The sequence below is a fragment of the Oncorhynchus kisutch genome, linkage group LG12 (assembly GCF_002021735.2).
Source record: "Oncorhynchus kisutch isolate 150728-3 linkage group LG12, Okis_V2, whole genome shotgun sequence".
Taxonomy (NCBI): domain Eukaryota; kingdom Metazoa; phylum Chordata; class Actinopteri; order Salmoniformes; family Salmonidae; genus Oncorhynchus; species Oncorhynchus kisutch.
In genome coordinates this window covers 4,745,729-4,806,676 of record NC_034185.2, presented here as the reverse complement: position 1 = coordinate 4,806,676, position 60,948 = coordinate 4,745,729, and the positions used below count along the sequence as shown (strand labels likewise).

The following is a 60,948-nucleotide window of genomic DNA, read 5'->3' as shown; positions in this document are numbered from 1 at the left end:
TTTACATTCTTCTGTAAAAAATTAGAACATTGTGTAATTCAAAAAATGAGGCTCGTTTTCAATCACAAAGTGAATCACAAAGTGAATCACAAAGTGAATCACAAAGTGAATCACAAAGTGAATCACAAAGTGAATCACATTCTGTGTTTGCTTTTTAGTGTGTTGATTCTGTCACGTCAGAAATCCAAGGTAGAAACCAGAGCTGATTTTGTTAAAAGGGTGTCAGATCTCTCTCTCTCTCTCTCTCTCTCTCTCTCTCTCTCTCTCTCTCTCTCTCTCTCTCTCTCTCTCTCTCTCTCTCTCTCTCTCTCTCTCTCTCTCTCTCTCTCTCTCTCTCTCTCTCTCTCTCTCTCTCTCTCTCTCTCTCTCTCTCTCTCTCTCTCTCTGTCTCTCTCTCTGTCTCTCTCTCTCTGTCTCTCTCTCTCTGTCTCTCTCTCTCTGTCTCTCTCTCTCTCTCTCTCTCTCTCTCTCTCTCTCTGTCTCTCTCTCTCTGTCTCTCTCTCTCTCTCTCTCTCTCTCTCTCTCTCTATATATATATCTCTCTATATCTCTCTCTCTCTCTTCTCTTTCTCTCTCTCTCTTCTCTATATTTGTGTTATTGATCTCCCCTGTTGTAGTGAAGGTTCGTGGGAATGTTAGACTACACAGGTTGGTGACTACAATGCTTGGGCATATTTCTTGTAAGATTTATAATATAAGGCCTTAATTTTGCCTGTTGCCATTGGTCAACTTACCAACCATTCTTTCAGTCTTAGCTGGGAGCTCGCCAGATAGATTCTTGCCGACGGAGACGTCGTTTGATTGGTCGGTCGGTTCGGCTGGCACTTCCCGAACCGATAATTTTGCACAGTATTATGCCGCGTTCACGTACTAGTGGGAATTAGGAAACCTCTGAAATGGCTGACTTGTTTGTAGTTATACACGAGCTGCGTTCAACCAGTTAGCAAGTCGGACATGTCAGAGTTTCCTTGTTCTGACCAGCACTTGAATGTGGCAATACAGATGGACGACACACATCATGGGCTTAGTCTCAAGGGCACCCTATTCCCTATATAGTGCACAACTTTTGACCAGCGGTGTAAGGAATAGGGTGCCTTTTGGCACCTACCCATAGAATATTTCCAAGGGGGTTTGTGAAACTCCCATCTGTGATTTCTTCGGGGTTTTTTTCTTGCCCTTTTTTCATTTCAGACATTTTTTTAAAGGTGTCTCATAAAAGCCAAAAGTATAGTTTACTAACGCATTTTGCACAAAATAAACATTAAAAAAACATGGTATGTTTGTATAAGAAAAAATCATTGAACATTTACTAATACCTGTATCATCCATAGTTTATTACAGAGCCATATATTTAGAGACTTAGGCCAAATACTATGTTTTATATTGTTATAAATCTAGACATTCAGGTACATAGCATTGTATAAATGTTCCCCATGTAACGTTAATGGGGTTCTAACATGGCTGTTATAGAATGTTGTAGTGTCATAATGGGGTTCTAACATGGCTGTTATAGAATGTTGCAGTGTCATGTTAATGGGGTTATAGAATGTTGTAGTGTCATGTTAATGGGGTTATAGAATGTTGTAGTGTCATGTTAATGGGGTTATAGAATGTTGTAGTGTCATGTTAATGGGGTTATAGAATGTTGTAGTGTCATGTTAATGGGGTTCTAACATGGCTGTTATAGAATATTGTAGTGTCATGTTAATGGGGTTCTAACATGGCTGTTATAGAATGTTGCAGTGTCATGTTAATGGGGTTCTAACATGGCTGCTGTAGAATGTTGCAGTGTCATGTTAATGGGGTTCTAACATGGCTGTTATAGAATGTTGTAGTGTCATAATGGGGTTCTAACATGGCTGTTAGAATGTTGCAGTGTCATAATGGGGTTCTAACATGGCTGTTAGAATGTTGCAGTGTCATAATGGGGTTCTAACATGGCTGTTAGAATGTTGCAGTGTCATAATGGGGTTCTAACATGGCTGATATAGAATGTTGTAGTGTCATGTTAATGGGGTTCTAACATGGCTGTTATAGAATGTTGCAGTGTCATAATGGTGTTCTAACATGGCTGTTATAGAATGTTGTAGTGTCATGTTAATGGGGTTCTAACATGGCTGTTATAGAATGTTGTAGTGTCATGTTAATGGGGTTCTATCATGGCTGTTATAGAATGTTGTAGTGTCATGTTAATGGGGTTCTAACATGGCTGTTATAGAATGTTGTAGTGTCATGTTAATGGGGTTCTAACATGGCTGTTATAGAATGTTGTAGTGTCATGTTAATGGGGTTCTAACATGGCTGTTATAGAATGTTGTCATGTTAATGGGGTTCTAACATGGCTGCTATAGAATGTTGTAGTGTCATGTTAATGGGGTTCTAACATGGCTGTTATTGAATGTTGCAGTGTCATAATGGGGTTCTAACATGGCTGCTATAGTCATGTTAATGGGGTTCTAACATGGCTGATATAGAATGTTGTAGTGTCATGTTAATGGGGTTCTAACATGGCTGTTATAGAATGTTGTAGTGTCATGTTAATGGGGTTCTAACATGGCTGCTATAGAATGTTGTAGTGTCATGTTAATGGGGTTCTAACATGGCTGTTATAGAATGTTGTCATGTTAATGGGGTTCTAACATGGCTGCTATAGAATGTTGTAGTGTCATGTTAATGGGGTTCTAACATGGCTGCTATAGAATGTTGTAGTGTCATGTTAATGGGGTTCTAACATGGCTGCTATAGTCATGTTAATGGGGTTCTAACATGGCTGCTATAGAATGTTGTAGTGTCATGTTAATGGGGTTCTAACATGGCTGTTATAGAATGTTGTAGTGTCATGTTAATGGGGTTCTAACATGGCTGATATAGAATGTTGTAGTGTCATGTTAATGGGGTTCTAGCATGGCTGCTATAGAATGTTGTAGTGTCGTGTTAATGGGGTTATAGAATGTTGCAGTATCATGTTAATGGGGTTCTAACATGGCTGCTATAGAATGTTGTAGTGTCATGTTAATGGGGTTCTAACATGGCTGTTATAGAATGTTGTAGTGTCATGTTAATGGGGTTCTAACATGGCTGTTATAGAATGTTGTAGTGTCATGTTAATGGGGTTCTAACATGGCTGTTATAGAATGTTGTAGTGTCATGTTAACGGGGTTCTAACATGGCTGCTGTAGAATGTTGTAGTGTCATGTTAATGGGGTTCTAACAGGTTGTTGTCACCCTCAATGTCCCAACTTTCTAAACACATGGCTCTGATTTATTGTAATCAACCCTATTCCAAACTGTATAAAATATTAGATAAAAAAAAAAAAAACATGTATCATTGTTTACAGACTTGTTGGGGAAAATTAGTCAAATTAAGTGTTTTACAAATCCCACATCTTATTTTGAAGAACGTTTTTTGGGGTGGGGTGGGGGTTTGTGGAACATTCTGTTGGGTTCATTTGGTAAATTTCAATGTTGTTTTTGGAAATAAACAAATGTGGCAATCAGAGAAGAGGATTATGATGGTGTATCGTTAAAATGGAGATTAGTCTGTATTTAAAGAAGTATTTCCACCATTTTGTTAACCATTCCACAGGAGTTCTCTCAAGTGATTCCCATTTATAAGCTTCAACATAACATAACCACCAGGCTTTTCCCTCCTGTTGACTTGTGTTAACAGAACTAGAATAAATAGCCAACTAGTGAAAGTTGACAGAGGAAGCTACAGGAAGATGGTTCTCAATGACCATAGGGTTTGGACCAGGATGCTGAATTAAATGGCATCTCAACCAGCTGTACCACAATGGCAAGTAAATGAATGTAAACCTATTGACTGTGCTCTTATAGGTCAGCTAGAATGGACGTTCTAAATGGAAAGAAGGATGTTAGATCCATTTCCTAAATGGCATGCTAATCTAGTGCACTACTTTTGACCAGAGCCCTATGGGGCCTTGTAGAAAGTAGTGCACTAGATAGGGGATATGATGCCATTTTGGGACTCACAGGAACAATTTGAAGTGCCCCAAATGGCATCATATCCCCTATTTGGGACACTTGACATTGTTCTCCTCTGAGTCCCAAATGGAGCCCTATATATAGTGCACTACTTTTAACCAGAGCCCTATGGGGCCTTTGTTGAAAGTAGTGCACTAGATAGGGGATATGATGCCATTTGGGACACTTCAAATTGTTCTCCTGTGGGTCCCAAATGGAGCCCTATTATAATACACCATTCAGAGGATCAATATGAAGCCTATCAGGACGAGTGTCTGTTTCCATTGCTGTATTATACTGGTAAAGAACATAAATAAAAATGTTTAGTCGCCAAATTCTAACAACAAAGTGTTTTGTGTGTGTTATTAGCCTGGAATGTTGGGGCCAATTACCTCCCACGCTGAATGCAATGAGCTTGTCGACAACAGGCCTTAGATTTGAATCCCGGTTCTGACTTGAGAGAATGTTACTGTGTCAGTAATGGGGAAATGTCTCCGGTTACTGCAGTCAGAAGGACCAATGAGCCTGTCGACAACAGGCCTTTGATTTGAATCCCGGTTCTGACTTGAGAGAATGTTACTGTGTCAGTAATGGGGAAATGTCTCCGGTTTACTGCAGTCAGAAGGACCAATGAGCATAAAGAACAGGAGCATTCTAATCTCACACTGAGTGAACAAAGTCCATGTTTATTTCAAAAGACTTAAGGCAATTCTGAAACCACTGCATAAGAACAATAGTTACACTCAGGGGACTAATGTAGGTAGTAATAATTCACTGTCCTTGTATGTTTGTCCCATTATAAAACCAACTTAAAGGAAAGATTCACCCATTTTGACTTTTTTTTTTTTTTTTTGCATCTGAGCGATGTTCTGACTCGACTTGTCATACCAGCCCTATTTCTCCCGGTTCAATAACTCCGATACGAACATCGTTCAGAGATGCACAAGAACAATGACATTCCAAAAAATGAGTGAATCTTTCCTTTTTTAAATCGCAACACAAAAAGACCTGGCTGTAATTCTGCCATGTTTGGGATTTTGACATTTCAATTATCCTGGTTGGTATAATGAAGGAACATTTGTTATTTCATTTTACTGCCTGAATTGAAATGGACGGGGAAAAAACAAACAGTTTCTATTGGACAAATTCAGGTAGGTCGAAACATTTTGCAACAGAATCAGTGGAATGAATACACCCGTCTTCTACACACACAGAACATTTCCCTACACTGGACAAGGTGCTTCAAACTCTGTTCCATCATTTCTTTTAAAACGACTTTCTTTTTTACTGCATATAGTAATTCACTTGATAAGATTTGTAAAGTTCTTGTATATTTGTCCCATTTATAACAAACTTAATACCACTGAAAACATCACATTCTTCGAGATGGAAAAAAACAAAGTTTATATATTTTTTAAAAGCACTTCTAATGAGGAAATACAATCACAAAAAGCTATATACTTAGTTCACACTAATCAGATCATGCTTCAACTTTACACGTCGTCTTGGGTTCCATCTCAAATGGCACCCGCTTCCCTTTATAGTGCACTGTTTAAACAGGGCCCATAGGGAGCCATTCCCTTTATAGTGCACTGTTTAAACAGGGCCCATAGGGAGCCATTCCCTTTATAGTGCACTGTTTAAACAGGGCCCATAGGGAGCCATTCCCTTTATAGTGCACTGTTTAAACAGGGCCCATAGGGAGCCATTCCCTTTATAATGCACTGTTTAAACAGGGCCCATAGGGAGCCATTCCCTTTATAGTGCACTGTTTAAACAAGGCCCATAGGGAGCCATTCCCTTTATAATGCACTGTTTAAACTAGGCCCATAGGGAATAGGGTGCCATTTGGGATGTATCCTTGCTTCAAGTAAAAACAGACATAAGGACGTAACAATGGGCTAACTTCACAGTTAATATGATCACAGCGTTTCCAAAGCAACACTAGCCTGGTCCCAGATCTGTTAGGGCTGTCTTGTCATTATCTAGCCTGGTCCCCGATCTGTTAGGGCTGTCTTGTCATTACCTAGCCTGGTCCCAGATCTGTTAGGGCTGTCTTGTCATTACCTAGCCTGGTCCCAGATCTGTTAGGGCTGTCTTGTCATTACCTAGCCTGGTCCCAGATCTGTTAGGGCTGTCTTGTCATTACCTAGCCTGGTCCCAAATCTGTTAGGGCTGTCTTGTCATTACGTAGCCTGGTCCCAGATCTGTTCGGGCTGTCTTGTCATTACCTAGCCTGGTCCCCGGGCTGTCTTGTCATTACCTAGCCTGGTCCCCGGGCTGTCTTGTCATTACCTAGCCTGGTCCCAGATCTGTTAGGGCTGTCTTGTCATTACCTAGCCTGGTCCCAGATCTGTTCGGGCTGTCTTGTCATTACCTAGCCTGGTCCCAGATCTGTTAGGGCTGTCTTGTCATTATCTAGCCTGGTCCCCGATCTGTTAGGGCTGTCTTGTCATTACCTAGCCTGGTCCCAGATCTGTTAGGGCTGTCTTGTCATTACCTAGCCTGGTCCCAGATCTGTTAGGGCTGTCTTGTCATTACCTAGCCTGGTCCCAGATCTGTTAGGGCTGTCTTGTCAACTCCTATGGTCATTGACCGTCCTAGTTGGTTATGAAGAAAAGCACAAACAGATCTGGGACCAGGCTAAATCCACACACCGTTAGAGATCACACCAGGTTCAGTAGCCAGATAGAAATACCATGAATAGAGCAGACATGACTCCTTATTCTTACAGAAGTAACAGGTGGGGGAGAGGTTGGGTTGAGGGTTGTCATGGGGGGAGAGAGAGAGAGAGAGAGCGAGGAGGGGGGTGGGTTGTCATGGGGAGAGAGACAGTGAGGAGGGGGGGGGGGTTGAGGGTTATTATGGAGAGGGGGGTGGGGTTGAGGGTTATTATGGAGAGAGACGGGGGGGTTGAGGAGGATTATGGGGGAGAGGGGGGGTTGAGGAAGATAGAAGCTATGGATGATGAAGTGGAGAGTATAGAGGAGATGGAATAGCAGACTGGTTAGAGGAGATGGAATAGCAGACTGGTAGGTGGAGAGTATAGAGGAGATGGAATAGCAGACTGGTAGGTGGAGAGTATAGAGGAGATGGAATAGCAGACTGGTTAGAGGAGATGGAATAGCAGACTGGTAGGTGGAGAGTATAGAGGAGATGGAATAGCAGACTGGTTAGAGGAGATGGAATAGCAGACTGGTAAGAGGAGACTATAGAGGAGATGGAATAGCAGACTGGTAGGAGGAGATGGAATAGCAGACTGGTAGGAGGAGATGGAATAGCAGACTGGTAAGAGGAGATGGAATAGCAGACTGGTAAGAGGAGATGGAATAGCAGACTGGTAGGAGGAGAGTATAGAGGAGATGGAATAGCAGACTGGTAAGAGGAGACTATAGAGGAGATGGAATAGCAGACTGGTAAGTGGAGAGTATAGAGGAGATGGAATAGCAGACTGGTAAGTGGAGAGTATAGAGGAGATGGAATAGCAGACTGGTTAGAGGAGATGGAATAGTAGACTGGTAAGTGGAGACTATAGAGGAGATGGAATAGCAGACTGGTAGGTGGAGAGTATAGAGGAGATGGAATAGCAGACTGGTTAGAGGAGATGGAATAGCAGACTGGTAAGTGGAGAGTATAGAGGAGATGGAATAGCAGACTGGTAGGAGGAGAGTATAGAGGAGATGGAATAGCAGACTGGTTAGAGGAGATGGAATAGCAGACTGGTAGGTGGAGAGTATAGAGGAGATGGAATAGCAGACTGGTTAGAGGAGATGGAATAGCAGACTGGTAGGTGGAGACTATAGAGGAGATGGAATAGCAGACTGGTAAGTGGCGACTATAGAGGAGATGGAATAGCAGACTGGTTAGAGGAGATGGAATAGCAGACTGGTAAGTGGAGACTATAGAGGAGATGGAATAGCAGACTGGTAGGTGGAGAGTATAGAGGAGATGGAATAGCAGACTGGTTAGAGGAGATGGAATAGCAGACTGGTAGGTGGAGAGTAGAGGAGATGGAATAGCAGACTGGTTAGAGGAGATGGAATAGCAGACTGGTAAGTGGAGAGTATAGAGGAGATGGAATAGCAGACTGGTTAGAGGAGATGGAATAGCAGACTGGTAAGTGGAGACTATAGAGGAGATGGAATAGCAGACTGGTAGGTGGAGAGTATAGAGGAGATGGAATAGCAGACTGGTTAGAGGAGATGGAATAGCAGACTGGTAAGTGGAGACTAGAGGAGATGGAATAGCAGACTGGTAGGTGGAGAGTATAGAGGAGATGGAATAGCAGACTGGTTAGAGGAGATGGAATAGCAGACTGGTTAGAGGAGATGGAATAGCAGACTGGTTAGAGGAGATGCATACCTAGTCAATAGGACAACTGAAATGTGGGTTGTAAGGCATAATGTAAATGAAGTTAGGATATATACGGCACTGTTGGTATGTGTTGGGGGGGGGGGGGGGGAGAGAACAGCATATGGTGGACAATGCAGGCAGCATTTAGTTGCAGACGTTAAAGTAGAACCCTCATCCCAGTCCATTCATCTGGCAACACAGCAGCAACCTTCCTTCACCCTCCTTTACTTTCTGTCCAAAAGGCATCAAACATTTCCACTAATAATCACCATGTTCTAGAATTGTGCATGATTCTAGAATTGTGCATGATTCTAGAATTGTGCATGATTCTAGAATTGTGCATGATTCTAGAATTGTGCATGATTCTAGAATTGTGCATGATTCTAGAATTGTGCATGATTCTACATAGCAGCTGCAGAGAAATCATTGACAAAAACAACAACAACAGAAAATCTAGGATTTTGCTGGTAGTTTAAGCTGTCATTTCCCATGTTCTGTGGTACAGCTCTGTTCCTCTCCTATCTGGACATATACTGCATCACCGCCTCTTCCTCTTTCCTCTGCGGCTGTCCCGCCACCCTTTCTTCCTCATCCTCTTCCTCACCCCCCTCTTCCTCACCCCCGCCGGACATCTGAACTTTGACCCATCCGTCGGTGGCGAGGCCATGTTTCTTCTGGTGTCGTTTGTAGTTGTCCCAGTGTCCCGTGGTGTAGCCACACTGCTGGCACTTATAAGGCTTCTCTCCCGTGTGTCTCAGCATGTGTCTCTTCAGATTCATACTCTGGTTACAGCTGTAGCTACACACGGCGCACTGGAACGGCTTGGCACCCGAGTGGACCCGCTGGTGACGTTTTAAGTTAGCCAGGTTCCCACAGGCGTAGTCACACAGGTGGCACTTGTACGGCTTCTCGCCCGTGTGCACGCGGTGATGGCGTTTCAGGTTGTCGAAGTGGGCGGAGGCGTAGTCGCACTGAGGGCACTTGTACGGCTTCTCTCCGCTGTGCGTCTTCATGTGTCGCGCCAGGTGGTTGGGGTAGTGGGTGAGGAAGGGACAGGCACTGCAGGTGTAGACCTTGTCCCCGCGCTCTCCGGGGCTGTTGGGGCCAGATGACTCCTTGGTCAGCATGTCCAGGGTGCATTTGGCACAGATCTGTGCAGTGGAACCGTCCTCGTCCTCCAGGGGGGTACCACAGAGACGACAGGTATAGGGGAAGAACAGAGGAAGGAGAGAGTCTCTGTGTGTCTCCTCTGACTTCACCGCAGGTCTGACTCCAGACCTAGACCCAGTCAAACACCTTCCTAAAGTCCTAGCCCCAAGTCCAGGCCCCTCAAGAAGTCTTGGGGGCTGTTGCTCCAGTGGTGGTTGTAACCTTAGTCTGCTGTAGCGTGGCAGGTAGTCTCTGTTGTGGAGGTTTAGATCAGACCTCACCACTTCTGAAATCAGAGCAGAGGTGGGCCAAATTAGTCATCACACACGCAGGGTTTTGGTTTAGTTTGACTATTTTCTACATTGTAGAATAATAGTGAAGACACACTATGAAATAACACATATGGAATCATGTAGAACCCCCCCCCCCAAAAAAAAAGTGTTAATCATAATATATTTTATGAGATTCTTCAAAGTAGCCACCCTTTGCCTTGATGACAGCTTTGCATTCTCTCAACCAGCTTCATGAGATAGTCACCTGGAATGCATTTTAATTAACAGGTGTGCCTTGTTAAAAGTTCATTTCTTTCTTTCTGATTGGCTCAAACGCATTAAGTTGGGTTGTGACAAGGTAGGGGTGGTATACAGAAGATAGCCCTATTTGGTAAAAGACCAAGTCCATATTATGGCAAGAACAGCTCAAATAAGCAAAGAGAAACGACAGTCTATCCAGACATGAAGGTCTGTCAATACGGAAGACTAAGAACTTTGAACGTCTCTTCAAATGCAGTCGCAAAAACCATCAAGTGCTGTGATGAAACTGGCTCTGAGGACCGCCACAGGAAAGGAAGACCCAGAGTTACCTCTGCTGCAGAGGATTAGTTAGTTTACCAGCCTCAAAAATCTGCAATTAACTGCACCTCCGACTGGCAGCTTCATAAAATAGTACCCGCAAAACACCAGTCTCAACGTCAACAGTGAAGAGACGACTCCGGGATGCTGGCCTTCTAGGCAGAGTTCCTCTGTCCAGTCTCAACGTCAACAGTGAAGAGGCGACTCCGGGATGCTGGCCTTCTAGGCAGAGTTCCTCTGTCCAGTCTCAACGTCAACAGTGAAGAGACGACTCCGGGATGCTGGTCTTCTAGGCAGAGTTCCTCTGTCCAGTCTCAACGTCAACAGTGAAGAGACGACTCCGGGATGCTGGCCTTCTAGGCAGAGTTCCTCTGTCCAGTCTCAACGTCAACAGTGAAGAGACGACTCCGGGATGCTGGCCTTCTAGGCAGAGTTCCTCTGTCCAGTCTCAACGTCAACAGTGAAGAGACGACTCCGGGATGCTGGCCTTCTAGGCAGAGTTCCTCTGTCCAGTCTCAACGTCAACAGTGAAGAGACGACTCCGGGATGCTGGCCTTCTAGGCAGAGTTCCTCTGTCCAGTCTCAACGTCAACAGTGAAGAGACGACTCCGGGATGCTGGCCTTCTAGGCAGAGTTCCTCTGTCCAGTCTCAACGTCAACAGTGAAGAGACGACTCCGGGATGCTGGCCTTCTAGGCAGAGTTCCTCTGTCCAGTCTCAACGTCAACAGTGAAGAGACGACTCCGGGATGCTGGCCTTCTAGGCAGAGTTCCTCTGTCCAGTCTCAACGTCAACAGTGAAGAGACGACTCCGGGATGCTGGCCTTCTAGGCAGAGTTGCAAAGACAAAGCCATATCTCAGACTGGAAAAAGAACACGGACACTGGACAGAGGAACTCTGCCTAGAAGGCCAGCATCCCGGAGTCGTCTCTTCACTGTTGATGTTGAGACTGGACAGAGGAACTCTGCCTAGAAGGCCAGCATCCCGGAGTCTCCTCTTCACTGTTGACGTTGAGACTGGACAGAGGAACTCTGCCTAGAAGACCAGCATCCCGGAGTCACCTCTTCACTGTTGACGTTGAGACTGGACAGAGGAACTCTGCCTAGAAGACCAGCATCCCGGAGTCACCTCTTCACTGTTGACGTTGAGACTGGACAGAGGAACTCTGCCTAGAAGACCAGCATCCCGGAGTCACCTCTTCACTGTTGACGTTGAGACTGGACAGAGGAACTCTGCCTAGAAGACCAGCATCCCGGAGTCACCTCTTCACTGTTGACGTTGAGACTGGACAGAGGAACTCTGCCTAGAAGGCCAGCATCCCAGAGTCACCTCTTCACTGTTGACGTTGAGACTGGACAGAGGAACTCTGCCTAGAAGGCCAGCATCCCGGAGTCACATCTTCACTGTTGACGTTGAGACTGATGTTTTGCGGATAATATTTTATGAAGCTGCCAGTTGAGGACTTGAGGCATCTGTCTCTCAAACTAAACACTAATGTACTTGTCCTCTTGCTCAGTTGTGCACCGGGGCCTCCCACTCCTCTTTCTATTCTGATTAGAGCCAGTTTGCGCTGTTCCATGAAGGGAGTAGTACATAGCGTTGTACGAGATCTTCAGTTTCTTGGCAATATCTCGCATGGAATAGCCTTCATTTGTCAGAACAAGAATAGACTGATGAGTTTTAGAAGAAAAGGTCTTTGTTTCTGGCCATTTTGAGCCTGTAATCGAACCCACAAAACTGATGCTCCAGATACTCAACTAGTCTAAAGAAGGCCAGTTTTATTGCTTCTTTAATCAGGACAACAGTTTCCAGCTGTGCTAAAATAATTGCAAAAGGCTTTTCTAATGATCAATTAGCCTTTTAAAATGATAAACTTGGATACACCTATGTAGATATTCCATTTTTTTTTTTTTTTATCTGCCATTTCCAGCAACAATAGTCATTAACAATGTCTACACTGTGTTTCTGATCAATTTGATGTTATTTTAAATTGACAATTTAGGGCATTTCTAAGTGACCCTAAACTTTTGAACGGTAGTATTGTATGAAAATATACATGAACACATCTTTAATGTATTCCAAATGGTGAAACTGAAGAACAGGCCTAAATCTTTAGTTCACATTTTTCATGAGCTGACATAAAAGATCCCAGAAATGTTCCACACACAAAAAAAGCTGATTTCTCTCAAATGTTGTGAACACATTTGTTTACATCCTTGTTAGTGAGCCTTTGCCAAGATAATCCATCCACCTGACAGGTGTGGCATATCAAGAAGCTGATTAAACAGCATGATCATTACACAGGTTCACCTTGTGCTGGGGACAATAAAAGCCCACTGTAAAATGTGCAGTTTGTCATAATTACCACAGATGTCTCAAGTTGAGGCAGTGTGCAATTCTCATACTAATTGCAGGAATGCCCGCCAGATAATTTAATGTTCTTTTCTCTACCATAAGCCACCTCCGTCGTTTTATAGGATTTGGCAGTACGTCCAACCGGCATCAGAACCACAGACCACGTGGAACCACGCCAGTCCAGGACCTCCACATCCAGCTTCTTCACCTGCGGGATCGTCTGAGACCAGCCACCCGGACAGCTGATGAAACTATGGGTTTGCACAAACTGTCAGAAACCGTCTCAGGGAAGCTCATCTGCGTGCTATTCTTCCTCACCAGGGTCTTGACCTGACTGCAGTTTGGCCTCGTAACCAACTTCAGTGGTCAAAATGATCACCTTCGATGGCCACTGGCACGCTGGAACAGTGTGCTCTTGATGGAGGAATCATGGTTTTAACTGTACCGGGCAGATGGCGTCATGTGGGCGAGCGGTTTGCTGATGTTAGTGTTGTGAAAAGCCTCATTGTGGGGTTATGGTATAAGCTACGGACAACGAACACAATTGCATTTTATCGATGGCCATTTAAATGCACAGAGATGCCGTGACGAAATCCTGAGGCCCGTTGTGGTGCCACTCGTCCGCCGCCATCACCTCATGTTTCAGCATGATAACGCACGGCCCCATTAAGCAAAGTTCTGTACACACTTCCTGGAAGCTGAAAATGTCCCAGTTCTTCCATGGCCTGTATACTCACCAGACATGTCACCCATTGAGCATGTTTGGGATGCTCCGGATTGACGTGTACGGAAGCCTGTTCCAGTTCCCGCCAATATCCAGCAACTGCGCAGAGCCATTGAAGAGGAGTGAGACAACATTCCACAATCAAGAGTCTGATCAACTCTATGTGAAGATGTGTCACTGCATGAGGAAAATGGTGATCACACCAGATATTGACTGGTTCTCTGATCCACAGCCTTACTTTTTTTATCTGTATCCCCAGTCGTGTGAAATCCATAGATTAGGGCCTAATGAATTTATTTACATTGACTGATTTCCCTCTATGAACTAACTCAGTCAAATCTTTTAAACTGTTGCGTTTTATGTGTAATTGAAAAATACCTTCAGCTGAAGCACTGGGCTCCTCCTTCCTCTTAAGACCATGCCCACTAGCAGGAGGACCAACAGCAGGAGGGCCACTAGCAGGAGGACCAACAGCAGGAGGGCCACTAGCAGGAGGACCAACAGCAGGAGGGCCACTAGCAAGAGGACCAACAGTAGAGGGATCAATAGGAGATCCGCAGGCAGGTCTCACTGCTTCCTGTCCCGCCCCCTGTCCCGGCTGTCCAGCCACATGCATCCTCTGATGCCTCTTCAGGTTGCCTAGGGAACTGCAGGCGAAGGAGCAGCAGTCACACCTGTATGGTTTCTCCCCAGTGTGAATCCTCAGGTGTCTCTGCAGGTTGACCAGCTGGGCCGAGGCGTAGGTACACAGGGGACAGTGGTACGGCTTCTCCCCGTTGTGAGTCTTCATGTGCCTCTTGACGTGATTGGCATAGCGTGAGGAGAACCCACACAACTGGCAGGAGTGGAGCTTGGAGTTGGGACCGTCGTCACCCATTATGGAGTTGTCGTCCGTTACATCCCCTCCTTCCTCGCTATCGTCCGCTTGTGACCGCGAACCGGAGCGAAAGCCACCGAACGCGCCGCTGAATTCCCCACCCCCTCCTCCTCCCTTGCAGCAGCGGTGGCAGTACGGTCCCACCAGATCCAGACCACAGCCCCGGCAGGACAGGTAGGGGGGGAAGGGGGGCTCGAGGTCGGGCTGGGAGGTTGGACCATCCTCCTGGTCCCTGCAGCTCTCGGTGGCGGTGCGGGGCTCATCTGCGTCACTCTCCATACTGAGACGGCTGAAGGCACAACTCTCTTCCTCATCCCCCAGAGGGTACACAGAGAAGCCGATCTCAGCCGCTACAGAGTCTGAAAGGCAGATAAAAAAAGCTGTTATGATGAATCCTCAAAGTCACAGGGTTAAATAAACTATCAGTAGACACGTTCCAGACTGAGAACCCATCTACACCACAGGAGGAGAGACACGTTCCAGACTGAGAACCCATCTACACAACAGGAGGAGAGACACGTTCCAGACTGAGAACCCATCTACACCACAGGAGGAGAGACACGTTCCAGACTGAGAACCCATCTACACCACAGGAGGAGAGACACGTTCCAGACTGAGAACCCATCTACACCACAGGAGGAGAGACACGTTCCAGACTGAGAACCCATCTACACCACAGGAGGAGAGACACGTTCCAGACTGAGAACCCATCTACACAACAGGAGGAGACACGTTACAGACTGAGAACCCATCTACACCACAGGAGGAGAGACACGTTCCAGACTGAGAACCCATCTACACCACAGGAGGAGAGACACGTTCCAGACTGAGAACCCATCTACACCACAGGAGGAGAGACACGTTACAGACTGAGAACCCATCTACACCACAGGAGGAGAGACACGTTCCAGACTGAGAACCCATCTACACCACAGGAGGAGAGACACGTTCCAGACTGAGAACCCATCTACACCACAGGAGGAGAGACACGTTACAGACTGAGAACCCATCTACACCACAGGAGGAGAGACACGTTACAGACTGAGAACCCATCTACACCACAGGAGGAGAGACACGTTCCAGACTGAGAACCCATCTACACCACAGGAGGAGGGACACGTTCCAGACTGAGAACCCATCTACACCACAGGAGGAGAGACACGTTACAGACTGAGAACCCATCTACACCACAGGAGGAGAGACACGTTCCAGACTGAGAACCCATCTACACCACAGGAGGAGAGACACGTTCCAGACTGAGAACCCATCTACACCACAGGAGGAGAGACACGTTCCAGACTGAGAACCCATCTACACCACAGGAGGAGAGACACGTTAGACTGAGAACCCATCTACACCACAGGAGGAGAGACACGTTCCAGACTGAGAACCCATCTACACAACAGGAGGAGAGACAGGTTCCAGACTGAGAACCCATCTAGACCACAGGAGGAGAGACACGTTCCAGACTGAGAACCCATCTACACCACAGGAGGAGAGACACGTTCCAGACTGAGAACCCATCTACACCACAGGAGGAGAGACACGTTCCAGACTGAGAACCCATCTACACCACAGGAGGAGAGACACGTTACAGACTGAGAACCCATCTACACCACAGGAGGAGAGACACGTTCCAGACTGAGAACCCATCTACACCACAGGAGGAGAGACACGTTCCAGACTGAGAACCCATCTACAACAGACTGAGAACCCATCTACACAACAGGAGGAGAGACACGTTCCAGACTGAGAACCCATCTACAACAGACTGAGAACCCATCTACACAACAGACTGAGAACCCATCTACACAACAGACTGAGAACCCATCTACACAACAGACTGAGAACCCATCTACACAACAGACTGAGAACCCATCTACACAACAGGAGGAGAGGTGGAGACACGTTCCAGACTGAGAACCCATCTACACCAGACTGAGAACCCATCTACACCACAGACTGAGAACCCATCTACACCACAGACTGAGAACCCATCTACAACAGACTGAGAACCCATCTACAACAGACTGAGAACCCATCTACACAACAGGAGGAGAGGTGGAGACACGTTCCAGACTGAGAACCCATCTACACCAGACTGAGAACCCATCTACACAACAGGAGGAGAGGTGGAGACACGTTACAGACTGAGAACCCATCTACAACACAGACTGAGAACCCATCTACACCACAGGAGGAGAGGTGGAGACACGTTACAGACTGAGAACCCATCTACACCACAGGAGGAGAGACACGTTCCAGACTGAGAACCCATCTACACAACAAGAGGAGAGACACGTTCCAGACTGAGAACCCATCTACAACAGACTGAGAACCCATCTACACAACAGGAGGAGAGGTGGAGACACGTTCCAGACTGAGAACCCATTTACAACAGACTGAGAACCCATCTACACCACAGGAGGAGAGACACGTTCCAGACTGAGAACCCATCTACAACACAGGAGGAGAGACACGTTCCAGACTGAGAACCCATCTACAACAGACTGAGAACCCATCTACACCACAAGAGGAGAGACACGTTCCAGACTGAGAACCCATCTACACCACAGGAGGAGAGGTGGAGACACGTTCCAGACTGAGAACCCATCTACAACAGACTGAGAACCCATCTACACAACAGGAGGAGAGACACGTTCCAGACTGAGAACCCATCTACACAACAGGAGGAGAGGTGGAGACACGTTCCAGACTGAGAACCCATCTACACCACAGGAGGAGAGACACGTTCCAGACTGAGAACCCATCTACACCACAGGAGGAGAGACACGTTACAGACTGAGAACCCATCTACACCACAGGAGGAGAGACGTTACAGACTGAGAACCCATCTACACCACAGGAGGAGAGGTGGAGACACGTTCCAGACTGAGAACCCATCTACACAACAGGAGGAGAGACACGTTCCAGACTGAGAACCCATCTACACAACAGGAGGAGAGGTGGAGACACGTTCCAGACTGAGAACCCATCTACACCACAGGAGGAGAGACACGTTCCAGACTGAGAACCCATCTACACCACAGGAGGAGAGACACGTTCCAGACTGAGAACTCTTCTACACCACAGGAGGAGAGACACGTTCCAGACTGAGAACCCATCTACACAACAGGAGGAGAGACACGTTCCAGACTGAGAACCCATCTACACAACAGGAGGAGAGACACGTTCCAGACTGAGAACCCATCTACACAACAGGAGGAGAGACACGTTACAGACTGAGAACCCATCTACACCACAGGAGGAGAGGTGGAGACACGTTCCAGACTGAGAACCCATCTACACAACAAGAGGAGAGACACGTTCCAGACTGAGAACCCATCTACACCACAGGAGGAGAGACACGTTCCAGACTGAGAACCCATCTACACCACAGGAGGAGAGACACGTTCCAGACTGAGAACCCATCTACACCACAGGAGGAGAGACACGTTAGACTGATAACCCATCTACACCACAGGAGGAGAGACACGTTACAGACTGAGAACCCATCTACACCACAGGAGGAGAGACACGTTACAGACTGAGAACCCATCTACACCACAGGAGGAGAGACACGTTACAGACTGAGAACCCATCTACACCACAGGAGGAGAGACACGTTACAGACTGAGAACCCATCTACACCACAGGAGGAGAGACACGTTACAGACTGAGAACCCATCTACACCACAGGAGGAGAGACACGTTCCAGACTGAGAACCCATCTACACCACAGGAGGAGAGCCACGTTCCAGACTGAGAACCCATCTACACCACAGGAGGAGAGCCACATTACAGACTGAGAACCCATCTACACCACAGGAGGAGAGACACGTTAGACTGAGAACCCATCTACACCACAGGAGGAGAGACACGTTACAGAATGAGAACCCATCTACACCACAGGAGGAGAGACACGTTCCAGACTGAGAACCCATCTACACCACAGGAGGAGAGACACATTACAGACTGAGAACCCATCTACACCACAGGAGGAGAGACACGTTCCAGACTGAGAACCCATCTAGACAACAAGAGGAGAGGTGAACGACGAGTCTCTACAGGGGCGACATACTTTTTTTTATTTTTTTCATTTTTACTTTTTGTGGGGGGAGCCTTTCATTTTTATTACCAAAAAAACAAACATTCTACATTTAAACAATTGTTATATTCTTCAGATCAACAATGGATCTCCCATCTAAAGATATCCATGTGAACACGACAGAATTCACGTTTTAAAAAAGCTCTCCTTTCTATTCTGTAGGCCAACAATAACAAGCAATCCTCTTTCTCCTATTAGGGATGGAACCAATGATGGATATAAACCCTGGATTGGGTGATGTTTTGGCCATTGAGAGGCTTTGAATCCACCGGTCGGCCATGTTGGCACTCCCCAGTAGGAGCAGTCCTGCATCAGAATGAATGAAATTCTACATTGTTTCAGTTAAAAATGACAAAAAAATTTTTTAAGTATAACAATTGTAGTGGGGACAGTAGCATTAGTGATCTATAAAAAATTCTACTTTAAGGAAAATGTTTAACTCATGTTTATGTCTGTAATAGAATAACATGTGGCAAAAACAAAATGTAGACATTAAATGCATTTCTATATCTTCCTAAATCTTTTTTTTTACACTGGTGAGGGAGAGCCAAGATGGAGGCACAGTGGCTTCAACACAATGGTGAGGGAGAGCCAAGATGGAGGCACAGTGGCTTCAACACAATGGTGAGGGAGAGCCAAGATGGAGGCACAGTGGCTTCAACACAATGGTGAGGGAGAGCCAAGATGGAGGCACAGTGGCTTCAACACAATGGTGAGGGAGAGCCAAGATGGAGGCACAGTGGCTTCAACACAATGGTGAGGGAGAGCCAAGATGGAGGCACAGTGGCTTCAACACAATGGTGAGGGAGAGCCAAGATGGAGGCACAGTGGCTTCAACACAATGGTGAGGGCGAGCCAAGATGGAGGCACAGTGGCTTCAACACAATGGTGAGGGAGAGCCAAGATGGAGGCACAGTGGCTTCAACACAATGGTGAGGGAGAGCCAAGATGGAGGCACAGTGGCTTCAACACAATGGTGAGGGAGAGCCAAGATGGAGGCACAGTGGCTTCAACACAATGGTGAGGGCGAGCCAAGATGGAGGCACAGTGGCTTCAACACAATGGTGAGGGCGAGCCAAGATGGAGGCACAGTGGCTTCAACACAATGGTGAGGGCGAGCCAAGATGGAGGCACAGTGGCTTCAACACAATGGTGAGGGCGAGCCTGGATTATTTACCTTTATTTATTTAACTAGGCAAGTCAGTTAAGAACAAATTGTTATTTTCAAAACAACTGCCTTGTCCAGGGGCAGAACAACAGATTTGTACCTTGTCAGCTCGGGGATTCGATTAGTTTCGGTTACTAGTCCAACGCTCTAATCACTAGGCTACCTGCCGCACCACAAGATGGAGGCAAGGTGGCTTCAAAGCAGTGCCCCATATCAGGCATCTAGTGTATGTATAAATCATTGGATGTGACAAATGGATCATTTTTAAACTGTCAATAAGAAAAATTCCCAATGCATCAACAAGCATCGGGTCTGGGTGTCACAGTGCGTCCCTGTCAGATGGTTAAGCACGGCACCTGTACTACCCTCTACTGTACCCCACCTCGCAAAGTTTGCATTTCCTTCTCATTTAATACCCGTAGAGGACTTCACTGCTGTCGCTAGCCTTTCTCTGCCATTTTCCCAACTCCAAAATAATGATTTCCTTGACTCCTTGTACGTCAACTCCCATTGGTGAGTGTCAAGATTCGACTCCTAAGATTCAGTATGTTTGGAACGGAAGAGACGGATTAGTTGCAGTAATTCCGAGAACACAAACAATCACATCTTTCATAGCGAGCAAGCGAGGGACGGAGAGAGAGGCGAGGGGCACAGTATAGGCAGGTCTTTAAAACTTGTTTTGTAGCAGGTTAGGAAAGCATTTTAGCTAACCTTAACCCTTTTCCTAACCTAAGTCTCCTACCCTCCACATAAATTCTCCTAACCTGCTACGAAAAGGTAACTTCCGGTCGCAGCTGTACTACGTCTGGCCAGAACTGTGGTAGAACCAGGGCACCAAAACAGTAGAGCAGTTGAGCCTCGTGCTTCAACTCTCTTTGTTGTGGAAATTGACCCACTAAGCAGTTAACTTTCTGCATCGACCAAAAAAAACACTTTTTTCTTTTGGTTAGGGATTTTTTTTTCTTAACGTTTAAGGATCCCAATTTCGTTTAAACATTTACATCCCTATCTCCTATCAAGAGTGAAATAGCCAAACCTCCAAACCCAATAACCCATAGCAGATGTGCTGACAGTGTTAGACAGGTCAGACTAAACAGACAAGAATGCATCCCAACTGGCACCCTATTCCCTTTATAGTGCACTACTTTTGATTAGGGCCCATAGGGCTCTGGTTAAAGTAGTGCACTATATAGGGGGAAAGGGTGCCATTTGGGACGGAGGTAAATCTGACAGACCTGCATTTGATTAAACCCTCAACAGAACAATTTAAAAGCCCTACCGTGAAACAGTGTCTTTCGAATCCTGGCTAAGACTGCATGCCCTAGACTCCAAAGAACATTTCAGTGTTCACAAGAAGGTATCTGGCTTCATCTCCAAGGTCAGACTAGAATACATTCAGAAGGTGTCTGGCTTCATCTCCGAGGTCAGACTAGAATACATTCAGAAGGTATCTGGCTTCATCTCCGAGGTCAGACTAGAATACATTCAGAAGGTATCTGGCTTCATCTCCGAGGTCAGACTAGAATACATTCAGAAGGTATCTGGCTTCATCTCCAAGGTCAGACTAGAATGCATTCAGAAGGTATCTGGCTTCATCTCCGAGGTCAGACTAGAATGCATTCAGAAGGTATCTGGCTTCATCTCCGAGGTCAGACTAGAATGCATTCAGAAGGTATCTGGCTTCATCTCCGAGGTCAGACTAGAATGCATTCAGAAGGTATCTGGCTTCATCTCCGAGGTCAGACTAGAATGCATTCAGTTGGAATCAAACCAATTCAAAAAGGCAAATACAATCTCTGTTCTAGCAAATAATCATTCATAGCTCTACGTAGATAGTGTTTCATACTCACAGTGCTGGCAGCTTGTATTACCGCTATGCTGTTTGCAGTATTTATCCTAATAATAAGGGGTGAAAGATAAATAAGATGCCTCTGTTGCAGTAGGCCTCCCCCCAAAAACAAGAAGAAAGAACAGACAGTTTGGCTAGGCCTCTGTTCTCTCCCTCTCTAAATCCTTCGCTCTCCGTCTCCTTTTCACTCCCTTTATCTCGGTCTGTGAAGAAGCAGCCTTCTCTGACCTAGTCGTGGCTAGGCCTCTTTAGTGTTTTTCTTCTCCCTCAGTCTCTCTCCTTCTTTCTGGCCTTATCTCTCTCTGAACTAAACCCAGCAGCAGTGAGGAATGGGAGATAAACCTCCTTCTCCCAGCCAGGCAGAGAGAGAGACTGTGAGCAGGGTGGGAGTCTGATACAGCCTTTTATTGAGCTTGTCTGTCCCTGCTCTGCTAGAAACTCTGCCTGCTGGATGATTACCAAGCCTAATGATGATGACTATAATGGCAGTGGCTGATGGTAATGATGATGGTGATGATGATGATGATGACGATGACAGCGGGGGAGCAGGAGGCAGACAGGACATGATGATGATGATGATGATGAATAAATGGTTTCCAGGGTAATGGAGTCCTTGATGATAATGGTGTCCTTGATGATAATGGTGTCCTTGATGATAATGGCACTGCGTCTTTTTATCACCCTTATATAATAATGGCGGCTGCTTGCCACTGCTCTTTTTTTTTTTTTTTCCTTTGCCATTTTTCAGATTGTTCTTTCTGACAGAGGCCACGGAGGGAGGGAGGGAGAAGAAGATGAGAGAGAGAGGGAGAGGGAGCAGCACCCAACCAGCAGTGGGTTTATTTCTCTCTCTCTGTCTGTCATACTAAAGAGAGGCTGTCACCAACACAGAGAGACAGCTCAATGTGTGGTCAAATGCTTTTATGCAAATATTGTTCATGGCACATTGCTTTAGTAAACCTAATCAAGGATTCTCAAAGAATTTTCAGAAAGATATTTACTGCTGGTTATGAGCAGAAATATAAAAATGAATGATAAAATGTAGGCAAGCGTTTAGTTTTCCAACAGACATGGATTTTTCTTTGTCTCTATTTTTTAAGTGATAAACACCACTGACTACACCGTTACCTCGTGAACTACTTACAGCGTTACCTCGTGAACTACTTACAGCGTTACCTCGTGAACTACTTACAGCGTTACCTCGTGAACTACTTACAGCGTTACCTCGTGAACTACTTACAGCGTTACCTCGTGAACTACTTACAGCGTTACCTCGTGAACTACTTACAGCGTTACCTCGTGAACTACTTACAGCGTTACCTCGTGAACTACTTACAGCGTTACCTCGTGAACTACTTACAGCGTTACCTCGTGAACTACTTACAGCGTTACCTCGTGAACTACTTACAGCGTTACCTCGTGAACTACTTACAGCGTTACCTCGTGAACTACTTACAGCGTTACCTCGTGAACTACTTACAGCGTTACCTCGTGAACTACTTACAGCGTTACCTCGAACTACTTACAGCGTTACCTCGTGAACTACTTACAGCGTTACCCTATGAACTACTTACAGCGTTACCTCAAACTACTTACAGCGTGACCTCGTGAACTACTTACAGCGTTACCTCGTGAACTACTTACAGCGTTACCTCGTGAACTACTTACAGCGTTACCTCGTGAACTACTTACAGCGTTACCCTGTGAACAACTTACAGCGTTACCTCGTGAACTAATTACAGCGTGACCTCGTGAACTAATTACAGCGTTATCTCGTGAACTACTTACCCCGTTACCTCGTGAACTACTTACACCGTTACCTCGTGAACTACTTACAGCGTTACCTCGTGAACTACTTACACCGTTACCTCGTGAACTACTTACAGCGTGACCTCGAACTACTTACACCGTTACCTCGTGAACTACTTACACCGTTACCTCGTGAACTACTTACACCGTTACCTCGTGAACTACTTACAGCGTGACCTCGAACTACTTACACCGTTACCTCGTGAACTACTTACAGCGTTACCTCGAACTACTTACACCATTACCTCGTGAACTTCTTACAGCGTTACCTCGTGAATAACCCTTTTCAGGTTTCAGCACTAGATTTCAATTTGTGAAAGGGGCATACTCATAATGGTAAAACTAAATTGGCCCCCACAGGCACAACCAGTGCTAAACAACCTCTATGTCAGGCAGTGTCAGAGGAAGGCCCCCCCCAAAAAATCCAAGACTCCGGCCACCCAAGCCATAGACTCTCCTACCAACCAGCAAACTGTACCAGAGCATTGGCTTTTGAACCAACAGGCTTCGAGACAGCTTCTACCCAGAAGCCATAAAACTACTAAATAGTGAATTAATGGTTACCCAGACTATCTGCACTGACTTATACACACACACTCACCAGACTATATACGGTGCATTCGGAAAGTATTCAGACCCCTTAACTTTTTACACATTTTGTTACGTTACAAATTTATTCTAAAATGATTCATTTGTTCCCCCCCCCCCCTCATTAATCTACACACAATACCCCATAAAGATAAAAATATATATAAAAATAAAATATATATATAATTTTTTGCACACGTGTTAAAATAAAACTGAAATATCACATTTACATAAGTATTCAGACCCTTTACTCAGTACTTTGTTGACGCACCTTTGGCAGCGATTACAACCTTGAGTCTTATTGGGTATGACGCTACAAGCTTGGCAAACCTGTAACTGGGGAGGTTCTCCCATTCTTCTCTGCAGATCCTCTCAAGGTCTGTCAGGTTGGATGGGAAGCGCCACTGCACAGCTATTTTCAGGTCTCTCCAGAGAGTGTTCGATCAGACTCAAGTCCAGGCTCTGGTTGGGCCACTCAAGGACATTCAGAGACTTGTCCTGAAGTCACTCCTGTGTTGTCTTGGCTGTGTGCTTAGGGTCGTTATCCTGTTGGAAGGTGAACCTTCACCCCAGTCTGAAGTCCTGAGCAGATTTTCATCAAGGATCTCTGTACTTTGCTCCGTTCATCTTTTCCTCGATCCTGACTAGTCTCCCTGTCCCTGCCGCTGAAAAACACGCCCACAGCAAAATGCTGCCACCACCATGCTTCACCGTAGGATTGGTGCCAGGTTTCCTCCAGACGTGACACTTGGCATTGTGAAAAATAGTTCAATCTTGGTTTCATCAGACCAGAGAATCTTGTTTCTTTTAGATGCCTTTTGGCCAACTCCAAGTGGGCTGTTGTGTGCCTTTTACTGAGGAGTGGCATCCATCTGACCACTCTACCATAAAGGCCTGATTGGTAGAGTTCTGCAGAGATGGTTGTCCTTCTGGAAATTTCTCCCATCTCCACAGAGTAACTCTAGAGCTCTGTCAGAGTGACCATCATGGTTCTTGGTCACCTCCCTGACCAAGGCCCTTCTCCTCCAATTGCTCAGTTTGGCCGGGCAGGCCAGCTCTAGGAAGAGTCTTTGGTGGTTCTTCCATTTAATAATGATGGAGGCCACTCTGTTCTTCTTGGGGACCTTTAATGCTGCAGAAATGTTTTGCTACCCTTCCCCAAATCTGTTCCATGACACAATTCTGTCCCGGAGCTCTATGGACAATTCCTTCAACCTCGTGGCTTTGTTTTTGCTCTGACATGCACTGTCAACTGTGGGACCTTATATAGACAGGTGTGTGCTTTTCCAAATCATGTCCAGTCAATTGAATTGACCACAGGTGGACTCCAATCAAGTTGTAGAAACATCTCAAGGATGATTAATGGAAACAGGATGCACCTGAGCTCAAAGCAAAGGGTCTGAATACTTATGTAAATAAAATATTTGATTTTTTATTTGTAATACATTTGTAAACATTTCCAAAAATGTATCGCTTTGTCATTATGGTGTATTGTGATGTCAATATTTTTATTTAACTAGGCAAGTCAGTTAAGAACAAATTCTTATTTTCAATGACAGCCTAGGAAGTGAGTGAGTTAACTGCCTTGTTCAGGGGCAGAACAACAGATTTTTTTCCCTGTCAGCTCGGGGATTCGATCTTGCAACCTTTCGGTTACTAGTCCCAACGCTCTAACCACTAGGCTACCTGCCGCCCCATGGTGGGGTATTGTGATGTCATTATGGGGTATTGTGATGTCATTATGGGGTATTGTGATGTCATTATGGGGTATTGTGATGTCATTATGGGGTATTGTGTGTAGATTGATGGATGAAATAAGGTAAACATCTCTCATCTTAGAAAAAGGCTGTAACGTAAAACAAAAGTCAAGGGGTCTGAAAACTTACCGAATACACGGTACACACAAACATCATTTACTTTGATACACTGTTCATTATTTTACTAATACCTAGTCACGTTACCCTGCCTTCCATGGACATATCTACCTTATTATTATCTATACTAATACCTAGTCACGTTACCCTGCCTTCCATGGACATATCTACCTTATTATTATCTATACTAATACCTAGTCACGTTACCCTGCCTTCCATGGACATATCTACCTTATTATTATCTATACTAATACCTAGTCACGTTACCCTGCCTTCCATGGACATATCTACCTTATTATTATCTATACTAATACCTAGTCACGTTACCCTGCCTTCCATGGACATATCTACCTTATTATTATCTATACTAATACCTAGTCACGTTACCCTGCCTTCCATGGACATATCTACCTTATTATTATCTATACTAATACCTAGTCACGTTACCCTGCCTTCATGTACATATCTACCTTATTATTATCTATACTAATACCTAGTCACGTTACCCTGCCTTCCATGGACATATCTACCTTATTATTATCTATACTAATACCTAGTCACGTTACCCTGCCTTCCATGGACATATCTACCTTATTATTATCTATACTAATACCTAGTCACGTTACCCTGCCTTCCATGGACATATCTACCTTATTATTATCTATACTAATACCTAGTCACGTTACCCTGCCTTCCATGGACATATCTACCTTATTATTATCTATACTAATACCTAGTCACGTTACCCTGCCTTCCATGGACATATCTACCTTATTATTATCTATACTAATACCTAGTCACGTTACCCTGCCTTCCATGGACATATCTACCTTATTATTATCTATACTAATACCTAGTCACGTTACCCTGCCTTCCATGGACATATCTACCTTATTATTATCTATACTAATACCTAGTCACGTTACCCTGCCTTCCATGGACATATCTACCTTATTATTATCTATACTAATACCTAGTCACGTTACCCTGCCTTCCATGGACATATCTACCTTATTATTATCTATACTAATACCTAGTCACGTTACCCTGCCTTCCATGGACATATCTACCTTATTATTATCTATACTAATACCTAGTCACGTTACCCTGCCTTCCATGGACATATCTACCTTATTATTATCTATACTAATACCTAGTCACGTTACCCTGCCTTCCATGGACATATCTACCTTATTATTATCTATACTAATACCTAGTCACGTTACCCTGCCTTCCATGGACATATCTACCTTATTATTATCTATACTAATACCTAGTCACGTTACCCTGCCTTCCATGGACATATCTACCTTATTATTATCTATACTAATACCTAGTCACGTTACCCTGCCTTCCATGGACATATCTACCTTATTATTATCTATACTAATACCTAGTCACGTTACCCTGCCTTCCATGGACATATCTACCTTATTATTATCTATACTAATACCTAGTCACGTTACCCTGCCTTCCATGGACATATCTACCTTATTATTATCTATACTAATACCTAGTCACGTTACCCTGCCTTCCATGGACATATGTACCTTATTATTATCTATACTAATACCTAGTCACGTTACCCTGCCTTCCATGGACATATGTACCTTATTATTATCTATACTAATACCTAGTCACGTTACCCTGCCTTCCATGGACATATGTACCTTATTATTATCTATACTAATACCTAGTCACGTTACCCTGCCTTCCATGGACATATCTACCTTATTATTATCTATACTAATACCTAGTCACGTTACCCTGCCTTCCATGGACATATCTACCTTATTATTATCTATACTAATACCTAGTCACGTTACCCTGCCTTCCATGGACATATCTACCTTATTATTATCTATACTAATACCTAGTCACGTTACCCTGCCTTCCATGGACATATCTACCTTATTATTATCTATACTAATACCTAGTCACGTTACCCTGCCTTCCATGGACATATCTACCTTATTATTATCTATACTAATACCTAGTCACGTTACCCTGCCTTCCATGGACATATCTACCTTATTATTATCTATACTAATACCTAGTCACGTTACCCTGCCTTCCATGGACATATCTACCTTATTATTATCTATACTAATACCTAGTCACCAGACCCTGCCTTCCATGGACATATCTACCTTATTATTATCTATACTAATACCTAGTCACGTTACCCTGCCTTCCATGGACATATCTACCTTATTATTATCTATACTAATACCTAGTCACGTTACCCTGCCTTCATGTACATATCTACCTTATTATTATCTATCCTGATGTCTAGTCACGTTACCCTGCCTTCATGTACATATCTACCTTATTATTATCTATCCTGATGTCTAGTCACGTTACCCTGCCTTCATGTACATATCTACCTTATTATTATCTATCCTGATGTCTAGTCACGTTACCCTGCCTTCATGTACATATCTACCTTATTATTATCTATACTAATACCTAGTCACGTTACCCTGCCTTCATGTACATATCTACCTTATTATTATCTATCCTGATGTCTAGTCACGTTACCCTGCCTTCATGTACATATCTACCTTATTATTATCTATACTAATACCTAGTCACGTTACCCTGCCTTCATGTACATATCTACCTTATTATTATCTATACTAATACCTAGTCACGTTACCCTGCCTTCATGTACATATCTACCTTATTATCTATACTAATACCTAGTCACGTTACCCTGCCTTCATGTACATATCTACCTTATTATTATCTATACTAATACCTAGTCACGTTACCCTGCCTTCATGTACATATCTACCTCAAATACCTTATTATTATCTATCCTGATGCCTAGTCACGTTACCCTGCCTTCATGTACATATCTACCTCAAATACCTTATTTTTATTATCTATACTAATACCTAGTCACGTTACCCTGCCTTCATGTACATATCTACCTTATTATTATCTATCCTGATGACTAGTCACTTTACCCTGCCTTCATGTACATATCTACCTTATTATTATTTATCCTGATGGCTAGTCACGTTACCCTGCCTTCATGTACATATCTACCTCAAATACCTTATTATTATCTATCCTGATGTCTAGTCACTTTACCCTGCCTTCATGTACATATCTACCTCAAATACCTTATTATTATCTATCCTGATGTCTAGTCACTTTACCCTGCCTTCATGTACATACTGTATCTACCTCAAATACCTTATTATTATCTATACTAATACCTAGTCACGTTACCCTGCCTTCATGTACATATCTACCTCAAATACCTTATTATTATCTATCCTGATGTCTAGTCACTTTACCCTGCCTTCATGTACATACTGTATCTACCTCAAATACCTTGTACCTCTGCACATTGATCTGATACTCCCTGTATATAGCTCCACATTGATCTGGTACTCCCTGTATATAGCTCCACATTGATCTGGTACTCCCTGTATATAGCTCCACATTGATCTGGTACTGGTACTCCCTGTATATAGCACCACATTGATCTGGTACTCCCTGTATATAGCTCCACATTGATCTGGTACTCCCTGTATATAGCTCCACATTGATCTGGTACTCCCTGTATATAGCTCCACATTGATCTGGTACTCCCTGTATATAGCTCCACATTGATCTGGCGCTCTGCTAGGCGCAAGAAGTATGAATATCCTGACTTCTACGGAGGCCGTATCAGTCAAATGCTGTATGGTCACCACAGATTCCACAATGACCATAAAATAGGCTTTTAGTGATTTACGCCTTGTGCACAACGGTTGCGTCAAAATGTATGTGTTCCAGCAGAAGCCAATTAAATTCATTGGGAGGGACTCTGCACTGCTGCAAATCACCAGCCGGACTAGTGTGCAGTGTGGCATGCTTTAGATTTATTGAACTTGTGTGTTGTTTTGTCTACCAGTAGTAAACCACCTTAGAAGTTCCTCATGTGTAACGCGATTCCTTTTGTTGTTATGCGGCGCGTGGATTGTGAAGACTAAGTCAAATGTACCGTATGGCAATAACCACATGGCGTTATGCTTGATCTGGTAATGTGGTGCGGGAGGCGCCGTACAGAGTGTGTGATGCAATTGCCGAGCCTTCAGATGCTTGTTGCCAAATCAACTCTCCATAACGGAGATGCCGTGCGCCCCGCATAGCCCCACATCAACATGATTGTTTTTGACGGTAGGTGGGACCGGTACATCCTATACAAACACATTTCCTAAACAACAAACACGGGAGAACTTTGACTAAAGGCCTCATCTGAACAAGTTCCCATAAATAAACAGATTTCTATATCTCGTGTAGGGTATTTTCTATTTATTTTTAACACGAAAATGAGTTTGAACTCCTGGAAAGAGATCGGGGAGGTAAAATAGGGATTAATGCGGAGGAGGTCAAAGGAACATCGACCGTGGATTGGCGCACATTCAGGAAATCTGCTGTAACAATGTGGATATCCGTCATGATTGATGTAAAAAACTAAAGTCCGATTTAGATATATTTGGCTGTTTTAGCTGCATAACATTTAGAAGGTGACCCTTTTCGGGATTTAGAAGAAGTGACTGCTAACTCCCGTTTGTATCAGCTGTTAGCATAGCTAGCATACAGAAATCGGTGGTGGTAGTAAAGTTGTTTTTAACTGTAATGCAGTTGATTGATGACATAATGTATTGGGGTTGGCATCTATACAAGCATTATACTCCGATTTATAATCTCAATATAGTGGGAAATACAAAATGTAGGCTAATTTTGCTGGAGGGGGGCAATGAAGAGATTCGGATATTTCCCCCCATGGCTTCTCCGATGTTTTTGGTTGACCTCTTTACAGTATCTATGGAAACGCAAGCTTGCAACAAGAAGTGGACGCAGTTGCGGGACAAGTTCGCAAAACCACAAAAAAATATATGTATAATCAAAAGGTTGAAATGGAGATGCATGTGGGAAATCACCTTTTTACTTGATGCCATCTTGGCTGAGCTCCTATGTCAAGCACACGGGAATTGGAGTCCAACATCTCAGAAGTAGTAAGGTATTATTTCGCTTAGCCAGTTGCTTGTCATTAGCTGGCTGGCTAAAGAGATTAGCCCTGAGTGGTGCGTTTTAGGAGGAACTACCCGAAGCACAATAGGTATGAATGCTCTTAATTTTTGCGGAGGCCACGTTACTGTAGAAGCTGTATGGACACTGCAGACGCTGGATGGACCATACAATCTCTCACTCACACACACACAGCCTCCACTCCTTAATAGCCTACAGCTGCTAGCTCTGTGCCTCTCTCTAATCAAATCGTATTTATCACATGCGCCAAATACAACTAGCTATATACAGGGAGTACCAGTACCAGATCAATGTGGAGCTATATACAGGGAGTACCAGTACCAGATCAATGTGGAGCTATATACAGGGAGTACCAGTACCAGATCAATGTGGAGCTATATACAGGGAGTACCAGTACCAGATCAATGTGGAGCTATATACAGGGAGTACCAGTACCAGATCAATGTGGAGCTATATACAGGGAGTACCAGTACCAGATCAATGTGGAGCTATATACAGGGAGTACCAGATCAATGTGGATCTATATACAGGGAGTACCAGATCAATGTGGATCTATATACAGGGAGTACCAGTACCAGATCAATGTGGAGCTATATACAGGGAGTACCAGATCAATGTGGAGCTATATACAGGGAGTACCAGATCAATGTGGAGCAACAGTACCAGTCAAACATTTGGACACCTACTCATTCAAGTTATTTTTAATTTTAAAATTTGACTTTTCTACATTGTAGAATAATAGTGAAGACATATAAACTATGGAGTCATGTAGTAACCAAAAAAGTGTTAAACAAATCAAAATATATTTTGGATTCTTCAAAGTAGCCACCTTGACAGCTTTCCACACTCTTGGCATTGTATCAACCAGCTTATCCTTCTTGGTCAAATATCCCTTACACAGCCTGGAGGTGTGTTGGGTCATTGTCCTGTTAAGAAACAAATGATAGTCCCACTCAGCGGAAATCAGATGGGAAGCGTATCGCTGCAGAATTCTGTGGTAGTCATGCTGGTTGAGTGTGCCTTGAATTCTAAATAAATCACTGATAGTGTCACCAGTAAAGCACCCCCACACCATCACACCTCCTCCTCCATGCTTCACGGTGGGAAATACACATGCGGAGATCATCCGTTCACCCACATCACGTCTCATGAAGACATGGCGGTTGGAACCAAAAATCTCATTTGGACTCATCAGACCAAAGGACAGTTTTCCACCGGTCTAATGTCCATTGCTCGTGTTTATTGGCCCAAACAAGTCTCTTCTTCTTATTGGTTTCCTTTAGTAGTGGTTTCTTTGCAGCAATTCGACCATGAAGGCCTGATTCACTCAGTCTCCTCTGAACAGTTGATGTTGAGATGCATCTGCTACTTGAACTCTGTGAAGCATTTATTTGGGCTGCCATTTCTGAGGCTGGTTACTCTAACTAAGCCTCTGCAGCAGAGGTAACTCTGGGTCTTCCTTTCCTGTGGCGGTCCTCATGAGAGCCAGTTTCATCATAGCGCTTGATGGTTTTTGTGACTGCACTGCACAATTGTCTGGATTGACTGACCTTCATGTCTTAAAGTATTGATGGACTTTCTTTTTGCTTATTTGAGCTGTTCTTGGCACAGCTCAAATTAAGCACTGGACTCATCGCTAAAACAGTCCAACCTAAATTCCATCGCTATCAGGGAACCAGGCCAATAACCAGGGCTGTTATGAAGTTTGGTCGACTACCCATCAGTGCCATTCATTTGCACAGTTTTGGATCGGATTACCGTGAAAAACGGTCGCAGGGAATTTGACTGCGGTCATGACTTGTGACTGCCGTTGTGGCGGTAATACAGTCACCACAACAGCCCTTAGCCTGGAGATAGCAAACAGCCCTTAGCCTGGAGATAGCAAACAGCCCTTAGCCTGGAGATAGCAAACAGCCCCATCATACCTGACATGATAAAATAACAAAGGAGCCGTCTAAAGCCCAACAAGGCACGTGTCTAAAGCCCAACAAGGCACGTGTCTAAAGCCCAACAAGGCACGTGTCTAAAGCCCAACAAGGCACGTGTCTAAAGCCCAACAAGGCACGTGTCTAAAGCCCAACAAGGCACGTGTCTAAAGCCCAACAAGGCACGTGTCTAAAGCCCAACAAGGCACGTGTCTAAAGCCCAACAAGGCACCAGTCTAAAACCCCAAAAGGCACCAGTCTAAAACCCCAACAAGGCACCAGTCTAAAACCCCAAAAGGCACCAGTCTAAAACCCCAACAAGGCACCAGTCTAAAACCCCAAAAGGCACCAGTCTAAAACCCCAACAAGGCACCAGTCTAAAGCCCAACAAGGCACGTGTCTAAAGCCCAACAAGGCACGTGTCTAAAGCCCAACAAGGCACGTGTCTAAAGCCCAACAAGGCACCAGTCTAAAGCCCAACAAGGCACGTGTCTAAAGCCCAACAAGGCACCAGTCTAAAACCCCAAAAGGCACCAGTCTAAAACCCCAACAAGGCACCAGTCTAAAACCCCAAAAGGCACCAGTCTAAAACCCCAACAAGGCACCAGTCTAAAGCCCAACAAGGCACGTGTCTAAAGCCCAACAAGGCACGTGTCTAAAGCCCAACAAGGCACGTGTCTAAAGCCCAACAAGGCACCAGTCTAAAGCCCAACAAGGCACGTGTCTAAAGCCCAACAAGGCACGTGTCTAAAGCCCAACAAGGCACGTGTCTAAAGCCCAACAAGGCACGTGTCTAAAGCCCAACAAGGCACCAGTCTAAAGCCCAACAAGGCACGTGTCTAAAGCCCAACAAGGCACGTGTCTAAAGCCCAACAAGGCACGTGTCTAAAGCCCAACAAGGCACGTGTCTAAAGCCCAACAAGGCACGTGTCTAAAGCCCAACAAGGCACGTGTCTAAAGCCCAACAAGGCACGTGTCTAAAGCCCAACAAGGCACGTGTCTAAAGCCCAACAAGGCACGTGTCTAAAGCCCAACAAGGCACGTGTCTAAAGCCCAACAAGGCACGTGTCTAAAGCCCAACAAGGCACGTGTCTAAAGCCCAACAAGGCACGTGTCTAAAGCCCAACAAGGCACCAGTCTAAAACCCCAACAAGGCACCAGTCTAAAACCCCAACAAGGCACCAGTCTAAAACCCCAACAAGGCACCAGTCTAAAACCCCAACAAGGCACCAGTCTAAAACCCCAACAAGGCACCAGTCTAAAACCCCAACAAGGCACCAGTCTAAAACCCCAAAAGGCACCAGTCTAAAACCCCAAAAGGCACCAGTCTAAAACCCAACAAGCCACGAGTCTAAAACCTAAAAAGGCACGCAACAAGGCACGTGTCTAAAACCAAACAAGGCACGAGTCTAAAGCCCAACAAGGCACCAGTCTAAAGCCCAACAAGGCACCAGTCTAAAGCCCAACAAGGCACCAGTCTAAAGCCCAACAAGGCACCAGTCTAAAGCCCAACAAGGCACCAGTCTAAAGTCCAACAAGGCACCAGTCTAAAGCCCAACAAAGCACCAGTCTAAAGCCCAACAAGGCACCAGTCTAAAGCCCAACAAGGCACCAGTCTAAAGCCCAACAAAGCACCAGTCTAAAGCCCAACAAGGCACCAGTCTAAAGCCCAACAAAGCACCAGTCTAAAGCCCAACAAGGCACCAGTCTAAAACCTAAAAAGGCACGCAACAAGGCACGTGTCTAAAACGAAACAAGGCACGAGTCTAAAGCCCAACAAGGCACCAGTCTAAAGCCCAACAAGGCACCAGTCTAAAGCCCAACAAAGCACCAGTCTAAAGCCCAACAAGGCACCAGTCTAAAGCCCAACAAGGCACCAGTCTAAAGCCCAACAAGGCACCAGTCTAAAGCCCAACAAGGCACCAGTCTAAAGCCCAACAAGGCACCAGTCTAAAGCCCAACAAGGCACCAGTCTAAAGCCCAACAAGGCACCAGTCTAAAGCCCAACAAGGCACCAGTCTAAAGCCCAACAAAGCACCAGTCTAAAGCCCAACAAGGCACCAGTCTAAAGCCCAACAAGGCACCAGTCTAAAGCCCAACAAGGCACCAGTCTAAAGCCCAACAAGGCACCAGTCTAAAGCCCAACAAGGCACCAGTCTAAAGCCCAACAAGGCACCAGTCTAAAGCCCAACAAGGCACCAGTCTAAAGCCCAACAAAGCACCAGTCTAAAGCCCAACAAGGCACCAGTCTAAAGCCCAACAAGGCACCAGTCTAAAGCCCAACAAAGCACCAGTCTAAAGCCCAACAAGGCACCAGTCTAAAGCCCAACAAAGCACCAGTCTAAAGCCCAACAAGGCACCAGTCTAAAACCTAAAAAGGCACGCAACAAGGCACGTGTCTAAAACGAAACAAGGCACGAGTCTAAAGCCCAACAAGGCACCAGTCTAAAGCCCAACAAGGCACCAGTCTAAAGCCCAACAAAGCACCAGTCTAAAGCCCAACAAGGCACCAGTCTAAAGCCCAACAAGGCACCAGTCTAAAGCCCAACAAGGCACCAGTCTAAAGCCCAACAAGGCACCAGTCTAAAGCCCAACAAGGCACCAGTCTAAAGCCCAACAAGGCACCAGTCTAAAGCCCAACAAGGCACCAGTCTAAAGCCCAACAAGGCACCAGTCTAAAGCCCAACAAAGCACCAGTCTAAAGCCCAACAAGGCACCAGTCTAAAGCCCAACAAGGCACCAGTCTAAAGCCCAACAAGGCACCAGTCTAAAGCCCAACAAGGCACCAGTCTAAAGCCCAACAAGGCACCAGTCTAAAGCCCAACAAGGCACCAGTCTAAAGCCCAACAAGGCACCAGTCTAAAGCCCAACAAAGCACCAGTCTAAAGCCCAACAAAGCACCAGTCTAAAGCCCAACAAGGCACCAGTCTAAAGCCCAACAAGGCACCAGTCTAAAGCCCAACAAAGCACCAGTCTAAAGCCCAACAAGGCACCAGTCTAAAGCCCAACAAAGCACCAGTCTAAAGCCCAACAAGGCACCAGTCTAAAACCTAAAAAGGCACCAGTCTAAAACCTAAAAAGGCACGCAACAAGGCACGTGTCTAAAACCAAACAAGGCACGAGTCTAAAGCCCAACAAAGCACCAGTCTAAAGCCCAACAAGGCACCAGTCTAAAGCCCAACAAGGCACCAGTCTAAAGCCCAACAAGGCACCAGTCTAAAGCCCAACAAGGCACCAGTCTAAAGCCCAACAAAGCACCAGTCTAAAGCCCAACAAGGCACCAGTCTAAAGCCCAACAAGGCACCAGTCTAAAGCCCAACAAAGCACCAGTCTAAAGCCCAACAAGGCACCAGTCTAAAGCCCAACAAAGCACCAGTCTAAAGCCCAACAAGGCACCAGTCTAAAACCTAAAAAGGCACGCAACAAGGCACGTGTCTAAAACCAAACAAGGCACGAGTCTAAAGCCCAACAAAGCACCAGTCTAAAGCCCAACAAGGCACCAGTCTAAAGCCCAACAAGGCACCAGTCTAAAGCCCAACAAGGCACCAGTCTAAAGCCCAACAAGGCACCAGTCTAAAGCCCAACAAAGCACCAGTCTAAAGCCCAACAAGGCACCAGTCTAAAGCCCAACAAGGCTAGTATGCAGGTTAAGCAGATATTTTTGGCAGTATTTGAACAATGAAAGCTCTAAATATGTGTTATGAGTAGTGCTGTGCGTGACCCTAGAATGGCAACAAATTAATCCTGTGGTTTTAATTGGCTTTCTCTAATCTCATGGTTACATACTCAACCAAACTAGGACCGAACTGACAGTGAAGTAGTCCAATTTGTATAACTTTTCATTTAATTCAGCACCGCATCAAAATACCGTTATAGAAGATATTGTAAAAAAAAAAATCATACCAGCATGTATATTACCCAGCCATACTTTGACTCCGACTGTTCTAGGTTTGGTGGTCTCCAGAACATCTCAAATGTGTCTGGCAATGCAAGATTTATTCAGCGGTAAACGTTTTGACCTCCACGCTTCTATCATGGATCTCGGTTATAAAATTGATTTGATTTCAATCGCCCATCATTTACATTACGTTTTAGTCATTTAGCAAGACGTTCTTATGCATACATCTTCATACCTTTTTTGTACTGATTAAGGCCTTGATTTAGGCCTAACAATTGTCTAGTTAAGATGAGATGCTCTACATCTCAAGTTATACACTGCTCAAAAAAATAAAGGGAACACTAAAATAACACATCCTAGATCTGAATGAATGAAATATTCTTATTAAATACTTTTTTCTTTACATAGTTGAATGTGCCGACAACAAAATCACACAAAAATTATCAATTGAAATCAAATTTATCAACCCATGGAGGTCTGGATTTGGAGTCACACTCAAAATGAAAGTGGAAAACCACACTACAGGCTGATCCAACTTTGATGTAAAGTCCTTAAAACAAGTCAAAATGAGGCTCAGTAGTGTGTGTGGCCTCCACGTGCCTGTATGACCTCCCTACAACGCCTGGGCATGCTCCTGATGAGGTGGCGGATGGTCTCCTGAGGGATCTCCTCCCAGACCGGAACTAAAGCATCCGCCAACTCCTGGACAGTCTGTGGTGCAACGTGGCGTTGGTGGATGGAGCGAGACATGATGTCCCAGATGTGCTCAATTGGATTCAGGTCTGGGGAACGGGTGGGCCAGTCCATAGCATCAATGCCTCCCTCTTGCAGGAACTGCTGACACACTCCAGCCACATGAGGACTAGCATTGTCTTGCATTAGGAGGAACCCAGGGCCAACCGCACCAGCATATGGTCTCACAAGGGGTCTGAGGATCTCATCTCGGTACCTAATGGCAGTCAGGCTACCTCTGGCGAGCACATGGAGGGCTGTGCGGCCCCCCAAAGAAATGCCACCCCACACCATGACTGACCCACCGCCAAACCGGTCATGCTGGAGGATGTTGCAGGCAGCAGAACGTTCTCCACGGCGTCTCCAGACTGTCACGTCTGTCACATGTGCTCAGTGTGAACCTGCTTTCATCTGTGAAGAGCACAGGGCGCCAGTGGCGAATTTGCCAATCTTGGTGTTCTCTGGCAAATGCCAAACGTCCTGCACGGTGTTAGGCTGTAAGCACAACCCCCACCTGTGGACGTCGGGCGCTCATACCACCCTCATGGAGTCTGTTTCTGACCGTTTGAGCAGACACATGCACATTTGTGGCCTGCTGGAGGTCATTTTGCAGGGCTCTGGCAGTGCTCCTCCTGCTCCTCCTTGCACAAAGGCGGAGGTAGCGGTCCTGCTGCTGGGTTGTTGCCCTCCTACGGCCTCCTCCACGTCTCCTGATGTACTGGCCTGTCTCCTGGTAGCGCCTCCATGCTCTGGACACTACGCTGACAGACACAGCAACCCTTCTTGCCACATCTCGCATTGATGTGCCATCCTGGATGAGCTGCACTACCTGAGCCACTTGTGTGGGTTGTAGACTCCGTCTCATGCTACCACTAGAGTGAAAGCACCGCCAGCATTCAAAAGTGACCAAAACATCAGCCAGGAAGCATAGGAACTGAGAAGTGGTCTGTGGTCACCACCTGCAGAACCACTCCTTTATTGGGGGTGTCTTGCTAAATGCCTATAATTGCCACCTGTTGTCTATTCCATTTGCACAACAGCATGTGAAATGTATTGTCAATCAGTGTTGCTTCCTAAGTGGACAGTTTGATTTCACAGAAGTGTGATTGACTTGGAGTTACATTGTGTTGTTTAAGTGTTCCCTTTATTTTTTTGGAGCAGTGTATTTCTGTCCAACAAAACCAACCTGTCTGAATAAAGCTGTAATTAATTTAGTACCAACCTGAGTACTTGTCGTCCAAGCCTAGGATCTTGTCATGGCCGGGGTCACCAAACTCAAGGTCGTGTCCCAGAAGGAAATCTGCCTTCAAGGTCAGGCTTCCTGGAGCTACAATGGTTAATACACCATCTTCAGAATCCACTGAAACACAAAAAAAACGTTATTTATATTCGTCAGGGAATTAATACTCAAGTATAATAATCTAGTATAATAATCTAGTATTAATAATCTAGTATTAATAGTATAATCTAGTATTAATAATTTAGTATAATAATCTAGTATTAATAATCTAATCTAGTAATAATAATAATCTAGTATAATAATCTAGTATAATAATCTAGTATAATAATCTAGTAATAATAATAATCTAGTATTAATAATATAGTATTAATAATCTAGTATAATAATCTAGTATAATAATCTAGTATAATAATCTAGTATAATAATCTAGTATTAATAGTATAATCTAGTATTAATAATCTAGTATTAATAGTATAATCTAGTATTAATAATTTAGTATAATAATCTAGTATTAATAATATAATCTAGTATTAATAATCTAGTATTAATAATCTAATCTAGTAATAATAATAATCGAGTATTAATAATCTAGTATAATAATCTAGTATTAATAGTATAATCTAGTATTAATAATTTAGTATAATAATCTAGTATTAATAATCTAATCTAGGAATAATAATAATCTAGTATTAATAATCTAGTATTAATAATCTAGTATTAATAGTATAATCTAGTATTAATAATCTAGTATTAATAGTATAATCTAGTATTAATAATTTAGTATAATAATCTAGTATTAATAATCTAGTATAATAATCTAGTATAATAATCTAGTATTAATAATCTAGTATAATAATCTAGTATAATAATCTAGTATTAATAATCTAGTATAATAATCTAGTATAATAATCTAGTATTAATAATCTAGTATAATAATCTAGTATTAATAATCTAGTATAATAATCTAGTATTAATAATCTAGTATTAATAATCTAGTATTAATAGTATAATCTAGTATTAATAATTTAGTATAATAATCTAATATTAATAATCTAATCTAGTAATAATAATAATCTAGTATAATAATCTAGTATAATAATCTAGTATTAATAATCTAGTATTAATAATCTAGTATTAATAGTATAATCTAGTATTAATAATTTAGTATAATAATCTAATATTAATAATCTAATCTAGTAATAATAATAATCTAGTATAATAATCTAGTATAATAATCTAGTAATCTAGTAATAATAATAATCTAGTATTAATAAACTTGTATAATAATCTAATATTAATAATCTAGTATTAATAGTATAATCTAGTTTCAATAATCTAGTTTAATAATCTAGTATTAATAATCTAGTAATAATAATAATCTAATAATAATAATCTAGTATTAATAATCTAGTATTAATAATCTAGTATAATAAAATAGAGTTTCCTAGAAAATAGCTTTATATGAAGGTTAGGATGTGAGGAAGTATGAATATTAATCAAGCCATGTTTTCCTAGCCTTACTGACAGAAATGTTAATTGATAAAGCCAGTGACTGATGTGTTGTACTATGAATATTACAGAATATTCAATAGTCAAAGACACCACCTGCCAGTAATTTCCAAGACAGTCTGCCACAATTAAAGGGATACTTCGGGATTTTGGCATTTTATTTATCCGTTATTTTACCAGGTAAATTGACTGAGAACACGTTCTCATTTGCAGCAACGACCTGGGGAATAGTTACAGGGGAGAGGAGGGGGATGAATGAGCCAATTGTAAACTGGGGGCCAGATTGGGAATTTAGCCAGGACACCGGGGTTAACACCCCTACTCTTACCGTAAGTGCCATGGATCTTTAATGACCTCAGAGAGTCAGGACACCCGTTTAACGTCCCATCCGAAAGACAGCACCCTACACAGGGCAGTGTCCCCAATCACTGCTCTGGGGCATTGGGATATTTTTTTTAGACCAGAGGAAAGAATGCCTCCTACTGGCCCTCAACACCACTTCTAGCAGCATCTGGTCTCCCATCCAGGAACTGACCAGGACCAACCCTGCTTAGCTTCAGAAGCAAGCCAGCAGTGGTATGCAGGGTGGTATGCTGCTGGCAAATGACTGGAAGTCTACAGGTATTTTGTTTTTTAACCTTTATTTAACTAGGCAAGTCAGTTAAGAACAAATTCTTATTTACAATGACGGCCTACCCCGGATGATGCTGGGCAAATTGTGTGCCACCCTATGGGACTCCCAATCACAGCCGGATGTGATTCATTATGTATGGATTAGGTATGTAGACTTCCAGCCATTGGCTCGGGAAGGTACCACTAACTTCCTTCATACTGGACACAGAGACATGAAAATTGTATCCACAAGTTTATCTGACTCTGGGGAAGTAGTGCCAAAATCCCAAAGTATCCCTTTAAAGGCCTTCTGAGTGAACTAATACTCTGCTGCCCTCTAGTGGAGAATGTGATACATGACAGTACATGAGTCAGTGGCTGCCTCCCTGTATAATTCAGAGCCATATGGGGCCCTGGTCAAAAGTTGTGAATTATCTAGGGAAGAGGGTTTGCCTAGCTATCCATTCCAGACTCCTTGTTCGGGCCAAACGCTACACCATGTTCACGGACGTTAGTTTCTTCTCCGCAATGAGTGAATCCCCGAGCTGACAAGGTAAAAATCTGTCATTCTGACCCTGAGCAAGGCAGTTAATCCACTGTTACCTGCGGAAGACACATTTCAGTTGGACAACTGACTAGGTATCTCCCTTTCCGAGAGTCTTCCCCCGACCCTTCACCGAATGCCAACATATTCGAGGCCGTCTGATTTCTCCAGAAACCAATGGGTTTGGCAAGAGCCAGTCACACAGGTGGGTAAAGCTGCGATTTTTTTGAAAATCAGTCATTGGCTTTGATACTCTGATTGGTTAGAGACGACCAAAAGCGTTGAGGACTTTGTCTTGTACAAAACGGCCCTCGTGCCCCTCGAAAAACCACAAACAACTTCAATGACGTCAGGCTCAGACTGAAGTATGTAGCGAACGACAGCAGAAAAGAAAATAATTTAGTGTGAGTCGTCAGGCTAGACTAGGGTACCATTTGAGACGTAGCCTTAATTGGTCTTTGACCATTGGAGAGGAGGTTTAGTTAAGGCAGTAGCCAATGTTAATGACGAGATCCCATCTGCTGCCATCGAAGAGAAACCAAGACGCCTGGTAAAGTGTTTCTATGATGTTTCCCGTATCTTAAATCATATTCAAGTCTTTCCTGAATTGCCATCTCCTCACCACCTCCTCAAAACACATTGGAAGGAAGGACCGCCGACATTTTTCCTCCAATATTGGTGAGGAGGCGAGGCGATTGGATGTGATGTAATCACAGGAAGTCAAATTGGGACAGAGCCACTTCCGGCATCTTACCTAATAAGTCATTTCCTGACTGATAGTTAAAAATAAATAAAAAATTCTTACACGTGTTCCTCAAAGATTATAAAGTGAAAACAACTGTTTAAGCATAGCCAGGTTCTCCAGTAAAATGTCCATGTGGGGACAGATTGTTTGTGTCCATTTCTATGTCTCTGGCATTTGTTGGTCTCTAGCTACATGAACTTGATGATCCCCCCCTCTTCAGCGTGTTAGAAAGTGGTCACCATTAGTTCCCACCCTACAACTGGTCCAGTAAACAAAATTCTCTAGTGAATGAATACAGTTGTTCCTGTATTTCATATTTGACCATCTGCTCTCATAAAGGAAACGTTCAAACCAGAGCACAAAGATCAGGAACGTCATTAGCATAACATGCATGTTGCCCTCTAGAGAATAGATCAACGTTTGAGCCCTTACACTTGACAGGTTGAGGATTCTGTTGTTTTCTTCTTGGCATCTTCCGGTCAGCCTCTCTCTTCTGCCACCTCTTCTGAAAGACCACTGGAACTATCAGCTCATTCTGTTTTTATCCATGAAACCGCTTCTCCAGTGGTTCTAATAGTCACACAAACACAGATACATATCGATGACAATCAACCGGACATGACAATGCATTTTCAAACAATTCAGGCATAATTAGCCCAAGCTATGTCTATTGCCCTGGTATGGGCATTTATTAGTTAGCTACCTAGCTAGCTAGCAAACCAAACGTGTGATACACGGACCTGCCAGCTCCACACCAATGATTAAAATGCCATTTTAAACAACTAACGCTAGTTAGCGAGCTAACGTTAGATGGCTTGATAAGTAGAGTATGATAATGCAGGCAGATCGAATCGCTGGCTATCGTGTGGGTGTTGTTGCAGCTTGCTCCTGGCCCTTAATGATCCTTTGTAGACAGCTAGCCAGCTGGTTAATGATGTTAGCTAACGAATACACAACGTTTCCAGGCTAATTTGTCTGAAAGAGCAAACAAAACAATGACGTGAGAATTATAGCTAGCCAATGTTAGATATGTATGTCCGGTTTGTTATATATGAAGTACTCTGAAAGCGTGATAGTTAATAATAGCGTGAAGGTTAACATTAGTAGCTAGTTAGCTAAACAGCAAGTACAGTATGTGCTAAATTAGCCAGCTAGCTAACGTTAGCTATCAAGCTACCTTTTATTTACAAAGCTACATTTAGTAAATAACCCTCTCGATTGTAGCCAGTAAAGCTCCATGTACCCGTGCATAAACGAGACCTAAATTACCGTGTCTATATATCCGCCATTTCTTTATCTGCAGCGGCGACAAAGAAAGGCAATTAATATTGTTTTTCATAACTTAATTGTTTTTTTTATTTCCATTGTATACATTCGCTTCCGCTGTTGTACGTATTTCCGCTTCCTAAATTAATTTCCGGTCGTTTGAGTCATGGTACTTGTAGTTATTTTGTGTTTCTAATAATTTTAGCCATGTGAAATGTATATTTTTGTGTATTTCATGTGCTGTGACAGGAGAAGAAGACGTTATTATATTCTTATACATTCTTATTCGATCTCTTAAAATGTATGTTGGGGAATTTATCAAGATCGCACATTTTAACCTACTTTATGGGGAAGTTTGAGGTTAAGCCTGATGGTTGCAGACTTCTACGCTACATTTTTGGGCAATTGCGTGACACTTAATGTTTAACCCATTTGAAAATGAATGAACGAGGCTGTGTTGTAACGTTTGACGAGGCTGAGATATTTATGAATCGGAGAGTGATCCCGTCGGTCTATGTCACTAGAGCGTGCCACCCGCAGGCAGCCGGACGGTTGCACCCACCCTCCCCAATATGAACCAACAGGCGCCTGCGAGTGAAATAACGGGGAAGCTCGCTCTACAAAGGGTAGAGGGATCTCCTCCGCAGCGTCATACGCTACAATTTATCCGATCGTGGGATTCTGGGAAATTCACTCTGACTCATTTTGTAGCTAAGCTTTGATGTCCAGATATGGTTTAGAACAGTGGGAGGTTCGCGCTACTCTGCTGTTCGAGGAGACGAGTTAGTTGTTGATTCTCGAAGACAACACGCTGGAGAGAGAGAAGTAAAGGTACCGGTTTACTACTATTAGACATATATTGGTGATGTGCGTAATGTCAATATCACTCGTTTTGAGTAGAACGAATCAGAAACCGTTATGATTTATGCATATAACCGGATGAAGGTAACGTTTTTTAATTTTTTATTACAAATTCTGAATGTTTTATTTTATTTATCCGTTATTTTAGCAGGTAAATTGACTGAGAACACGTTCTCATTTACAGCAACAATCTGGGGAATAGTTACAGGGGAGAGGAGGGGATGAATGAGCCAATTCTAAACTGGGGATTATTAGGTGACCGTGATGGTTTGAGGGCCAGATTGGGAATTTAGCCAGGACACCGGGGTTAACACCCCTACACTTACCATAAGTGCCATGGGATCTTTAATGACCTCAGAGAGTCAGGACACCCGTTTAACGTCCCATCCGAAAGACGGCACTATCACTGCCCTGGGGCATTGGGATATTATTTTTTAGACCAGAGGAAAGAGTGCCTCTGGTCTCCCATCCAGGAACTGACCAGGACCAACCCTGCTTAGCTTCAGAAGCAAACCAGCAGTGGTACACAGGGTGGTATGAGGTGTAATATGTAATAACCTCACCACTCCCTGCACTGCTGCCTTGGTCAGACCCCCTAATTAATAATAGACCAGCCGTGTGACGATAAGTTGTCAAGCCTGTAAAACGAGGCGTTGAATGGTGCCGCTTTCGATGTGTCTCAAAGGGTTTCTTTAAATATTAAATACATTTGGACTTTTCTCCGCGCAAAAAATGTTCAGCATATAATCTGAAATAATATAATATAAAATAATATATAAAATAAATCATAAATAATAATATATAATAAATAATAAAATAATATAATATGATAAAATGTTCAGCATATAATCTGAAATAATATAATATGTTTTCTAGGCAATGTATTATTGTCTATAAAACGGACCAACCTCAACAGTTTTTTTTCGTGATATTTTAAAACGGGGCAAATATCTTTACCCAACTCTCTGTCCATAGCCTACTGTATATAACAGGGTTGGTTATGTATTGGGATGTTTATGTGTTCCGGGTTGGTTGAATTTACATATCAATGAGGTTTTATGCCATTGGTCCTGCTTGCACCCGTCTAAAACCCAATGAGGCACCAGTCTAAAACCCAATGAGGCACCAATCTAAAACCCAATAAGGCACCAGTCTAAAACCCAATGAGGCACCAGTCTAAAACCTGCTTGCAGATAAGGGGAGATCACGAATTCTTCACAGCCTGATATTAATATGCAAGCTAGGTCACTTTCTGAAATACGGTGTTCTATTTTCATATTCACAATGTTTACACCATGGACGTGTGTGTGTCTGTGTGTGTGTCTGTGTGTGTGTCTGTGTGTGTGTGTGAGAGAGATGTTTTCACAAGTGGACAAAACATTAGGAACACCTGCTCTTTCCATGTCATAGACTGACCAGGTGAATCCAGGTGAAAGCTATGATCCCTTATTGATGTCACTTGTTAAATTTGCTTCAATCAAATACAAATCCAATTTGATTTGACACATGCGCCGATTACAACAAGTGTAGGACCAACCCTGCTTAGCTTATTGTGAAATGCTTACATACAAGCCCTTAAACAACAGTGCAGTGCCAGAAGAAGAGTTAAGAAATATTTACCAAAAATACTAAAGTCAAAAATGATAAAAAGTAACACAATAATGAGGCTATATGCAGGGGGTACCAGTAATCTGTGGGGGTACAGGTAATTTGTACATGTAAGTAGGGGTGAAGTGACTATGCATAGTTAAACAGCAAGTAGCTACAAAACAATTGCAATGCGGTAGCAGATAAAACAGTCTATGACTTGGGTGACTGGAGTCTCTGACAATTTTATCTGACACCGCCTGGTGTGGAGGTCCTGGATGGAAGGATGCTTGGCCTCAGTGATGTACTGGGCCGTTCGCACTACCCTCTGTAGTGCCTTACAGTCAGATGCTGAGCAGTTGCCATACCAGGCAGTGATGCAACCGGTCAGGATACTCTCGATGGTGCAGCTGTAGAACTTTTTGAGGATCTGGGGACCCCATGCCAAATCTTTTCAGTCTCCCGAGGGGCAAAAGGTTTAGTCGTGTCCTCTTCACAATTGTCTTGGTGTGTTTTGACCATGATAGTTTGTTGGTGATGTGGACACCAAGGAACTTAACTCTCGACTCTCTCCACTACAGCCCCGTGAATGTTAATGGGGGCCTGATCGGCCCGCCTTTTCCTGTAGTCCACGATCAGCTCCTTTGTCTTGCTCACATTGAGGGAGAGGTTGTTGTCCTGGCACCACACGGCTAGTTCTCTGACCTCCCTATAGGCTGTCTCATGGTTGTCAGTGATCAGGCCTACCACTGTTGTGTGTTCAGTAAACTCAATGATGGTGTTGGAGTCGTGTTTGGCCACGCAGTCGTGGGTGAACAGGGAGTAAAGGAGGGGACAAAGTACACACTCCTGAGGGGCCCCAGTGTTGCGGATCAGCGTGGCAGACGTACTCACCACCTGGGGGCGGCCCGTCAGGAAGTCCAGGATCCATTTGCAGAGGGAGGTGTTTATCCCAGGGTCCTTAGCTTAGTGATGAGCTTTGTGGGCACTATGGTGTTGAACTCTGAACTGTAGTCAATGAACAGCATTCTCACATAGGTGTTATTTTTGTCCAGGTGGGAAAGGGCAGTGTGGAGTGCAATAGAGATTGGATCGTCTGTGGATCTTTTAGGGTGGTATGTGAATTGGAGTGGGTCTAGGGTTTCCGGGAGGTTCATGTGAACCTTGACCAGCCTTTCAAAGCATTTCATGGCTACTGCCGTGAGTGCTACCGGGAGGTCATCATTTAGGGGAGAAGACGGGTCATAAATACGGATTTTTAATTATTGAGACATGGATCGTATGTGTGTGCAAAAAAGTATTTAGTCAGCCACCAATTGTGCAAGTTCTCCCACTTCAAAAGAAGAGAGAGGCCTGTAATTTTCATCATAGGTACTACACCCGCAATAACATCTGCTAAACAAATACAATCTGATTTGATTTAGAGTCCATGCCAAGACAAGTTGAGGCTGTTCTGAGGGCAAAAGGGGGATGTGCATGTTATTGCTGTAAGACCGAGTTGGCTAGCATGCTGTAATTATAATGGTCACATTAGCTCCCTGCTAATTCATAGTTATTTCCATGCCAACAGATGAATCACGAATCTACAACCATCAACATACTGTTGACCTTCACATCTAATGTGCTTCCTTATGTCTTTAGTCAGAATAAACACCAATCAACTGGGCTCGCTGGCTCTTAATAAACACAACAGTAGAGAGATCACATCTCTTACACAGCCTATATCTCGCCCACTCCCAGCCATGATAAGAGGGCCAAAGTTGGCAGCATTTTTACAAGCTATGCCTTTAATGACCCCGTTGTCATGACATTTTTTTACAAAAAAGGGATGAACATCATTTGGACAGTTGCTTGTTATGTAATAACCCATCTGTCATTAACATCAGAGGGGTCATCATTAAAGCCAGGACCAGATCCTCATAACATTAGATGGGTCATCATTAAAGCCAGGCCCATAGCCTCATAACATTAGATGGGTCATCATTAAAGATAGGCCCAGAGCCTCATAACATTAGATGGGTCATCATTAAAGCCAGGCCCAGAGCCTCATACCATTAGATGGGTCATCATTAAAGCCAGGCCCATAGCCTCATAACATTAGATGGGTCATCATTAAAGCCAGGCCCATAGCCTCATAACATTAGATGGGTCATCATTAAAGCTAGGACCAGAGCCTCATAACATTAGATGGGTCATCATTAAAGCCAGGCCCATAGCCTCATAACATTAGATGGGTCATCATTAAAGCCAGGCCCAGAACCTCATAACATTAGATGGGTCATCATTAAAGCCAGGCCCAGATCCTCATAACATTAGATGGGTCATCATTAAAGCCAGGCCCATAGCCTCATAACATTAGATGGGTCATCATTAAAGCCAGGCCCAGAGCCTCATAACATTAGATGGGTCATCATTAAAGCCAGGCCCATAGCCTCATAACATTAGATGGGTCATCATTAAAGATAGGCCCAGAGCCTCATAACATTAGATGGGTCATCATTAAAGCCAGGCCCAGAGCCTCATACCATTAGATGGGTCATCATTAAAGCCAGGCCCATAGCCTCATAACATTAGATGGGTCATCATTAAAGCCAGGCCCATAGCCTCATAACATTAGATGGGTCATCATTAAAGCCAGGCCCAGAGCCTCATACCATTAGATGGGTCATCATTAAAGCCAGGCCCAGAGCCTCATAACATTAGATGGGTCATCATTAAAGCCAGGCCCATAGCCTCATAACATTAGATGGGTCATCATTAAAGCCAGGCCCAGAGCCTCATAACATTAGAGGGGTCATCATTAAAGCCAGGCCCATAGCCTCATAACATTAGATGGGTCATCATTAAAGCTAGGACCATAACCTCATAACATTAGATGGGTCATCATTAAAGCCAGGCCCATAGCCTCATAACATTAGATGGGTCATCATTAAAGCCAGGCCCAGAGCCTCATAACATTAGATGGGTCATCATTAAAGCCAGGCCCAGAGCCTCATACCATTAGATGGGTCATCATTAAAGCCAGGCCCATAGCCTCATAACATTAGATGGGTCATCATTAAAGCCAGGCCCATAGCCTCATAACATTAGATGGGTCATCATTAAAGCCAGGCCCAGAGCCTCATACTATTAGATGGGTCATCATTAAAGCCAGGCCCAGAGCCTCATAACATTAGATGGGTCATCATTAAAGCCAGGCCCAGAACCTCATAACATTAGATGGGTCATCATTAAAGCCAGGCCCAGAGCCTCATAACATTAGATGGGTCATCATTAAAGCCAGGCCCAGAGCCTCATAACATTAGATGGGTCATCATTAAAGCCAGGCCCAGATCCTCATAACATTAGATGGGTCATCATTAAAGCTAGGACCATAGCCTCATAACATTAGATGGGTCATCATTAAAGCTAGGACCAGAGCCTCATAACATTAGATGGGTCATCATTAAAGCCAGGCCCAGAGCCTCATAACATTAGATGGGTCATCATTAAAGCTAGGACCATAGCCTCATAACATTAGATGGGTCATCATTAAAGCTAGGACCATAGCCTCATAACATTAGATGGGTCATCATTAAAGCCAGGCCCAGAACCTCATAACATTAGATGGGTCATCATTAAAAGCCAGGCCCAGAGCCTCATAACATTAGATGGGTCATCATTAAAGCCAGGCCCAGAGCCTCATAACATTAGATGGGTCATCATTAAAGCTAGGACCATAGCCTCATAACATTAGATGGGTCATCATTAAAGCTAGGACCATAGCCTCATAACATTAGATGGGTCATCATTAAAGCTAGGCCCAGAGCCTCATAACATTAGATGGGTCATCATTAAAGCCAGGCCCAGATCCTGATAACATTAGATGGGTCATCATTAAAGCCAGGCCCAGATCCTCATAACATTAGATGGGTCATCATTAAAGCCAGGCCCAGATCCTCATAACATTAGATGGGTCATCATTAAAGCTAGGCCCAGAGCCTCATAACATTAGATGGGTCATCATATGAATCAGGTAGTGAGGTTGTAATGGTAAACCATGTACTGTATGTCTCTAATAATAACTATTTTCTTGTGTCCCAGATGGCACCCTATTCCCCTATATAGTGCACTACTTTTGACCAGAGTCTCATAGGCCTTGGTCAAAAGTAGTGCACTATATAGGCGAATAGGGTGCTGTTTCTGACAGTACCCCCCCCCCAAAGGTGCGGACTCCGGCTGCAAAACCTAACCCCATGGGGGAGGGTCTGGATGGGTATCTGTCCGCGGTGGCGGCTCTGGCGCGGGACGTGGACCCCACTCCTCCTTAGTCTCGGCCCACTTAGGTGGCGCCTTAGGAGCGGCAACCCTCACCGCCGACCTCAGACTGGGGACCCTTGCAGCGGGCCCCGAATAGACAGGAGACTCCGGCAGCGCCGGAGTGAAGGGCGAGTCTGGCAGCTCCTGGCTGACGGACGACTCTGGTGGCTCCTGACTGACGGGTGGTTCTGGCTGCTCCTGCTTGACGGGTGGCTCTGGCGGCTCCTGCTTGACGGGCGGCTTTGGCGGCTCCTGACTGACAGGCGGCTCTGGCAGCGCTGGACAGGAGGGAGACTCTGGAAGCGCTGGACAGGAGAGAGACTCTGGAAGCGCTGGACAGGAGGGAGCACCTGGAGGAAGGAGATGGGGAGACAGCCTGGTGCGTGGGGCTGCCACTGGATGGACCAGACTGTAGAGGCGCACTGGAGGTCTTGAGCACCGAGCCTGCACAACCTGTCCTGGCTGGATACTCCCTGTAGCCCGGCAAGTGAGGCGGGGTGGAACAGACCGCACAGGGCTGTGCTGGCGAACCGGGGACACCAGAAAAGAGACAGGTATGAGTGGACTGTGCTCTACCAGCCACTGATCACGGCAACAGTCTGACCAGGTTTTCTTTCTCCAGGTTAATGTACCTGAACCCATCTTTGACCAGGGTCGACTTTTTCAATAGTCGCACCTTGAAACCAATGGCTTCTCACCCGTCGTCCCTTGAAGTACGTCCCTGTCATTGTCCAGTGTGTGAGATTAGCGTCCACTCGGCATGTAGAAGAGATCGGGCAAGGGTGTCTTGCTCTTCACTCACTGGGTTACCACCCTTGGAAGAGGGTGGGACTTTCTTTGCTCACTGGGTTACCACCCTTGGAAGAGGGTGGGACTTTCTGTTTCCCACTTCACCCTGCCGGATCATGGAGACCGTTTTAGATTTATTTATAATGGCGAGGTGGACTACTGACTGTTTCCTGGTTCCCTAATCTGATGCTGACTGTTTCCTGGTTCCCTAATCTGATGCTGACTCTTTCCTGGTGTCCTAATCTGATGCTGACTGTTTCCTGGTGTCCTAATCTGATGCTGAATGTTTCCTGGTGTCCTAATCTGATGCTGTTTCCTGGTGTCCTAATCTGATGCTGACTGTTTCGTGGTGTCCTAATCTGATGCTGACTGTTTCCTGGTGTCCTAATCTGATGCTGTCAGTTTCCTATTCTGATGCTGTCAGTTTCCTAATCTGATGCTGTCAATTTCCTAATCTGATGCTGTCAGTTTCCTAATCTGATGCTGTCAATTTCCTAATCTGATGCCGTTCTCTTCTCTTGAAGATCTTCTATTCTCTCATGTAGTCAGCGACCACTGGCCGGAACTGGGCGGCCAGACCAACCCCACTCTCAGCGACACCAGCGTCCAGGAAGTCCTACAGGATGTTAGGATCAGCGGACAGGAAGTCTGTGTGCTCCCCAACACCAGCAGTGCCGCCACGACATCGGAACCAGAAACCTGCGTGGGATTGGATGAGCAGCAGGACAGCCAATCAGACTGTGAAGGAGCTGGGGTTGGGGGTGCTGGGATGCTGCATGACACAAAGACATTCTCCTTGTCGTCTCTTGTCATATTTTTACCAATTATTTATTTATATTTTCTTTTTTTGCAATGTTTCAAAACCAGTCGGTTCGATACAAATGAATGTATCCCCTCAGTTAAGAGAAACCAGTCAGTTCGATACAAATGAATGTATCCCCTCAGTTAAGAGAAACCAGTCGGTTCGATACAAATGAATGTATCCCCTCAGTTAAGAGAAACCAGTCGGTTCGATACAAATGAATGTATCCCCTCAGTTAAGAGAAACCAGTCGGTTCGATACAAATGAATGTATCCCCTCAGTTAAGAGAAACCAGTCGGTTCGATACAAATGAATGTATCCCCTCAGTTAAGAGAAACCAGTCGGTTCGATACAAATGAATGTATCCCCTCAGTTAAGAGAAACCAGTCGGTTCGATACAAATTAATGTATCCCCTCAGTTAAGAGAAACCAGTCAGTTCGATACAAATTAATGTATCCCCTCAGTTAAGAGAAACCAGTCAGTTCGATACAAATTAATGTATTCCCTCAGTTAAGAGAAACCAGTCGGTTCGATACAAATTAATGTATCCCCTCAGTTAAGAGAAACCAGTCAGTTCGATACAAATGAATGTATCCCCTCAGTTAAGAGAAACCAGTCGGTTCGATACAAATGAATGTATCCCCTCAGTTAAGAGAAACCAGTCGGTTCGATACAAATTAATGTATCCCCTCAGTTAAGAGAAACCAGTCGGTTCGATACAAATTAATGTATCCCCTCAGTTAAGAGAAACCAGTCGGTTCGATACAAATGAATGTATTCCCTCAGTTAAGAGAAACCAGTCGGTTCGATACAAATTAATGTATCCCCTCAGTTAAGAGAAACCAGTCGGTTCGATACAAATTAATGTATTCCCTCAGTTAAGAGAAACCAGTCAGTTCGATACAAATTAATGTATTCCCTCAGTTAAGAGAAACCAGTCAGTTCGATACAAATTAATGTATTCCCTCAGTTAAGAGAAACCAGTCAGTTCGATACAAATTAATGTATCCCCTCAGTTAAGAGAAACCAGTCGGTTCGATACAAATTAATGTATCCCCTCAATTAAGAGAAACCAGTCGGTTCGATACAAATTAATGTATCCCCTCAGTTAAGAGAAACCAGTCAGTTCGATACAAATGAATGTATCCCCTCAGTTAAGAGAAACCAGTCAGTTCGATACAAATGAATGTATCCCCTCAGTTAAGAGAAACCAGTCAGTTCGATACAAATGAATGTATCCCCTCAGTTAAGAGAAACCAGTCGGTTCGATACAAATTAATGTATCCCCTCAGTTAAGAGAAACCAGTCGGTTCGATACAAATTAATGTATCCCCTCAGTTAAGAGAAACCAGTCGGTTCGATACAAATTAATGTATCCCCTCAGTTAAGAGAAACCAGTCGGTTCGATACAAATGAATGTATTCCCTCAGTTAAGAGAAACCAGTCGGTTCGATACAAATTAATGTATCCCCTCAGTTAAGAGAAACCAGTCGGTTCGATACAAATTAATGTATTCCCTCAGTTAAGAGAAACCAGTCAGTTCGATACAAATTAATGTATTCCCTCAGTTAAGAGAAACCAGTCAGTTCGATACAAATTAATGTATTCCCTCAGTTAAGAGAAACCAGTCAGTTCGATACAAATTAATGTATCCCCTCAGTTAAGAGAAACCAGTCGGTTCGATACAAATTAATGTATCCCCTCAATTAAGAGAAACCAGTCGGTTCGATACAAATTAATGTATCCCCTCAGTTAAGAGAAACCAGTCAGTTCGATACAAATTAATGTATCCCCTCAGTTAAGAGAAACCAGTCAGTTCGATACAAATGAATGTATCCCCTCAGTTAAGAGAAACCAGTCAGTTCGATACAAATGAATGTATCCTCTCAGTTAAGAGAAACCAGTCAGTTCGATACAAATGAATGTATCCCCTCAGTTAAGAGAAACCAGTCGGTTCGATACAAATTAATGTATCCCCTCAGTTAAGAGAAACCAGTCAGTTCGATACAAATTAATGTATCCCCTCAGTTAAGAGAAACCAGTCGGTTCGATACAAATTAATGTATCCCCTCAGTTAAGAGAAACCAGTCGGTTCGATACAAATTAATGTATCCCCTCAGTTAAGAGAAACCAGTCAGTTCGATACAAATTCAATCTATTACAGAAACGGAATACAATATGGAAGTTTATTGAATAGTTTGGGGGTAGGCCTCGTCTCCGAGGTGCTGATGACAGTTGCCCTATTCTGGGCAGCTGGCATCGAAACCCCCATACACTGGCCTGAATGCCAAACGTCTCGTCAAATGGAAACCTGGCACCATCCTTACAGTGAAGCATGGTGGTGGCAGCATCATGCTGTGGGGATGTTTTTCACCTGCAGGGACTGGGAGACTAGGCAGGATCGAGGGAAGGATGAACGGAGCAAAGTACAGAGAGAACCTTGATGAAAACCTGCTCCCGAGCGCTCAGGACCTCAGACTGGGGTGAAGGTTCACCTTCCAACAGGACAATGACCCTAAGCACATAGCCAACACAACACAGGAATGGCTTCAGGACATGTCTCGGAATGTCCTTGAGTGGCCCAGCCAGAGCCCGGACTTGAACCCGATCGAACATCTCTAGAGAGAGCTGAAAATAGCTCTGCAGCGACACTCCCCATCCAACCTGACATGAGAGGATCTGCAGAGAAGAATGGGAGAAACTCCCCAAATAAAGGTCTGCCAAGATGTCATACCCAAGAAGACTTGAGGCTGTAATCACCGCCAAAGGTGCTTCAACAAAGTACTGAGTAAAGGGTCTGAATACTTATGTAAATGTCATATTTCAGTTAATTTCTATTTTTTATAAATATGCAAACATTTCTGAAAACCTGTTTTTGTTTCATCATTATGTTCTATTGTGTGTAGATTGATGAGGGGGGGGGGGGACTATTTAATCCCTTTTAGAATAAGGCTGAAATGTAATTAAAAAATGTGATAAAAGTCTGAATACTTTCTGAATGCTCTGTAGATATCATTTCAACATCTCTGACTCAGTTATTCCTTTGATGCAATCTGCCCCATTTTATATATACAGTGGGTCAAAAAAGTATTCAGTCAGCCACCAATTGTGCAAGGGATAAATTGAAATAGAGAATGAAAGAGAGAGTGTGTGTGTGAAAGAGAAAGTCTCTGGGTGAGGGAGAGAGAGAGAGAGAGAGAGAGAGAGAGCCACGCAAGGATGGACAGAAAACATCGACACAAACCAGAAATGACTGAACTGTTGATTGACTAGTTTAGGTGGCTGTTAACCTCCAGTTTATTTTACTGTTGTCCTTTCAGCAGATGCTGCTTCCCCAGATGCTGACCCTGGTCTATTTGAAATGATTATTACCAAGCCCTTACCCACATATTTATCCCTAGATCAGTACTGCTACCGTGCGAGAGACGCTTGATGAATATGTCTAATAAAGCATGTAAGAGGATTTATTTTAATAGGTTTGTTCTGTAAAAGGCCTTGTACCGTGATGCTGCAACTCCTCATGTCCTGACACCGATTTGAATCCCCGAGCTGACGAGGTAAAAATCTGCCGTTCTGCCCGCTGAGCAAGGCAGTTTAACCCACTGTTTCCCGGGTGACGAAGACGTGGATGTTGATTAAGGCAGCCCTTTCCCTCCCACCCCACACTGATGATGACGTGCTGTGAAACGCTGAGAGGGGATTCATTTTTTATTTTTTTATCTGCATCTGAAATGGCACCCTATTCCCAATCGAAGGATAGATCCCTATGGGCCCTGGTCAAAAGTAGTTTACTATATAGGGAAGAGGGGTGCCATTTCAGATATAGCCTAATGTGGGGGACTTTACTAAGGAAGTTTATTTGAGTGTTTGCAGATACAGTTAGACCAGACCAGGCAAGGCAGACAGACAGGCAGACAGACAGGCAGGCAGGCAGGCAGACAGGCAGACAGGCAGGCAGACAGGCAGACAGACAGACAGGCAGGCAGACAGGCAGACAGGCAGGCAGGCAGGCAGGCAGACAGACAGACAGGCAGACAGGCAGGCATGCAGACAGACAGACAGACAGGCAGACAGACAGGCAGACAGACAGGCAGACAGGCAGGCAGGCAGACAGACAGGCAGGCAGACAGACAGGCAGACAGGCAGACAGACAGGCAGACAGGCAGGCAGGCAGACAGGCAGACAGACAGAGCTAGGGTTGGTCTGCTTTCAAAATGGCACCCTATTCACATGATATGGAACAAGGTGCCATTTCGGACCAAATCTTGACCTTCCCTGGCTTAGAACATCTCTCCTAGAGTTGCATGGTTCTGCTCCACACTCACTGTGTATCCAAGCGGTAAACACCTCAACACACACAGTCGGTATTGAACTGCAGTACTATTGCTGTCGACAAACAGGAACACCACCCACACCCAAACTGGAAACACAGGAATCACCACCCACACCCAAACAGGACTCAACACCCAGTCCCAAAGAGGAAACACAGGACTCACCACCCACACCCAAACAGGACTCAACACCCAGTCCCAAAGAGGAAACACAGGACTCACCACCCACACCCAAACAGGACTCAACACCCAGTCCCAAAGAGGAAACACAGGACTCACCACCCACACCCAAACAGGACTCAACACCCAGTCCCAAAGAGGAAACACAGGACTCAACACCCAGTCCCAAAGAGGAAACACAGGACTCACCACCCACACCCAAAGAGGAAACACAGGACTCACCACCCAGACCCAAACAGGAAACACAGGAATCACCACCCACACCCAAACAGGAAACGCAGGACTCACCACCCACACCCAAACAGGAAACACAGGACTCACCACCCAGACCCAAACAGGACTCAACACCCAGTCCCAAAGAGGAAACACAGGACTCACCACCCACACCCAAACAGGACTCAACACCCAGTCCCAAAGAGGAAACACAGGACTCACCACCCACACCCAAACAGGACTCAACACCCAGTCCCAAAGAGGAAACGCAGGACTCACCACCCACACCCAAACAGGAAACACAGGACTCACCACCCACACCCAAACAGGACTCAACACCCAGTCCCAAAGAGGAAACACAGGACTCACCACCCACACCCAAACAGGACTCAACACCCAGTCCCAAAGAGGAAACACAGGACTCACCACCCACACCCAAACAGGACTCAACACCCAGTCCCAAAGAGGAAACACAGGACTCACCACCCACACCCAAACAGGACTCAACACCCAGTCCCAAAGAGGAAACACAGGACTCAACACCCAGTCCCAAAGAGGAAACACAGGACTCACCACCCACACCCAAAGAGGAAACACAGGACTCACCACCCAGACCCAAACAGGAAACACAGGAATCACCACCCACACCCAAACAGGAAACGCAGGACTCACCACCCACACCCAAACAGGAAACACAGGACTCACCACCCAGACCCAAACAGGAAACACAGGACTCACCACCCAGACCCAAACAGGAAACACATGACTCACCACCCAGACCCAAACAGGAAACACAGGACTCACCACCCAGACCCAAACAGGAAACACAGGAATCACCACCCACACCCAAACAGGACTCAACACCCAGTCCCAAAGAGGAAACACAGGACTCACCACCCAGACCCAAACAGGAAACACAGGACTCACCACCCAGACCCAAACAGGAAACACAGGACTCACCACCCAGACCCAAACAGGAAACACAGGACTCACCACCCAGACCCTCTCATTTGATCATAGAGCAGCTCAGTTAATGATTAGAAAATATGACCTGAAAAAAACCCTGAAAGATTCCTGAGTGTGAAATCCCATGTGAAGATGACCTCAGTAGAGACAGACAGCCACGGGACTGGACATGGTCAAATGCATTGTGATGCTAAGGGCCTTAACACAGCCGTGTTATAATGTGTAATAAGGGCCTCAACACAGCCGTGGTATAATGTGTAATAAGGGCCTTAACACAGCCGTGGTAAAATGTGTTATATGGGCCTCAACACAGCTGTGGTATAATGTGTTATATGGGCCTTAACACAGCCGTGGTATAATGTGTAATAAGGGCCTTAACACAGCCGTGGTATAATGTGTAATAAGGGCCTTAACACAGCCGTGGTATAATGTGTTATATGGGCCTTAACACAGCCGTGGTATAATGTGTTATATGGGCCTTAACACAGCCGTGGTATAATGTGTTATATGGGCCTTAACACAGCCGTGGTATAATGTGTTATATGGGCCTTAACACAGCCGTGGTATAATGTGTAATAAGGGCCTTAACACAGCCGTGGTATAATGTGTTATATGGGCCTTAACACAGCCGTGGTATAATGTGTTATATGGGCCTTAACACAGCCGTGGTATAATGTGTTATATGGGCCTTAACACAGCCGTGGTATAATGTGTTATATGGGCCTTAACACAGCCGTGGTATAATGTGTTATATGGGCCTTAACACAGCCGTGGTATAATGTGCAATAAGGGCCTTAACACAGCCGTGGTATAATGTGTAATAAGGGCCTTAACACAGCCGTGGTATAATGTGCAATAAGGGCCTTAACACAGCCGTGGTATAATGTGTAATAAGGGCCTTAACACAGCCGTGGTATAATGTGTTATAAGTTCTGTGGGTGATTCCGCCTCTAATCAGGACTGATTTAGACCTGGGACACCAGGTGGGTGATTCCCCTCTAATCAGGACTGATTTAGACCTGGGACACCAGGTGGGTGATTCCCCTCTAATCAGGGACTGATTTAGACCTGGGACACCAGGTGTGTGATTCCCCTCTAATCAGGGTCTGATTTAGACCTGGGACACCAGGTGGGTGATTCCCCCTCTAATCAGGGACTGATTTAGACCTGGGACACCAGGTGGGTGATTCCCCCTCTAATCAGGGACTGATTTAGACCTGGGACACCAGGTGGGTGATTCCCCTCTAATCAGGGACTGATTTAGACCTGGGACACCAGGTGGGTGATTCCCCTCTACTCAGGGACTGATTTAGACCTGGGACACCAGGTGGGTGATTCCCCTCTAATCAGGGTCTGATTTAGACCTGGGACACCAGGTGGGTGATTCCCCCTCTAATCAGGGACTGATTTAGACCTGGGTCACCAGGTGGGTGTAATTAATTAGTGAGGTAGAACAGAAAACCAGCAGGTTCCTGACCCAGTAAGGTGGAGTTGAGTATCCTATACTATAAATATAGCATGAAACATTTGACTTCTATAACATATCTATTAAAACACATTTGTTTACCTAAAGAGTAGAACATCGTTATTTAGTTACATTGTGGCCTACATTATTTCCACTGGTCTGAACATTGTGTAGTAGGGTCTGGCCTTATAGCTTTTTATGTCTCTCTTTTGGTTTGGTCAGGGTGTGATTTAGGGTGGGCGTTCTATGTTATTTTTTCTATGTTTTTGTATTTCTGTGTTTTGGCGGGGTATGGTTCTCAATCGGGGACAGCTGTCTGTCGTTGGCTTTGATTAGGAATCATACTTAGGTAGCTTTTCCCCACAGGGGTTTTGTGGGTAGTGATTTTGTGTTTCTGCACCTGACAGGACTGTTTCGGCTTTCATTCATTTCTCTTTGTTAATGTTGGTATTTAGTGTTCAGTTCATATAAACGTATGAACACTTGCCACGATGCACCTTGATCCTCTCCATTCATAGGGACAGGAACAGGAGACACAGATAAGAGGGTACAGGGATCTCCTGTAATGACTGCTCATATTCAACAGAGGGCGCTGTGGCACTGATACTGATCCAGTCACTTCAGAATAGCGGTAGAGTTTGGCAAGTTCTATTATCTGCATCCAAGGACAGAACTTGATTTGGATCGAACAATTATTATTGTTGAACTTAATTTGATACAGGGTATAGTTTTGATCATAAAGAGACCTTCAATTAGCATTCTATTATATAGTTGATGTGTACGTTGATAGATTGGGTTAATTAATTAGTCAATATGCCTACTAGGTTAAATAAATATTTATGTTTGGGTTCGGTAGGTTATGAAGCCTAGAAAATAATTGCAAGAGGTGGCAGTGCTTGTATGGGTAAGATAGATAAATGAAAGAGGACACGGTTACAGGGACACGGTAACAGGGACACGGTTACAGGGACACGGTTACAGGGAAACGGTTACAGGGACACGGTTGAAGGGACACGGTTACAGGGACACGGTTACAGGGACACGGTTACAGGGAAACGGTTACAGGGACACGGTTACAGGGACAGGGTTTCAGGGAAACGGTTACAGGACACGGTTACAGGACACAGTTACAGGACACGGTTACAGGACACGGTTACAGGGACACGGTTACAGGACACGGTTACAGGACACGGTTACAGGGACAGGGTTACAGGGACACGGTTACAGGACACGGTTACAGGGACACGGTTACAGGGACACGGTTACAGGGAAACGGTTACAGGGAAACGGTTACAGGGACACGGTTACAGGGACACGGTTACAGGGAAACGGTTACAGGGACACGGTTACAGGGACACGGTTACAGGGAAACGGTTACAGGACACGGTTACAGGGACACGGTTACAGGACACAGTTACAGGGAAACGGTTACAGGAGACGGTTACAGGACACGGTTACAGGGACACGGTTACGGTTACAGGGACACGGTTACAGGACACGGTTACAGGGACACGGTTACAGGGACACGGTTACGGTTACAGGGACACGGTTACAGGGACACGGTTACAGGGACACGGTTACAGGGACACCCGTTACAGGGACATGGTTACAGGGACACGGTTACAGGGACACGGTTACAGGGACACGGTTACAGGGAAACGGTTACAGGACACGGTTACAGGGACACGGTTACAGGGACACGGTTACAGGACACAGTTACAGGGAAACGGTTACAGGAGACGGTTACAGGACACGGTTACAGGGACACGGTTACAGGGACACGGTTACGGTTACAGGGAAACGGTTACAGGGAAACGGTTACAGGACACGGTTACAGGGTCATGGTTACAGGGAAACGGTTACGGGACACGGTTACGGGGAAACGGTTACAGGGACACGGTTACAGGACACGGTTACAGGGACACGGTTACAGGGACACGGTTACAGGGACACGGTTACGGGACACGGTTATGGGGAAACGGTTACGGGGACACGGTTACAGGACACGGTTACAGGACATGGTTACAGGGACACGGTTACGGGACACGGTTACAGGGACACGGTTACAGGGACACGGTTACAGGGACACCCGTTACAGGGACACGGTTACAGGGACACGGTTACAGGGAAACGGTTACAGGGAAACGGTTACAGGGACACGGTTACAGGGACACCCGTTACAGGGACACGGTTACAGGGACACGGTTACAGGGAAACGGTTACAGGGACACCCGTTACAGGGA

General features: G+C 44.6%; 1 protein-coding gene across 2 annotated transcripts; it reads right to left on the bottom strand.

Moving 5' to 3' along the window:
• Nucleotides 1-4,644: 4,644 nt before the first annotated feature.
• Nucleotides 4,645-43,324, bottom strand: LOC109881473 (zinc finger protein 513). 2 transcript variants are annotated; one of them, XM_031836750.1, is made up of 5 exons: nt 43,215-43,324; nt 42,378-42,515; nt 38,518-38,655; nt 13,794-14,651; nt 4,645-9,772 (listed from the first exon to the last, which is right to left on the bottom strand). In XM_031836750.1, the coding sequence occupies exons 2-5, from the start codon at nt 42,415-42,417 to the stop codon at nt 8,856-8,858; spliced, it is 1,953 nt and encodes a 650-aa protein (XP_031692610.1). In that variant the 5' UTR covers nt 42,418-42,515; nt 43,215-43,324; the 3' UTR covers nt 4,645-8,855. The 2 variants fall into 2 exon arrangements, with proteins under 2 accessions (XP_031692610.1, XP_031692611.1); XM_031836751.1 differs by lacking the exons at nt 38,518-38,655; nt 42,378-42,515; nt 43,215-43,324 and adding an exon at nt 30,632-30,926.
• Between the last annotated feature and the right edge of the window lie 17,624 nt (nt 43,325-60,948).

Bases quoted from the DNA above. Each gene is read 5' to 3' on its own strand.
- LOC109881473 (XM_031836750.1), bottom strand. From the start codon at position 42,417: ATGCCAAGAAGAAAACAACAGAATCCTCAACCTGTCAAGT. The intron at 38,656-42,377 runs GTAAGGGCTCAA...TTTGTGTTTCAG, and splicing joins GAATCCTCAACCTGTCAAGT to TGGATTCTGAAGATGGTGTA. The intron at 14,652-38,517 runs GTTGGTACTAAA...TCTGCCTTTCAG, and splicing joins CTTGGACGACAAGTACTCAG to ACTCTGTAGCGGCTGAGATC.